This window comes from Limanda limanda, chromosome 4, assembly GCF_963576545.1.
Source record: "Limanda limanda chromosome 4, fLimLim1.1, whole genome shotgun sequence".
In the NCBI taxonomy this organism is placed as follows: Eukaryota; Metazoa; Chordata; class Actinopteri; order Pleuronectiformes; family Pleuronectidae; genus Limanda; species Limanda limanda.
This window is the reverse complement of record NC_083639.1, coordinates 16,874,909-16,945,048: the sequence shown is the minus strand read 5'-3', so window position 1 is coordinate 16,945,048 and position 70,140 is coordinate 16,874,909. Positions and strand designations below refer to the sequence as shown.

General features: G+C 44.1%; 6 protein-coding genes and 1 non-coding gene across 8 annotated transcripts in view; 3 read left to right on the top strand and 4 right to left on the bottom strand.

The window, feature by feature from the left end:
* Positions 1–7,894: 7,894 nt before the first annotated feature.
* Positions 7,895–15,528, bottom strand: cidec (cell death inducing DFFA like effector c). Its single transcript, XM_061070492.1, has 6 exons — positions 15,440–15,528; positions 14,747–14,815; positions 14,101–14,254; positions 10,108–10,257; positions 9,238–9,428; positions 7,895–8,289 (listed from the first exon to the last, which is right to left on the bottom strand). Exons 2-6 carry the CDS (start codon positions 14,797–14,799, stop codon positions 8,109–8,111), a joined length of 729 nt encoding a protein of 242 aa, XP_060926475.1. The 5' UTR covers positions 14,800–14,815; positions 15,440–15,528; the 3' UTR covers positions 7,895–8,108.
* Positions 15,529–25,138: 9,610 nt separating this feature from the next.
* LOC132999601 (cytochrome b-c1 complex subunit 1, mitochondrial) lies at positions 25,139–31,238 on the bottom strand. The gene is made up of 13 exons (XM_061069302.1): positions 31,166–31,238; positions 29,103–29,243; positions 28,925–29,011; positions 28,356–28,485; positions 28,016–28,214; positions 27,754–27,833; positions 27,550–27,665; positions 27,086–27,229; positions 26,302–26,462; positions 26,129–26,214; positions 25,952–26,040; positions 25,762–25,837; positions 25,139–25,667 (listed from the first exon to the last, which is right to left on the bottom strand). The coding sequence occupies exons 1-13, from the start codon at positions 31,226–31,228 to the stop codon at positions 25,603–25,605; spliced, it is 1,437 nt and encodes a 478-aa protein (XP_060925285.1). The 5' UTR covers positions 31,229–31,238; the 3' UTR covers positions 25,139–25,602.
* Positions 31,239–32,635: 1,397 nt separating this feature from the next.
* Positions 32,636–35,802, top strand: hmces (5-hydroxymethylcytosine binding, ES cell specific). Its single transcript, XM_061069348.1, has 7 exons — positions 32,636–32,712; positions 32,867–33,056; positions 34,025–34,168; positions 34,267–34,494; positions 34,832–34,989; positions 35,185–35,377; positions 35,479–35,802. The coding sequence occupies exons 2-7, from the start codon at positions 32,868–32,870 to the stop codon at positions 35,668–35,670; spliced, it is 1,104 nt and encodes a 367-aa protein (XP_060925331.1). The 5' UTR covers positions 32,636–32,712; position 32,867; the 3' UTR covers positions 35,671–35,802.
* A 48-nt stretch (positions 35,803–35,850) lies between these two features.
* LOC132999633 (ras-related protein rab7) lies at positions 35,851–42,766 on the bottom strand. Its single transcript, XM_061069350.1, has 6 exons — positions 42,406–42,766; positions 40,651–40,713; positions 40,321–40,447; positions 39,264–39,482; positions 37,948–38,076; positions 35,851–37,424 (listed from the first exon to the last, which is right to left on the bottom strand). The coding sequence occupies exons 2-6, from the start codon at positions 40,701–40,703 to the stop codon at positions 37,329–37,331; spliced, it is 624 nt and encodes a 207-aa protein (XP_060925333.1). The 5' UTR covers positions 40,704–40,713; positions 42,406–42,766; the 3' UTR covers positions 35,851–37,328.
* A 1,724-nt stretch (positions 42,767–44,490) lies between these two features.
* Positions 44,491–44,563, bottom strand: trnaf-gaa (transfer RNA phenylalanine (anticodon GAA)). Its single transcript has one exon. It is a non-coding gene; the product is annotated as a tRNA-Phe (tRNA).
* A 219-nt stretch (positions 44,564–44,782) lies between these two features.
* rpn1 (ribophorin I) lies at positions 44,783–50,718 on the top strand. The gene is made up of 10 exons (XM_061069342.1): positions 44,783–45,137; positions 45,828–45,892; positions 47,116–47,422; positions 47,514–47,723; positions 47,814–48,006; positions 48,137–48,236; positions 48,322–48,460; positions 49,112–49,231; positions 49,353–49,598; positions 49,688–50,718. The coding sequence occupies exons 1-10, from the start codon at positions 44,898–44,900 to the stop codon at positions 49,868–49,870; spliced, it is 1,803 nt and encodes a 600-aa protein (XP_060925325.1). The 5' UTR covers positions 44,783–44,897; the 3' UTR covers positions 49,871–50,718.
* A 15,140-nt stretch (positions 50,719–65,858) lies between these two features.
* Positions 65,859–70,140, top strand: part of gata2a (GATA binding protein 2a) — a 7,474-nt gene continuing 3,192 nt past the window's right edge. The window contains exons 1-3 of one of the 2 annotated variants that reach the window (XM_061070354.1): positions 65,859–66,087; positions 66,813–67,379; positions 69,950–70,095. In XM_061070354.1, the coding sequence (XP_060926337.1) occupies positions 65,859–66,087; positions 66,813–67,379; positions 69,950–70,095 (942 nt within the window). Of the gene's footprint in view, positions 66,093–66,812; positions 67,380–69,949; positions 70,096–70,140 lie in introns of both variants that reach the window. The other variant, XM_061070355.1, reaches the window with a different exon arrangement.

Here is a 70,140-nt window from a genome sequence, read left to right as displayed (position 1 = left end):
TTCCACTCGTCCCCCTCGCGGATCCGGACCAGGTGGTAGGCGTTGCGCAGGTCAAGCTTGGTGAATATGGTGGCCCCCTCTAGGAGCTCGAAAGCTGAGGAGATGAGAGGCAGGGGGTACCGGTTCTTGATGGTAATGTCATTCAATCCACGATAATCAATGCAGGGGCGGAGTGTCTTGTCTTTCTTCTCCACGAAGAAGAAACCTGCTCCAGCCGGAGACGAGGAAGGGCGGATGATGCCTGCCGCTAGACCGTCATTGATATATGTCTCCATCGCCCCCCTCTCAGGAACAGACAGGGAATACAGGCGTCCTCTGGGCGGCGTGGCACCGGGCTGGAGGTTGATGGCACAGTCATAGGGCCGATGTGGGGGCAGGGAGGTTGCCTTGGCCTTACTGAAGACCTCCCTGAAGTCCAGATACTCAGCCGGGACCCCCAGCACATCGGTAGAAGAACTGGTCGTGGCAGAAGGTCGTGGTGTGGCGGCTTGCTTGAGGCAGACCTGGTGACACGATGAACTCCACCCCAGGATCGCCCCTGTGGTCCAATCAAGGTGTGGATTGTGACGTCGGAGCCATGGGAACCCCAGAAGGAGAGGATGACGAGGAGAGTGCAGGATGTGAAACTGGAGTGTTTCATGGTGGTTCCCGGAAATTAACATCCGTATAGGCACTGTCAGGTGGGTCACAGTTCCCAGAAGTCGGCCATCCAGAGCGTTGGTGGAAACTGGAGCTGGCAGGGGAATCTGACCGACACCCAGCTGCAGAGCTAGGTTAGAGTCCATAATGTTGGCATCAGAGCCAGAGTCAATGAGGGTGGCGAGGGTCTGGGATCCCTCAGGCAGTAGCAGGCGGACCTGGCACAGGGATCGTGGGCTGGAGGAGGAGCTAGATGTATGACTCACCAGGAACTCCTTCCTTCCTGATGAGCCCGACCTTTTAGCGGGCACCTGGAAATAAAGTGTCCCGCTTGGCCACAATACAGGCAGAGGCTCCCCTCGCGGCGTCTCCTCCTCTCTTCTGGAGTTAGACTGGCCCGACCCACCTGCATGGGTTCAGGCTCCCCTGAATACCGGCAGCCAGAAAGCATCGATACGTCGGAAGCCGCTGGTGAAGGGGCGGGCTGGCGTCGTCCTGCGAGCCCCTGATGTTTCTCCCGCTGTCTCGCTTGAATGCGACGGTCGATGCGGGACGCCAGCTCAATGATGCCGTCGACAGTGGTGGGAAGGTCGTATGAAATCAGTTCGTCTTTAATGTAGTCAGCGAGCCCCATCAGGAATGCGTCGCACTGGGCAGCCTGGTTCCACTCACTGGAGCTAGCCTGGGTGCGGAAGTGGATGGAGTAATCGGCCACTGAACGAGACCCTTGCTTCAGACCCAGAAGCCCTCCAGAAGCGTCCGGACCTCGGGAAGCTTCTCCGAACACTTTGCGGAGCTCAGCGGCGAAGGCTTGGAAAGTGGAGCACGCAGGAGTGCGACGCTCCCACTCGGCTGTTCCCCACAGCCGAGCGCGCCCCGTCAGATGATTCACGGTGAACGCCACCCTGGCGTCTTCCGAAGCGAAGGTGTGGGGCTGGAGGGCAAACAGGATGGAACAGTTCGTGAGGAACGGGCGGCAGCCCTCCGCGTCTCCGGCGTAGCGTTCAGGAACCCCCACACGAGGCTCCGAGGCGGAAGCAGAGGCAGCCGGGACTGGTAGAGGCTGGACTGGTTCTGGAGGCAGAGGGACAGCTTGAGCAAAAGCTGCGGCGAGTTGTTGGACCTGCGAGGCTAGCAAGGTAAACGCCTGCTCCTGCTTAGTCACCGCCAGTCGAACATCTGCTGAGTTCGAAAGCAGCAGCGCCTCGTGGTGCTGGAGCATCGCCTCTACCTTCTCCAGGCGATCCATCGGCGTGTGCGCTGGGTCCATGTCTGGCCAGATTGTACTGTCACGGGTATGGTGAGGACCCAAATGCAGCACAGGCAGACGAGATCTTAATTGGTAATGAACTTTATTTTTCACTGCAGTCTAAAACAGTTCTTAACAGTGGCAGGGTGAAAAGTCTTTGTTCCCAGTGATCTTCAGCGAGATCCGGCAAGGAGTGAGTCTGGTGTTGCTGAGTGGAGGCAAGGTCCACAGCAGGAGGATTACCTAGATGCAGACAGGTTCAGTGGTGAGCTGTGTAGCAGGCCGGAGCAGGTAGCAAGCAGGTGGCAGGCAGGTAGCAGGCAGATAGCAGGCAGATAGCAGGTAGGTAGCAGGTAGCAGGCCGGAGCAGGTAGCAGGCAGATAACAGGTAGCAGGCCGGAGAGAGAAATGCTGGAGGTCAGGCATTTACGCAAGACAATCTGGCACTGAAGCAGAGACAGGAGCAGGCTTATATGCAGCCAGGGCTGTCACAGGTGTGGAGAGTTGGCCTGATGAGGGGGCGTGGCTAACAGGTAGAGTGGAGCAGAGACAGAGGAGTGGAAAAATACCAGCAGACAGGAGATGAGCAGACTGTGACACACTGTAGCGAATGTCAGTTACATGTTATGAAAATAAATTGTTTATTAGTTGTATTAGTTTATTATACTGTATATTCAGGTATTTAAGTTGTAAAGGGATAGTTTGACATTTGGGAAAGACATTTAATATCTGTCTTGAGATTTAGATTTAAAAATATTCCTTCAAGTTCATGATTTACATAGTTTGATGCAAGATATTTTATTTTGAAATGATCCAGCTGCAGGCATTTGAAACAGTATAATGAAAACCGCATGAAATGTTTTTCTCTTTTTATTGAGACTAGTTTTTGATTTAAACATAGTTTCAGTTCTAAACCTGTTCAGAATGATTTGTTTGTTTGACCTGTGTTTAAACATTTGTACAATGCAAAAAATAAAATGCCAGATTCCGATAAGACACGTAAGTGGCGCTTTTCTATTCTTGAAGACCACTCAAAATGCTTTCCATCGCGTTTGGCCAATTATCCATTCATACATTCATACAGTGCATTCATGTGCAGCCCTTTCTCTACCACACATAAATCACACTGTTGGCACAGCCATCAGGGGCAATCTTCGGTTCCTTATCTTGCCCAAGGACACTTTGGCATGCGGAATGGGATCTAACTGCTGACCCTCGAGAGTACGACCCGCTCTACCTCCTAAACCACAGGCATACACAGTGTGCCTCACTGTCGCGTTAATATCTGGAGCAGTTTACAGAGTTTACTTCACTTGCTCTCCGTACAGGGTTTTTACCACCCTTGATTACGGCCGTTGTTAAAGCTGAATCCACACTTTCTAGCCAGAAACCCAATCATCATTTATGTCCCAGTCATAAATATTTTGATTTCATATTGGAGCTGAGGAGCAGCTGGTAAATGCAGGCGTAGAAAATGGGGAAAAATACAGACTCAGGGGGAGAATATAAGGGAGAGTAATAACTGTTTTTAAAAAGAACTTCTTCAGGAGACTCATCTTTAATGTATGCACATCTTTCCCCGATGGGAGAGGATGAATCTGACAGATAACTTGAACGCACAGTAAGAGTACCTATTGCCTTTTTAAGTCATCGACTCGAGGACATGGTTGGTATTGGTAAAGTTATCTATTATTCAGGCGAGCGCTCCAAATGGTAGATGGGGCTAATTCATGTTTGAGTATCCAGGCTTTCACTAAGGTCCTTTGTGTTGTCCTGTTACCTGAATTATTTATCGCTGAGCAGATATATAGACCTGAAATGGCCAACGAAAGCTCGATGAAGAAGCAGATAGAAGAAAAGAAAGGGGGTAAAAGATGGAGAGAGAGAGAGAGATTAAAGGTGTCTGTGCTGACACAAGTGATAGACGACAGATGCTGAACAGAAAGCCACTTGGGTGATAAATGATGAGGTTACTTAGCTGCAGAAGGAGGCAATTAATAGACAATTAATCCAACTGTGTGTGAGCTGGAGTCAGGATGACAGAGAGGGGATGATGTTAACACACACACACACACACACACACACACACACACACACACACACAAACACACACACATCAAGCAGGTTTCGGTTTCCCTATCTTTCTCCCTGCTCACAATCAAAGCCGTCCACAGCAGCAGAGCACATGGACGGCACAGCGGAGCTACGGAATCAAACGCTTTCATCAGGACCTCTCTCTTCTTCTTCTTCTCCACCTCCACAATGTTGCTAAGAATCACCAGCACCCCTCCCCCTTTACTCCTCCTCTCGCCTGCTGTGTCTCACTGCATATTAGTTTCACTTTTACAGTCTTTCTTCCCCGTAAATCATCTATCTTGGGCTGTTTGGTTTTGTTGCAAACTGTTGCTGGTGAGATGGACACTACACAGGCTGTGGGTTGTATGAGAGCAGAGTATATAAGCCTGATTTATGTGATTCTGTGAAGGCACATTACAGATGGTGAGCAGCAAATTATTTCGTTCAAAAAAAGATTAATGGGAACTGCTCCTCTTACTGTCTAACTGCAAATAGATTGAAAAGCGTGAGTACATGTCATGAGTAATGCGAACAGCTCCATACAACAAATGGGGATTAGGTCTCAATTCATCATTTGGTCAACACAATATCAGAAAATGATGAAAATAAGCTTGACCGAACTTCAACAGACACAACTTATTTACTTAAGCAACAGGCTGAAATCTGAGGATATTTCAATTGCATCATAGAAGATGAAGGAAATCATCAAAAAGCTGGAGCCTTAAGTAATTATCAAATTCGCTGTAGATAAATGAATTAGCTGGTGGATGTCATTACACACAACAGGTTGGAATAAGACAAAACAGATGTGGCGAAACAACTATTTAGGTATAACCTCAAAATATTTAAGAATGAGGTTAAATGTACATTGATGTAACGACAAGGGGAAAAAAACACTTAATCAGGCCAATGTGAGCCCAATGTGTTTCCCCTGGAATTAATGAAAAGAGGGTTTAAACGTTTAATTAAAGATGTATTTCGTTAGTCTCTCCATATGATTGCGAAACAGTTGGAGATAGAGTCACAGTTCAGTAATAAATCGACACTGACGGGCAGTGAGAACGGATTAGCAGAGGTTCATGTCTTTTAAAAGATGCATGTTTGTGCCCCAGGCTGCTGGCGTGCGCAACAAAGCGCGGATGCAAACACACTGACAACACACAGACACGCACACTTTGATGTGCTGCGTGCACGGTGCGATGTTTCAGCGGACTGCAGGTCCCTGGGGAGCGTGGGAGAGATACACAGCCTCGGAGCCCGTAACTGTGTCAAGCACCCCCTCCCACACGCCAGCCCGAGGTTTCTAATAAAACACGGATTCCTCTGCGAAATCGATATTTCATGCGCTCCGTTGTGCCAAGCAGTAGGAGTGCAAGTATACACCCTTCTTTAGACTGGATAAAGTTGAATACAATATGCATTAACAAAGCAATGCTTCCACTTAAAATGATTTTGGTAAATGTCCGCAACATACATAGTAAATTACGCTGCGTAAAACTTCACCCGAGAGCTTTTACAAATACAAACAGACGTATTATTGATTAGTGAATCTTTCATTAACTTTCTAAAAGAACAATGTGAAAGACTGTCTCTTTTAAAATGACAGCCGCAGTTGATGCTGGACTGGATCCGTCAAGATACCTACGTGCCACCTGTTCGCCAAACGATGCGTGCGCATTTTACAATATAATGTTTTATCAGATAAACGGCTGCACGAATACCTGAGTTATAAAAAAAATAAAAACATTTTTATCATTTGTAAAAACTGGATTCTTACCTCTGGGGTTGGAGCCGTGCTCTCAGAGAACCATGTCCGCCACCTGTGTGCGCGCTAGTGGGAAGCGTTCCTCCTGTGGCACAGCAGAGCTCGGGCTCAGCAGCAGCTCCACCAGGGGGCACTGTCCTCAGCGAGCAGAGCTCAGACTCCTGCTGGATCCACGGAGGTCTCCGCTTTCAGGATGACTTCTACTGACTGAGGAGGAGGGGCCAGATATCAAGGTCACTCAGGTCAAACCAAATTTTGTGAGTTTTATTCATGTTTGCATTCACATTTTAAATGGTGACTCCATCCAATTCACACATAAAAACCTGGCTACACGTCTACAATCCTTCTACTGCACATGTGATTTGCCACTTTATCAACATATTTCATAATGAGATCAGGGACCACGTTCACAGAAATATTCTGCAAACTGTTTACATTAAACACGGGCAAAATATCTATTCTAGTCTGCAGGAAGAAATATAACACCACCCTCTCATTAACATTAAAATTTTGATTCAGAAATTCTAGAATATCTGGGTCCATAGCGTGGAGACCTCTGTAAACATCTCTTCTCTGCATATCTGAATCTCACAATGAACAGTTGAAAGGTCCACATTCGTTGTGGTTAACAAATAATGTGACAAAGAGGATTAATAATCAGTGGAGTGCTCTCTATAAATATCAAGTCCAATAATACTGTCCTTGTGTTTGTCATCCCCCCAAATGAGATTATGTTTTCCTTCGAGTTTATCTGTAAGCATTTTACGAAAACTACTCAAATTACCACGAAACATGAAACAGTGTGGTATAAGTCAGGAGAGACACCAAAGCGTTTTGCTGTGGGTCCGTATCAGGGGGCAGATCCAGCATTGATTTTTCCACTTTCTTCTACATTGTGAGAGAGAACATTTTTAGAAATTTCTCAACAAAAAATGCAGATATTTTCATGTAAAATGTATTTGAATATGTAGAAAAATCCATGAATAGGTTTCATTTCTGACAGTTTGTAAAAAACTCCATCTACATTGTATATGTACCTGTATATCCAACATGGTGATAGAGTCCAATCTGCCTTTGTGGAGGTACAAAGTGCCCTTCTGGTTTTGATATTTTCATTATTGTTTTGTTTTTTTTGTAGTATGGTGACCCTTAAGTTTTCATTTGGATCAGAAGTTGTTTCCTCCAGTGGACAGAGTATACTGTAAATCTGTAGTTCTGAGCTCAAACATCAAGTTCAACCGAGACAACAGCAGTTGGCACACACTTAAGTGAAACACAAAAAAAATGTTTCTGAAAAACTGAGAACCACAGCAAATGTAGAATAATGCATAAAACCGTCCACATGCACCACATGACTCATTTCAGTGCAAACAAAGACTTGGCACAGGACCAGTGTTCACTTTGACATCATATGCATGTGGGTGTGAAACTGGTTTTCGTGCTTTCTATTTGATGGGATTTAATTGATGCCACAGCAAAAACTTAACCAAAAAAAATGTGTTAATTCTCCCAGTGTTCATTGCCTCTACAGCTATGAAAACATGCGTGTGCTTCAAAACATTAGCAAACAGCGAACCAGCTGGTATCACACTGGGTATTTAATGAACTTTATGTTAACATGGACTGAATCAGAAATTACCAGCTGACTCTGTTTTCTTACAACCTGTGGACAAGAGAAGACGCTGGTCCACAGTGACGCTTCATCTCTTAACCCACTGAATCTTCCCATCAGAGGTTTCTGCTTCACGATGCATCCGACGGCCAATTTGTTTAAAACGTGTCCAGCTTTTTTCCCACTTTCCACGACAAGATGGCAAAAGTGGCGTTTCCGTGGCCAGCTGAAGCCTCCCTGCCTCTCTCTCTCTCTCTCTCTTTATGTATAATGGTTCGCTTCCCTTACCTCGCCTCCTGCAGCTGCTTGCGATCCCCCTTCTCTTCGCCTGCGTCTCGGAGGCAGGCTGCAGCTGGCAGGACAGTGCGGGCTTGGGGACAATTAGAGAAGCGTGGGAGAGACAGCTGGACCTGTGGCCAATTACAGCGACTGTGACCAGGAACCACACACATGCACCAGACTAATGGGCTCACACTGCACATCTTAGAGGACTTGTCGAATTAAATTAACTTTCAGGTTTGGGAAATAAAAAGTTTTATTTATTCATGTCCAAAGGAAAAGTTAGAGTAGTGAGTAAAAGTGCTTTCTGGGGGATAACATGTATTGTGGGACAAATAAATGTAACAGAGCAAGAAAGTGACTGTGAAGCGTGAGCTGTTGCAACATCTGCCATGTTTCCAACCTGCACCGATATGATCAGGTAAATATTGATCATTTCATCTGTGTGCTCAATATAAGAAATGTCCATTCCGCCATGCAGCTCGTCGTCAGTAGGTCATCTTTCCCAGCAGCATGCTCTGCAGCTGCCGGATCCTGCTCTCCTGTGGCAACGCCAGGCTCTTCTCTGCCTCCTCCTCCTCATCCAGCATCTGCTCGATGTAGCAGGACGTGCCCAGCAGGATGTGGCCTGTGGCCTGCATGGAGAAGATGGTCCATCGCAGAGCCTCCCTGTAAGGAACGATTTGGACATGACATGTGATTTGTTTGGATAAGTCATAGGAGGGTGAGCACTGTGGTGGCTCCCCTGCTGCCTCACTTGGGTGGGAAGCTAACAGGTGAGCCCACAGATTGCAAGGTACTAAGTCGACAATCAGACTCAACGGATAAATTTCTGTCTACGGTGTAGAACTCAAAATACTTCCACAAGCCGCTTTTCTCAGGTGCTATGTGTCCTGATTATCTGCTCATGGCTGATAAGCTTGCTCGCATCCTCCATTCTTGTGTCAAAACAACGTATCATTACTGACTTACTTACTCCACACCAGCTGATGAGAAAACGACTCACAACCTCAGAGGGATATTTCACACATCAACCACATCTCATGACGCTGAGAATTGACCCACACCTCTCACTCTGCATTGTGAGCTCAAAAGCCGAGTTTGTGACAAGTCTGCAAAATGTCATCCTCTCCGACCGAAGCTCCGTGTCAAAGCTGTAAACCGGCAGATCTCGTCAGCAATGACATAACTCCTCCCGAAATTAATCTGTGTAAAATCTAACCTTTGTTCTATTTTAGCTCTGCCGCCCACACGGGTGGACTCAGTACAGCATAACTTCATGCTTTACATTGTAGGGGCTGTGCACAGAATACGGCAACTGCTGTCAATGTGTTATTAAAGCAGCGGGCACACAGCAGGATGTGGACCAGATAATTACTGAATTGTTAGTGGGTGGCTGTATTGTCAAAAGGTGATGATCCGCTTGGTAATTTATGTATTAGAAACTCATTAAAACGGATTGAAATTCATCTCTAACTGAATTAACCTTTACCAAGGATCCCAAAAGGGCTTCAATGTTTCTTGGGAAAAAATAGACAAAACGGTTACGCAATGGTTCCACACAACAGCATATAAATCGCACAAGGCCTCATATATTTGGCGATCATTTTCACTCACTTCAACATATTTTTGGCAGCATAACAGCGCAGGTCATAGGACACGGAATAAGCACCGTACAGGGTCGCTTTCACGTTCAGGCAGCCAATGAAATCATTGGGGTTGTTCTTGTAGAGGTCGAGGGTCAGCTTGGCCACATCTGTCCGGTGATGCCGCCTCTGCTCACCGAGCTGATCTCTGGAGGGGCTGTCCTGAGAGGTGACAGAGGGGGGAAACATGAGTCAGGTCAGAGGGGCACAGACTCAGGTGGTGTGGCAGCAAACTGGACCGGATGACGCCTCCACCAGCCACACATAATGAGTGGAGCCGCTCCTGTCAGTGCTGATGATGATGGCGGATAACTACCAGGCAGGATCAATGCGAGGTCAGCAGGGTAAATATTTGGGGTGGGGAATGCAAATCATCTCCTGCTTCAATTTCATATGGAAATGAATTGCTTTTGGGCGAACATGAGTCATATTTGTTTGATACAACGAGGTCTGATTAATATTCAACACCAGCCTTTTCGTTTTTCCCTCAACAAATTAGGAAGAAAGAAACTAATCTCTGGTGCTCGCCTGTGTTCTGCCTCCGCACAATAACTGACATATTACTGCTCTATTCAGTCTGAAGGAGAAAAGGTTTGGTGCTATTCAATTTCACTGAATGGTCGATGTGTTATTCCTCGGACCTCAGATGCATGTACCGTCTTTATTCACGGCTGCTTCATTCAGGAGGGAGCGATCTCTCCGTCAGTCATTTTATTCATCAGAGACTCAATGACATAACAAAACAAAAGAAGACTATCAATATGTCAAGCTTCCCGCTGTGTGGTGCAGTGAAGCAACTGAACCACAGTGCCACCTAGTGGTTGGTGTGAAAAATACATACTGGATGTTGGCTCCACTTCTGTCCCTTTTCCAGCAGCACGAGGACAGTGTTGTCAGGCAGCGTCTGGAAGAACTCCTCTGTGTCCACGCCGGTGCCGTCTTCATCCAGCACCAAGGCACCGACACACGGGACGCTCAACGAGTCGCTGGCCTGAGACAGAGAGGGACGCACAGACAAATACACACGTGGATCACATGGTTAACAGGCCAGACTCACATTACTCAAGATAAATGTTTCCCCATATTAAGACATTGCCACAGACTCATCCGACTGTAACAATCTTGTGAACTTTAAGCAGCACGAGTTTTAAATGTGCAGGACAATCACAGATGCAATACATGAGTCACAGTGTGTGGTCATTTTAATCCTCTGCACACACCAGGGTGTCTCCTTGCTTCATCACTGTGTCTTCAATCTTACAGTTCCTTCAAATGCTGGACTCACTCTCACAAACCTCCTCTGCCACCTCACCTCCCATGCTCCTCCATCTCTCCTCACCTCCCATGCTCCTCCATCTCTCCTCATATCCCATGCTCCTCCATCTCTCCTCACCTCCCATGCTCCTCCATCTCTCCTCACATCCCATGCTCCTCCATCTCTCCTCACTTCCCATGCTCCTCCATCTCTCCTCACATCCCATGCTCCTCCATCTCTCCTCACTTCCCATGCTCCTCCATCTCTCCTCACATCCCATTCTCCTCCATCTCTCTCCTCACCTCCCATGCTCCTCCATCTCTCCTCACCATGCTCCTCCATCTCCCCTCACATCCCATGCTCCTCCATCTCTCCTCACTTCCCATGCTCCTCCATCTCTCCTCACATCCCATGCTCCTCCATCTCTCTTCACCTCCCATGCTCCTCCATCTCTCCTCACATCCCATGCTCCTCCATCTCTCCTCAAATCCCATGCTCCTCCATCTCTCCTCACATCCCATGCTCCTCCATCTCTCCTCACATCCCATGCTCCTCCATCTCTCCTCACTTCCCATGCTCCTCCATCTCTCCTCACATCCCATGCTACTCCATCTCTCCTCACATCCCATGCTCCTCCATCTCTCTTCATATCCCATGCTCCTCCATCTCTCCTCACATCCCATGCTACTCCATCTCTCCTCACTTCCCATGCTCCTCCATCTCTCCTCACATCCCATGCTACTCCATCTCTCCTCACCTCCCATGCTCCTCCATCTCTCCTCACATCCCATGCTCCTCCATCTCTCCTCACATCCCATGCTCCTCCATCTCTCCTCACATCCCATGCTCCTCCATCTCTCCTCACATCCCATGCTACTCCATCTCTCCTCACATCCCATGCTCCTCCATCTCTCCTCATATCCCATGCTCCTCCATCTCTCCTCACTCCTCCATCTCTCCTCACCTCCCATGCTCCTCCATCTCTCCTCACTTCCCATGCTCCTCCATCTCTCCTCACATCCCATGCTCCTCCATCTCTCCTCACTTCCCATGCTACTCCATCTCTCCTCACATCCCATGCTCCTCCATCTCTCCTCACTTCCCATGCTACTCCATCTCTCCTCACCTCCCATGCTCCTCCATCTCTCCTCACATCCCATGCTCCTCCATCTCTCCTCACATCCCATGCTCCTCCATCTCTCCTCACTTCCCATGCTACTCCATCTCTCCTCACCTCCCATGCTCCTCCATCTCTCCTCACATCCCATGCTCCTCCATCTCTCCTCACATCCCATGCTCCTCCATCTCTCCTCACCTCCCATGCTCCTCCATCTCTCCTCACCTCCCATGCTCCTCCATCTCTCCTCACCTCCCATGCTCCTCCATCTCTCCTCACCTCCCATGCTCCTCCATCTCTCCTCACATCCCATGCTCCTCCATCTCTCCTCACATCCCATGCTCCTCCATCTCTCCTCACCTCCCATGCTCCTCCATCTCTCCTCACCTCCCATGCTCCTCCATCTCTCCTCACAGCCCAGGCTCCTCCATCTCTCCTCACATCCCATGCTCCTCCATCTCTCCTCACATCCCATGCTCCTCCATCTCTCCTCACTTCCCATGCTCCTCCATCTCTCCTCACATCCCATGCTACTCCATCTCTCCTCACATCCCATGCTCCTCCATCTCTCTTCATATCCCATGCTCCTCCATCTCTCCTCACATCCCATGCTACTCCATCTCTCCTCACATCCCATGCTCCTCCATCTCTCCTCATATCCCATGCTACTCCATCTCTCCTCACTTCCCATGCTCCTCCATCTCTCTTCATATCCCATGCTCCTCCATCTCTCCTCACATCCCATGCTACTCCATCTCTCCTCACTTCCCATGCTCCTCCATCTCTCCTCACATCCCATGCTACTCCATCTCTCCTCACATCCCATGCTCCTCCATCTCTCTTCATATCCCATGCTCCTCCATCTCTCCTCACTTCCCATGCTCCTCCATCTCTCCTCACATCCCATGCTACTCCATCTCTCCTCACATCCCATGCTCCTCCATCTCTCCTCACATCCCATGCTCCTCAATCTCTCCTCACATCCCATGCTACTCCATCTCTCCTCACATCCCATGCTCCTCCATCTCTCCTCATATCCCATGCTCCTCCATCTCTCCTCACTCCTCCATCTCTCCTCACCTCCCATACTCCTCCATCTCTCCTCACTTCCCATGCTCCTCCATCTCTCCTCACATCCCATGCTCCTCCATCTCTCCTCACTTCCCATGCTACTCCATCTCTCCTCACCTCCCATGCTCCTCCATCTCTCCTCACATCCCATGCTCCTCCATCTCTCCTCACATCCCATGCTCCTCCATCTCTCCTCACATCCCATGCTCCTCCATCTCTCCTCACCTCCCATGCTCCTCCATCTCTCCTCACCTCCCATGCTCCTCCATCTCTCCTCACCTCCCATGCTCCTCCATCTCTCCTCACCTCCCATGCTCCTCCATCTCTCCTCACCTCCCATGCTCCTTGATCTCTCCTCACATCCCATGCTACTCCATCTCTCTCCTCACCTCCCATGCTCCTCCATCTCTCCTCACATCCCATGCTCCTCCATCTCTCCTCACCTCCCATGCTCCTCCATCTCTCCTCACATCCCATGCTCCTCCATCTCTCCTCACCTCCCATGCTCCTCCATCTCTCCTCACCTCCCATGCTCCTCCATCTCTCCTCACCTCCCATGCTCCTCCATCTCTCCTCACCTCCCATGCTCCTCCATCTCACCTCCCATGCTCCTTGATCTCTCCTCACATCCCATGCTACTCCATCTCTCTCCTCACCTCCCATGCTCCTCCATCTCTCCTCACATCCCATGCTCCTCCATCTCTCCTCACCTCCCATGCTCCTCCATCTCTCCACACATCCCATGCTCCTCCTTCTCTCCTTACATCCCATGCTCCTCCATCTCTCTCCTCACCTCCCATGCTCCTCCATCTCTCCTCACATCCCATGCTCCTCCATCTCTCCTCACCTCCCATGCTCCTCCATCTCTCTCCTCACCTCCCATGCTCCTCCATCTCTCCTCACCTCCCATGCTCCTCCATCTCTCCTCACCTCCCATGCTCATCCATCTCTCTCCTCACCTCCCATGCTCCTCCATCTCTCCTCACCTCCCATGCTCCTCCATCTCTCCTCACATCCCATGCTCCTCCATCTCTCCTCACATCCCATGCTCCTCCATCTCTCCTCACCTCCCATGCTCCTCCATCTCTCCTCACATCCCATGCTCCTCCATCTCTCCTCACCTCCCATGCTCCTCCATCTCTCCTCACATCCCATGCTCCTCCATCTCTCCTCACATCCCATGCTCCTCCATCTCTCCTCACATCCCATGCTCCTCGATCTCTCCTCACATCCCATGCTCCTCACTCTCTCCTCACATCCCATGCTCCTCCATCTCTCCTCACCTCCCATGCTCCTCCATCTCTGCTCACATCCCATGCTCCTCCATCTCTCCTCACCCCCCATGCTCCTCCATCTCTCCTCACATCCCATGCGCCTCCCTCCCTCCTCACCTTGTTCATCAGGTCCTGCAGCGTGTCGGCCATGATGCCCTTCTTCACACTGCAGTCGGCATTCGTGACTCTGAAGGGTCTCGTCCGAGGAGCTCGACCTGAGAGGAGCTGCTGGGTCATGGAGGCGCTAGCCGACACGCTGGCTGTCACACACCTGAGAGCCAAACGCAAAACATTCAGCACAAAGGTAGAAGATAAACAGGGAATGCTCACATATCCCACCGCATTTGTCAGTTTATTATGATGAATTGGAACCTACATAAACCAAATTGCTTTAGTATTGAAAATTGGTTAAAAGATTTTGTGTATATATTGTCAATGGAACAGGATTACGACCATGGTGAGGACGGGCCCTGGATCTTTATAAGATCATATTTGAAAAATGGGTTATGTGATTAAACTGAACAGTTATTGATCCGTACCTTCACCCCCCAACTGGTTTGCTTTGTTTTATGGTATCTGTTTCTTTTGATTTATGAGTGTTTTCAGTCAGTACATTTATGTAGTGTGTCAGTGTTCAGTGCCTGCCATGTATCTGTATACAAGCAAACTTATTTAATGCAAGTCAATAATAATTTTTTTTAATTAAAAGAGTTAAACCTTTCTATAAACTGATCATTATCAGCTGGCGAAGCAGTGGTCTTACTTGGAGAGGGTGGACGGAGTCAAAAGGCTGAGAGACTTCATGGCATAATCCATCTGGGGGCACCTCAACCTGTAATTGAAGTTGCAGTATTAGTAGATTTCAACTGCAAAGCAACACTCATCTACTAGCAAACAGTTCAAGAGGCCTCACAGAAAAGGAAGAGCAAGTTATACTTTTATTTTCTGTTATTAAACTCCAATGGCACATATCTCCATCGACGCCCAACAGTCCCATTAAATTCAACCTAGCCACACCAAATGACTCAAACTAGATATTAGTTCAGTTAATGTGCCTGATATTTTTCATCCAGAGCCACAAATTAATCTCTGGGAAATAGGTAGAAACATGAAAAAATTTCCAATTTAAATGTTAAAGAGTGAAAAACTAAAAATCATGTATCTGCCCAAAAATGTAACGGGTTCTATCCAAACCACATCCTTCCCCTAGGGTTGGTGGTATCCATCCAGTAGTTTTTGTGTAGTACTGCAATATATCAATACAAACGAACGCTGATGGAGGTAATGAAACCAACAATCTGAAGTACATTGGATTTACTCTCCAGGCCTTTACAAATAAATGTATTATAACTAGCTCATGTGTAAAAATAAATATTCGGCCAAAATAAACTACCCACTTTTCACAAAAACGTCCCAGTAAAACAATTTTCTAAATCTATAACACAGATGATCTTACACAGTTTCAGAAAGGTGTCCCTTCTCCGTCCTGAGTGCGTTTGAATATAATCCTATCGCAGTCTTGTTGCTCTGAAGTGCTGCTGTTGCCTGAGTTTGCACCACTAATCCTCAAGTGATGATTCACACTCTTCTCTTGTTGCAGATTCTTGCACCACTTGCTCCCTGAACTTTGTGCTGATGACTATTGATCCAGTTACCAACCATCAAGCTTTATTGAGCAACTGTCCATGAAAAGTCCCACCCAGCCCTGGACTCCAGTTTGATATTTATACACAAACATAATGAGATTTACTGAGCAATTCAAAAGGGTCAATTCCCCTAATGCTACTACAGAGGAAACAGTCCCTGTGAAAACCACCTGGATTATTCAGATTAACCTGTTTGGAAAGACTATTTTTGGCTTAATGGTGAGAGTGTGCTTTTTAAGTTAATAAAAATGTTTTTGAATATTGTCTACTAGAGATTGTCAAAATACTTGCCTGTTGGGTTTTTTCTTTGTTTTTTCCTTTCCTTCCTCTTTTCTGTTTTCCTTCTCGTCAAAACATTAGTGTTTTCATAACCCTATTTCTGTGTTCTTATTTAGATATGTGAAATACGTTGTGATGCACTCGGAGAAGAGTGGTACTTCTAAGACGGTTTATTCTAATAAAACTATTTAAATCTGATGTCAAATACAGTCATGACATCACACTTACATGGAATAAGGATATAGACAAAAAAGCAGGAGGTAGCTGCCACTTTCTGCTTGAATTGTCTCCCTGAATTGTAGATCAGAAAAGGAGAATAAAGTTGGGGATCATCTAAATAAAATGAGTTCCCACTCTACCCAGGACTGTTGTTAGTAGTCCAACTTCATATTAAGCCCGAGGTCAGAGGTCAAGGAGAATATGACGATTACTGAAAAGCATCTTGAACATTTTCAGAGTGAGATCATGGTTCAATGTTCACCTCCTTATCTTACAAGTGTAGGATGAAGCAGACAGGGTGTGTCATCACATCATGTTACACAACAACAGCTACAGGTAGACCGACCTCACCCGTGTGCACCAGTGACATCATTTAAAACCCAGGGAAGATGTGAAAAAGATGCGACAGGTTCCACTTTAAATCTGCTGTTTTAGTAGGAAAAGACTGAGCCACTGCTTCTTTCATAAAGCAGGAGAATGTTTCGATTTCCTTGTTAGAGAAAATGTCCCACTGTCTGTTAATTTAAAACAACTGAAGGGTTAAAGGGGTAAGAATAAACGTGTCTCTGTGGACTGGATCAGAAGTGACTCTCACTTACACTCCTGCTGCAACAGTAGAAATCTCTGCCCTGCTCAAGGGCTCCATACACTTAAATACACATGAAAGAGCAGAGAGTAATCTCATCGCTGTTCTCTTCAATAATTCAAATGACATTGCCAGAGGCTGTGTTTCAACCTGTGTTTTTTTTTACGTTTACACACACAGCTGAGCAGCACATAAATGACACTCACTCATACACACACACACACACACACACACACAGACGCACACGCACACGCACACGCACACGCACACACAAACACACACACACACGATCACAAATTAATCTTGCTGACAAATAATCAGGCCTGACATTACATGTTTGACTAGATGACAGCTTATAACATGTGTTATCGTCACGTACACACTGATTAAATGAGAAGTGCAAGGAGAAAAGCTGTTAAAATTCACAGTGACCCAACATGATGTCAGGGGAACAGAGGAAAATGTCATAAGGACCCAGTGAGAAAATGTGTTTTCTACAATAACATATGTGTCTGCAGCATTCAATTAATAAAATACATAAAGACCATATAGGATGATTAAATATATCATCAGTATGGGTTTTGATTGAAAATGTCTGTATCTCTTCAGCTCGTCACTTTAAACAAGCAGTTATGATCAATTAGTATAACAAAAAAAACTGTTAGAATGATATTACAGTCCGAGGTAGATTTGAGGGGAAGGGGATTAAACCCTTCTTAATAAGGAGTAGGTCTTATACAGAACCTAGCAGAATAAGTTCCCCTTCATGACGAATAAAGATGTACCACCACATCTTCACTCTGTACTAACAGAATATCTCCGGTTTTTGTATAAATTCTCCATCTTGTTTTATATATGACACAATAAAACATGATAAATGCGTTTTTTTATAAATCCAGTGTGAAAAATTAGGAGAGAATCAGTAAAACACTGAGACTTACTTTTCCTTTGTGTCTCTGTACTGAAATGTCTCACCACCTAAGTGATTATCAACTTCCCCTGGATCCTACTAATTAAACTCTGTCTGTGACATCTCTCTCTCTCTCTCTCTCTCTCTCTCTCTCTCTCTCTCTCTCTCTCTCTCTCTCTCTCTCTCTCTCTGTCTCTCTCTCTGTCTCTCTGTTTGAACAGAGTCTATTCAGTGTGTAAGTGAGTATATGATATTATAATTAATGGTTATCCTGTGGAGACATGTTTGTCCACAGGGTTCAGCTAATAAAACAGAAGCCACAGTTAAAGACATGTAAATTGAAGAAAGACAATGAGGACATCATGTGGACACAAGAGGAAGTGCATCCGTTCAGATGTCTACTTCCCTTCACTGCTTTGGATAGTGGTGCAAGAAGGATTCTGAATTCCAGTAGAAATGACACAATAGAGAAATACTTCAATAAATGAAAGGTCATTTAAAAAGTAGTTCTCATTAGCAAAATGATACGTTTCAACACCAGGCTCATACAAACACACTTGTGGTGTGAAGAGATGGAAGCTGATTAAATACAATTACTCAAGTAATTTAAAGTTCAATCTTGTACTTTAATGCTTCCATATTCTTTCCTCCACTACAGTAGGAGTTACTTTAAAATGAAGATTTTTTTATTAAGAAGCACATATACAATGCACCATTACAAATTTTTAAATTAAACTTGTGGTGTCCAACTTTTCTAAGTTGTGTCTTTTTGCAAACTGCAAGTATTATATTTGATGACTGACTTACTGTTTGAAACCTAAAGAATTCAAATGAGCTAATGTAGCACACAAAAAAGTAAAGACTCGAGGAAAACTCATGACAAATTTCCTCTTCTTTCCAAACCCGAAAGTCACCATCAGGACCATCAAGGTATGTTTTGTTGGTGAGGTCTGAACTCTCGATTGGGAGCCATCGAAAAGAAGTATGAAAGGAACTGAACTATCGATAACGTAATTAAATCTACCTCGACCAAGGACAGCAAAAGCTGCTTATACACTGAGGCACCAGTGTTAAGAATTCACAACCATTAATGTCATAAATATTTGGGAATAAATCAGTCAGAGAACACACACTTTTATTTTGTATACTTAAATTAAATTAAAATTCATTATTGTTGTGCAAGTAGGATTTGTAATGCAGGACTTTCCTTTGTACTGGATTTTTTTTTAATTGTCTAATTGCTGCTCAGACTTAAACACAGGATCCTGGGGTACATAGCGCATTAAAGTGTTATGAACTGTATGAATTTGTTTAAAGTATTTCGATATTAATATTATTATTGTCAAAGGGGAAACAATTCAACTAATTTGTTTGGTGTTTGGTACTTTAAAAAAAATTATACAAATGTACCATATTCTAATAAATGGTCTCACGTTTAGCAAGAAAGTGTCATGAGAAAATATAAAATAAATTTTGGGTATAAAAATGTAAAACTGTTGTGGACTCCAATTATAGCTGGTTATTTTCTTTGATATTAGCAACAATAGCACAAAACAGGCCGATGTGAAACTCTTATCTGAAAAAAACAATTAAAGAATGTGGCCTCTCAGGGAATATACTAATTACATAAACTGAGTCAGAGGCCGGAGAAAACCCTTTAAGGCTTCCTTAAATAGAAAATATTAAAAACCTCGATGTCAGCTGGGATAACAATGGAACTGAATATTTGCAGGATTATTTTTAGGGGTCTTAATGAGTTCTATATTGTAATCTAATCATAATAATAATAATATCATCCTCTATGATTTCTCATTATCTTCATTATCTGTTCTATTTGCACGCGTTTGACTCATGAAAGCCACAATAGCTCGGAGCGATGCATGGATTACATCAACGTCATGACCAGTGGAAGACAGAACACACTCCAATGTAAATCAGATGAGCCGTTTATTTGCTGCTGCACATGTCATGCTCGCTACAGCAGCACAGATGAATCATGCCACCAATTACAAGTCCAACACTGAGCAGATAACTCATCAGACCTAAACTTGCTGTGCCTCGTTTGCCAAATTTATCAAGTGCTACGTGAACAAAGGTTTATGGGAAAGGGTCTGTTGCTCCCTCAGAGGTCAATATCCTGTGTGGCCCTTTGTCCCATTATCACACATCAGGCCCCACTGTGGCTGACGCAGGCTCATTTGGCTCGGACCCATTCATCTGTGCTTTTATGGGGTTTGCTGATGCTTGTAATTACACTAAGGGTGCACGGTGAAATGAATTTAGACTTGAGAAGACAAAATACTGATCATCACATTGGATTTAATTGAACAACCTTTTCTTTGTACACATGCAAACACAAGAAGCAGATTTCAGAAGCTGATCACACTGTGCGACCCACGGATGAATAATCTCTGAGACAAAAGACCAGCTTCATGTTGTACTGTGTGACATTGTTTGCAGATTCTTCTTGTGTGACTTTGTTTTACATCCTCCTTTCTAGTTATCAGAGTCGGTTCATGGAGAGTTTTACAATGAGCTGATATAGTAAAGAATTGAATAGGAGTATAAAAGTAAAGCAGATCTAAGCTCTAAAGGACAGATACTGACCGTGATGCTTGGTATCACCTGAACTAACTTTTGTTTCTAACCAGGTGTCTGAGCCTCAACGTGCTGCAGGGTGAGAACTCCTTCATCAAGACCTCTCCCACACAGGGGCTCCTCATTTCCTCTTGCCTATTCGTGCCATGAGTTCTGCATTGGCCGCAGCCTTGGTCCTCATGTCCTGGTTCTTGGCCAGGTCTATGAGGACGCTGAGGATGCTGGTGGGGACGTCGAGGGACAGGGCGAAGCGGGACCCCTGCTGGGCTCTCTTGGGCACCAGGGAGGCCGGGCGAGGGACTCGGGCTCGCCTCAGCACCATGTGATGCTCGGACTGCAGCAGCGAGTTCAGGATGTCCACGGCCAGCACGTCCCTCTGCGTGTCTTCATCCAGTTTGGAGAGAGCGCTCCTCTGGCTCTGGACGCACCAGGGCAGCAGCAGAGCCAGGCACAGACACACGCTCCTCATGGTCCGAGCTGTCTGCAGGGAGAGAAGAGGAACACGGCGACCATGCAGTAAAGAGTTACACACGCGTGGCACTCAGAGATGGCATGCATTAGGAATATCCTTATTTCAGAATCAGAATCAGAAGTATTTTATTGCCAAGTACGTTCACACATACAAGGAATTTGCTCTGGTTATTGGTGCAAACAATGAACATAGAAACATAAAAACGCAATAAATACAACATGCATAGGAGAGCAATAAAAAATGGGAAACCAGTATATATTTACTCACTGTTTACTTCTTATTTACTCAATTTTTACCAATATTTATACAAAGTAAAATTTATTTTGAGATAAACATTTCTGAATAAAAATATATAAAAAATATAAAAAGTGAAGTAAAAAGTGAAATGCTAAATGCAAAACAGTTAACAGTGTCAGTTATAGTAATATGACTACAAAAAACATCATGATTCATTATTGACTTCAAATCAAAACTCACTTTAGCCATACATGAGGATGAGGTGATAATAAACAAGGTTTTAAAGACTGGATTTGTGCATCACCACAGCAACATAACATAAAAGTGAAATAATGGCATTCATCAGTAATATATAACCAACATTTACACTTCACTCACCTCAACCTGTAACAGAGATAAATTCGTGTCCACTGTGCAGCCTGGTTCATTGTACATTAAAGTTTTTACCAAAAAACATTTAAATAAGTTTTAAATGTATCAAGAAAAAACTAATTTAAATTCAGAATTTTCAGCCACTTGTCACATAAGTCATCTAACTCTCTAATATATCATGCATTGTTCTCTACTTGATGTGCAGCTGAAACCTCTGTCTATCAAATATCCCAATCCCAGTCTATACTCACTCAGTGTCCCCACTGTGAATGTTGGTCCTCGTCCCTCCTCTGGACTGAAGCAGAGCTCTGATGTCCTGATGCTGGATCTTCTGTCTCTTCTTCTTGTGGAGCTGCTGGAGAGGTGACCCGTGCAGCACGCCGTCAGATGTTGAACTGGACTCCTGGCTGCTCGTCCACGACTTTGTCTTCACTTCGCTGTGACACTGCCCCTTTCTGTTCTTTATCTGCTACATCTCTGCACCCCATAGCCCTCCCCTCATTTCATCTCATTTCCTCCACACTTATTGCGTCTTTCTCTTTCTATAAATAACACAATGACAATCGCAGTAGTTTGTAATGAATTGGGATCGCTGCCTCAGGATGCTCTCAAAGAACAAGTGTCACCCATCACCTCACTCAGAAGTTAAGTACCAGCAAACACATGAAATACAACATGCATCTGATTAACACATGACACATTCTGGTGATGAGTCGTCAGTCACACAGACAGGTTGACTACCATGACAAAGGAAAAGTGTATGTGTGGGTGTGTGTGTGTGGTCCAGTGATTACTAATGGTATGGGGACCTAAATTTGTTTACTCAGTCACATTATGAGGACTTGTCTTCCTTATCAGGACAAAAAACAAGTCCAGTTAAAGTAAATCATTAAATTTGAAGTTGGAAACATGTTTCAAGGTTAGGGTTAATGTTGGCGTGTTAGGGTTCGACAAGAAGTAACGATGGTCAGGTCATAAATCATAAAGTTCATCTTCATTTTTAATTCTAAAGTAGTGTGGTTAGTGTGTGTGTTAGACATTCTGCAGTTTAAAACCAGTGCTGCTGTGTCACTAGCTGTGGATATGGTCACAATGTCCCAGTATCTTAGATGGTAGGCTGAGGATTAGGCCTACTGTGTGAAGTTTGGGACAAATTATTAAAAAAGAAATCTAAAGTCATGAACTCTCGCTCCCATATCTTTTAGTTTATTTCTCTATGTGATTTCCTTTATGTGCCTATGTGTGTATACTTTATTGTATCCTTCTGTTGGTGTAAATTTGTAAAATGTATTCTCTTTTTAGTGTATACAGCACATTCAAAATCTACGAGACAAAAATCTCATTATACTGTATCCAGTGTGTGTGTATGTGTTGTTTCTATCCGAGTTATTTTAGATTTCACTTTGTGTGAATGTGCACAGTGATTTTCACTGAATGAGAAAGAGCAGCACATAAGTGCATGAGCTGCGTACAGTTAACAGAATGACTGATGCGTGATATAACAGGCAGGTAATGATGCAGTTACAAGAGTGAGTCACAGCTGCGAAGACAAAGAGGGATGTAGTCACTGGACAATTTCTGTGACCACCTGATGTCCGCGGCTTTCTTCATCAGTGTCCATGAAAAAAATTCCAAGCTCAGTGAAGGAAAACGATCCTTCTCATCGTCAGTGCAGATGAAACACTACAGACAGAGAGTCATGGTGTGGGTAACTTTTTTGTATAACAATTTTATTGAGCTGGGGTGAAAATGTGATACTGCAGAGCTAAATGAATCTCATGCATACACTGTTTCCTTTACTGAGACTGCATGCTAAAAACAACCCAGAACATTTATCATTAAGTTGTCAATCGTCAGGCAAACATCAGGACCTGAGACAAACATCCTACGTCACAAACTTTAGAAAAATAAGTGCTACATAACAACATAACTACATGATTCACTTCTTACAGGGTGCATGTATTTTGGAGCAGATATCTCAGAGGCAAGAGTGTCCTAATCTTCACGCAGGATAAAAGCAAGAGAAAATAGTTTCCTTGGTTTTTGAAATGATCGATTTGATTGAAGATCTAATATCATATCACCAATAAATCAGTATAAGCCCAATTTAATGATGTCAACTTTTCCCATCTGACCTTGTGCACGACGACCATCACGGCCATGTCTCCCTGCAATCTATGACATGTTGAATATAACCCGTGGACTCTGTGGATAGTTGCCACTTAAAGGAATCTATTTTATGATTATATGTTCTATTTACAGAACTTTACAGAACATGAGGAGGAGAGGAAGGCGGTGATGGGAGGACAGACTGAGAGAATGCCCTCTGGAGAGCAACAAGGAGGAAGAGGCTGTCAGGCTCAGGAGGGACACTCACCGAGACAAGGCCTAGCTCCTTCCCTGATTCACCTCCAGTCCGGCCCATCATGGGATTTGTCCTCATCTGATTAATGATATGAATATTATGAGTCCAGGCTGATTATGATAGCTGGCCCTCGGGGGCCCTCAGGATTACGAGCCGTCTCAGTTACCCTCAGATAAACAAACAGGGGTCACACAGATGTCATCCAGCAGTAAACCGAGATGTCCTGGGTCGGACCAGTAGCGCTACCGTCGCAGTAACTCAGTGACGCAAGACAGCACATGAGCTGATGTCATCTCAGTGATTCAACATATCAAAGCAGGTCCAGATTTAATGACCCAAGCCGCCTGATAATATAAACTCTGTATACAGTTAACTTATGTATCATTAAGTACGTCATCATGTACATTCTGAATACAGCGTCATTTTACAGGGGAAAAACATGAAACAAAACATGTAGGTATAAACACAGCCAAGTTCATAAATGGTCTGATCCAGAATCTGTTGGCCAACTGAAACTGATGTGGATTCCAGTTTTGGAAATAATTTTGAATTAAATAATAAGGGCACTTGTTTCAGAAGCCTGCAGAGACAACTAATTATAATTATTATAATAATATTTATTTAGTATGATTGACTATGCATCCAAGCTATCAGAATCAGGGCAGTGTTTTGTATGATTGTTTTGTCGGGCTACTCCTCCATGACTCTCTAAATTTTCCCTAAACAAGGATCGGGAAGACAGGCACTTGCAGGCGATTTTTTTACATCAGTGATTATTTTGATTTCATTCTGATGTTAGATTGAGAGTTGTTTTACCTTCCAAATTTTTTTATGTTGAAATCCCAACTTTTTAGTTTTTGAAGCATATATTTTACACTAATACATTTCATTAATGTCATAAATAGGGCTACATAGAACAGAGCACACAATTCAGACAGCCATTTAACTTGAACACAGAGAATGAAAAAATAAAATTAAGAAAAATACTGGACAGAAAAATGTAGAATAAAAGGAAGAATATTTTGAACACTGATGTGCTCAGCATTCCTGTATACTTTGTATCAAAGTGCAAGAAATAGAAGTTAACATGAAAGAAGACCCTACCCAGGGTAACCCAAGCAATGCTGTTGATTTACAAAAACCCTTATGGAGGATGGTTTACTTCCTCTAAGAACCTTTGTCAAACTTTCTCGGTTTCCATCAACAGAGGACAAGGACAAGGAAATAGAGTGGTTGGCACCCACCTTCTTCAACCTTCCCCAGGGGAGAGAGCTGCCATTGTGATGGTTTTTATTGAAGGGAATAAATCTTTACACTGGCTGCCATGGAATAATGAATGGATGATGATGGGTGACTATAAAAACAAAATTGCAGTGAAAGTCTATAAATTTGACATATAGGTTGTGTGGATTCTTTAAAAAAGCAACACCACATGCAACCATACATATGAAAGAGACAACATACAATAGAGTGTTTTACAGTATTTTTTTATTTTTGTTGGAATGGGAGCTTCTGTTATGTACAATAGAGGACAGAAACAAATTTTACAGAAATTATAAATATACTCCAAGCTGTATGTATTACCGACTGTTATGTGTCCAGTAGATTATATCATATTCAAGCCCACCCTCTCCCCCCTCCACTCTGCTAGACAGAAGCAGGTGACATGGAGCTGTGCAGTAAAATCAAGAGGTAACCAATGTCTACCGTGTGCAAGCTGGCTGCCATCCTCATGGCTGACTACGAGTGATCAATGGGCAGGATAATAAGGAAGGGGGGAAGAGAGAGGATGGATGGCTGCCTGTGCTGCCGAGCAGAGGGTGGACAATCCTCAGGTGGTGACTCTCGCAGCGATGACGGGACGAAAGCGAGATGAGGTTTGGGAGGAGGTGGAGTTTCCAACGTGGGACACACAGAACAACAAGACAACACGTCTTAAAACCTGAGCCAGTACATGGCACTGCGCACTCGGTTGTAGTCAGGCAGCTGCTCTACGGGGCCTGGAAAAGAGACAAGAGTAGCAGATTAAAGAAAATCATTAGAGTACGACCTCTAATTTTAATGTAAAAGGAACAAACTCCCAGGTGAACCCACCGACTGCTGCCACAGCAGGACACTTGTCATAGATGTATTTAGAGCAGACGTCACGAACCATCTTGGGGGTCACGGCCTGAAGGAGAGATGGGGAGGAGGTCAAAACAAGTATTCTAGAGACGGACAACAACAACAAGACCTTCTGCTTTAAATAACTGTTGAACCATCTACTTCAAAGTGTTAAACTCACATCGATGCGAGCGTCCCACTCAGCCAGAGGAATACGCCGGCCGTAGTTCAGGACATGTCTGCCGATGTCATCACAGATTGGTGTTGTACCTAAAAGACAAACACATTTGTTGATTTGTGACACGGATGAGTTTTTTTATTTGTGCGTGTGTAAATGTAAGACAGATGCAGTACATACCATTGAGCTGTCCAACCAGGCTGGCCTTCAGAGCGTTCTTGCCTCTGGCTACATCACTTTCTGTCACCGTGGTGCACAGGTTCATCCTGCACGGAGCAGAGAGAGGAGGAAATAAGACGAACTATAGTTATGGTGTTCCGAGCATGGGTGTCGGTCCTGGTGTTATTACTCACCAGGCGTTCTGGGACCAGTGCATCATGTCCTCAATGTTGTGTTTATCAGTGACAAAGTGAATGCCCAGCAGGCCGGTGTCGCTGTAGGAGGAGTGGAAGGCCTGGAAGCTGTGACAGATATTATCTTCCACTGCCAGACGAGCCAGGCGGCTGCTCAGATGCTGCACATGAGAGGGAGAAATAGATAATTATATTCTATTGTTCTTAAAGTGGGATTATACAACAAGACAGTCATGGAGAAGGTCAAAAACACATGCAGTGTTTGGCTGAAATGCTTTGAATGTAGGTTGTATGTTTGTGACTTTAAAAAAACATTAAGTTTTGTGTTCCATTGTCCCTGTCTGTTAAAGTCCTCATCTCTGTATTTAAACCTAGGGAAGTAGCTTCCACACTCCACATTCAAAATGTATGTGTATAAAATGCATTTTATATCTATATAACTGAAACAAACTACACAACATTTAGAGCTTCTACTTTACCCAAGGAAGGGTGCTCCTTCGTAAAACTAGATTTTCAGCAGCTGCTATGTTTTTAGGTCTTGTTCCTCTCGACAGGTCCAGAGGCAGGGGTGAGACCCCTGACCCAGGTTTTCCGAGAGGATTATGATCTACCCCTCAATCATGGCCACTCAAGACACTTCAACCTCGAGTGGGCAAAGCTAAGAGGGGACAGTGCTGAACCAACAGGATGAATTTAAGTTCAGGAGGTTAACGATTTCCTCACTGTTTTCATTTTCTGAGCTGCATCAAGTAACAAGCCTGTACAAAAAAGATTTTCCACCAACCTTTCCACCACCATAGGTGAGGTCAAAGCTGCCGATGATGGAGTTGGCCACCATGAGAGGCACGATGTCTGGGCTGGCAGCACTGGCTCCCTCCACGGCGATGGCAATGTGTGCCAGAGGCAAAGCATCATCACGCACACGGATCTGAGGAGAGACAGGAGAGGCAAACATTAACAACACAAATGACCAAGACAGTAAATAGACTAACACTGCCTAGGCTCTATTTTTGATGGAAAAGCATAACAAGTAAGACAGCACATAACTTTCAAATGGAAGTATGTGCTACATTCCGTTAGGGATGCAAGTCTCTTTTGTTGAGCTTGCATTGATATATTAAACATTAATATAATTAACATTAGGAAATATAATAGTGGAAACCACACGAGGATAAGACACCATATAACAAAGCTGACAAAGAATAATGAATAAAATACTAAAAAAATAAAACATTGAACACATCTCACCTCACTGCCTGTAAATCTGCAGGGTGACAACACGGGGATGGCGTCTTCCTCGTACTCGAAGGAAACTCCGCTGAAGTGAGACTTGGCCAAACTGACCAGCTCGTCATGGTTCACACCTGCAAAGGAATCGGAAGAACGCCAAGTCATTCAATGGATCGCAGGCTACCACAGAGTCTCCAGACAGTGTCAGGAGGATGCTGTTACCTCCAGCAGCAGCCAGCACCATGCGAGGAGCCTTGTAGTGACTGCTGATGTAATCGACAAGGTCCTGGCGGCTCAGATTCCTGGAAGAATTTAATAAGAGCACTGTTATAAATTTACACAAAAGGTGTAGAATTAAATATTTTATGGAATGAAGTGATGAGAAATACCACAGTATTGTGGTTGCTGCTTTTGAGGGAATAAGTTCAGAGTTGCCCTGAGATGGTGTCTAATGATAAAATACATGACATGCAGTTGTTCCTACCTGGCATTGCTGGAAGGTCCCAGCACGGTGTGTCCCAGAGGAGTGCCCTGGAAGGCTGTGGCATGTAGCATGTCCAGACAAACTTCCTGCCCGTTGCCCTCAACTTCCTCAAGCTCACGCAGCACCACGCCCCTCTGCTGCTCGATCTCTGCCTCATTCAGCGAGAGGCTCTGCACCACCTCCGACAGCAACTCCACAGCTGGGAAACAGAGGAAACAGGTTTTGTTAATGTCTTCTTCTTCAAAACAAGAGTAGCTTGAATTTGACCAGGATGACTTTAAAACTGAATTATTATGAAAACTCAAGAATTAATCGGTTTATTGTAAACAGGTCCTGTCACCTTTGGGCAGGTCTTTGGACAGGGTCTTCATGTAGTATGCAGTGTGCTCCCGAGATGTGTAGGCGCTCAGGTGACCACCCATTGACTCCACCTCCTGCTCCAGGGCTGTCTGAGGGTAGTTCTTTGTTCCCTGGGGAGAGATGAGGAACATGTGCTTAACATGGACACTGTCAACAAGCCAAGGTCAAATCCTAGGATGCAGTTAAACTGTGTGGAACTGCTGTAAAACTCTACACTTTCAGTAGAAAGAAGCTATACACCTGATTTAAACCTAGATTGATGTATTGATATATATTTTGAATGAATAATTAACATATCCATGATGACATCACATCCGTTTAATTGTGCCTAGTGTCAGACAGTGTCAGTTCTTTATCTCTTTGCTTCTTTCCTACTCTCTGTGCTCAAATATACAGTATTTTAATTCTGACAAATTGCCAATTAAGCTGTTCACTAGGTCATTTTTTAAGCATCCATAAAGGGGTCTTAAGTCTCTACATTGCAAATTCATCAGTTTAATACATAGTTCATTATGAGTCTCTAAGCGAAAAAAGTCTCCCAATATCCACCTTGAAAGCCATATGCTCCAGGAAGAAGCCTGCTCCATTGTTCTTTTCGTTCTCATAGCGACTGCCAGTGCTGATCCATAGACCCACCTGTGACAGAGAAGAAACACGTTCATCTACAGCTCTCATAGAACAGCCAATTAAAAGGTTGTGAATAGACCCTGTATTGTTGTGTTCTTACCGTGCATGTGGCATGTCCAGTCTCTTCAGACGCGATCCTCAAACCATTGTCGAGAGCAGTGAGCTGGGTTTCAGGGGCTCCCACCAGGCTCTGAGCGTAGCTGACCGAGGCCTGGCCACGCCTGAGAGACAGCAGTAGGGGCTGCAAGGGGCACAGAGAAGCAACAAGAGTCATTTAAAAATTCTGTTCAAATAAAAACTTCCATGAGAATCCATTACTGGAATCTTGTACCAAAAAAATCTTAAGATTTTAAACCTTTAGGTTTAAAAGTCTCTTGTTTATCCATTCACATTCAAAGCAAGAGAAGAAACATTTGGCACAGGACGGAATCCAAAGTTGAGGCTGACACTGACACCTTCTGTATAGCTGCCACAAAATGACTATACAGTAGACTGACAAACACGCACGAACACACACGTTGTAAAGGTCACTTAAGTGCACTTTATGTACCAGAAACATGTACATATTTAATCGGTCAGACGCCTTAAATTATCAGGATGGGGATCTTTGTATGTATTTGTATACATTTTATATCTAAATAACTGAAACAAACTACACAACATTTAGAGCTTCTATTTAACCCAAGGAAGGGTGCTCCATCGTAAAACTAGATTTTCAGCAGCTGCTATGTTTTTAGGTCTTGTTCCTCCCGACAGGTCCAGAGGCAGGGGTGAGACCCCTGACCCAGGTTTTCCGAGAGGATTGTGATCTACCCCTCAATCATGGCCACTCAAGATACTTCAACCTCGAGTGGGCAAAGCTAAGAAGGGACAGTGCTGAATGTATTTGTTTATGGAATGGGTTATGGTGTATATATTGGTTTCTTTAACGTCCAAATGTGATAAATGGTGGGGAAGTGACGTCTCGAGGGGTTGGTTGTTTTTTGTTTGTGCGGGCCGGCAGAGCGACCAGACGTTCGAGGGAACTACGGTCCTAAAGACTTAAAAGGGGTCATCTCCACAAAACTGGACTATTGCCTGGGAGACACTATAATGGATTACCGCAAGGACTGAACTTTTTCTGGGCGCTCGGAAGGCGGTGAGGATAGCGCAGACATTGTTTGTATTGTTTGCTGCAACTCACCACGCCACACCTGCAAACATTTTGTTTGGGTCGTTGCTTGGGGATTGTATGAACCTGGGGTGGGGAAATATTGATTGTTTAAATTGTGTGTTTATATTCACGTGTCCGCCTTTGTTTGCGGGCACAAGTCCAGGTGGTATGTGGGGATGATGGTGTTTTGTGTAATACAGAATATTGTACGCAACCTGTCTGGGTTTATATATATTTATATATTATTTCATGTGTGGTGAGATCTAACAAATATTATTCGTTTATTATAAATCGGTCAGGCAACGCGAGCCCGGACACAGCAGGACGGGTCCACCCGTGCTCCTTAAAAATAATAGCGAAGTAATGTTCCCCTGTGTTCCTAAACAAGGCAATGGTTACAACGTATATAGTGACATATAAGATGATAGTGACTGCATCACTTTAAAAATTATACTCGACCGATAAAATGCTCGATCAGCACTAAATGAAACAGGCACTGATCCGTCCTGTTGCCGAATGTTAAAGTGATTTCTTCAAAGTAGATGCTCAGTGTAACAGTACAGCTTTCATGTCATTATTCCACTTGCTGATAATTGCTTCAACAACCCAAGATCGAGCAGTGTTCTCTATCGAAAGTCACCGTGCTAACGCTGTTAGCCCGGAAGCTTGTGTAAGGGGCAACTGAGGACAAATGACCGGGCTGACAGCTACTGACCTTGTGAACGGACAGATGCGAGTGAAACGACGACACGCTGATCGTAATAACACACATACAAAGTACATGTAACGTATTAAGTGGTTGCAACCACAGGTTCTGGCTCCTGTACCAGGTGACCTTGCGTACACTAGTAGCTACATAATGCTAACCGGTTAGCTAACACCTCTCCGCTTCTGTGCTGCTCACAGCTCAGTCAGCCGGTTAACAAACGCGAGGCCGAAACAAGAGCAGTACACACATACAAGTCAAGTTATTAATCCATCTTCTGGTTCTACTTTGATTCAGTACTCACACTGCGGGCTTTGGCGAGGGCTCGACCCACGGTGCTGCCGACCTGGCACAGGGACGCCGCCATTTTCCAGAACGGTTGCAGAAGACAGGGGGAGACTCTTCTTTTCCGTCCCGTCACAATGTTCCCCACCTCTACAGGGGCACACTACCGCCACCAGCTGGTCATTATGAGATGTTGAGGTTGAGCACTGTGAGGTTTTTCAAAAGTTTAACATAGTTTGTATGGAGTCCAAAAAAAAACTGCAATGAAATAAAACTACATTAGGTTTCAATAAAAACTTATAAATCATCTATGAAACTATTTTCAATGAACATGTGACACTGTCCCAGAACCTTGAAGGGCCTTGGCTGTCTTCCTTCTCTCTGGGTTAGAACAGGTAGCCCTTTGCCCTTGTGAGGTGGAGCTGATTTAAGGACCAAAAATGCAGGACTCAGACACGGTATAAAAAGGTCAACCAGTTCAACCTATTGTCAGGTAGAGTGGAGAGGCAAAAAACAGGGTTCTTGGGTGTGGGTTAACCCTGAACCCAGACCACCTAGTTTCATGGTCCGTCTGGTAGTGTTTGCATAATCTTACTAATTACCAGATACAGAAAAAATAAATAAATAGATGACAACGTAACCTCCTTGGTGTATGTTATTAGGCAGACACTTTATGCTAATTACCGACACAATGTAACTAAACCTCATGACCAGACATCTTAAGCCTGCAGCCAAAAAGAGCAGAGTCATGAAACTTTAACAAATGACTTGGGAGCTCAGACACTCGGCCATGTGTCCTGAGTGTGACCTTATAATTCATTCAGCTTTAATGATCTATAAGACAAATTTATGAATGCAGAGGCAGAGACGTATATTTATATTTCAATTTATAAATGGGCCACTCAGCAGCATTGTTTCAACAAATGCTCCATTTGCCATTTTTCAACAACATCAATTGATTAAAACAGTTTGTTAAATAGCTGAGGGAGAAGAGTCTTTCATCAGAGGTTTGGCATTAACGGAGCAGCAGTCATTAGGTGTTACACAAATAATCCTTCCATTTACAGTGATTAAGACTTCATATTCCTTGAGAAGTTCATCATGTTATTTCCCTAACCCTAACCCAGAGAAGCTTTTTGCACCTAACTCTACTTTTTGTCACTGAACTGTGTTTTCAATGTGGCGTTGATTTTACTGGCGCGGACCGAGATGCTCGCCTAATACAGAAGAAGTGATGTTGTGGGGAAAGATGTTTATTTGTCTCCATTATGGATTTTTGTGACCGGAAGAAGTAGAGGCATGTAACTGCAGGATAAATCACTATCCGGCCTCTGATTGGTTGGTACACGCTCTCCTTTATCGATAGTTTATTCTGGGTTGGTCAGGGTTTTGCTTTGAAGAGTGCTGATTGGTTGAAGTGAGCATATCCACGGTGAACCAATCAGAAGAAGGATAGGGGCGGCTGTGCAGAAAACCGCGGGAGGGGCGAGTTGTGTGTCCGGACAAGTTCCTGAGACCACATCTGAAAACACAACAACACAACTACACCGCTACACTCAACAACAGGTAACACCAACACGGATTCTAAACGTCTTATTGCAGCCAGCGAAGAAGAACGGTTCAGTGCCCTAACACGAGTTTAAGCTAGCATGCTAACTCTGTAGAATACTGGCCGAGCTCTTCTTCTCGGGTGTTTTTAAAGTGTCGCTTCTGCCGTCAGGATGTGTGGAAGAACCGCTTGCACTCTGGCTCCGGACGAGGTGAGCCGAGCCTGCTCCTACAGGACCCGGGGAGGGCAGCGCAGGCAGCCCCGCTGGAGGGATGGAGATGCGGACAAGTACCGACCCTCCTACAACAAGAGCCCCACCACCATGAGCCCCGTCCTGCTGTCCCAGAGGCATTTCGACAAGGTAAGAGCTGGACAACCCCTCCTGTGTGGGAGGCATGAAGGAGAGTAAAGTACACCGAAGAGAGAGGGATCATGGGAGGGTTTCATCCTCACTAGATCTTTGCTAAATGAGGAGAGGAGACTAATGGATGGAATCAACCTGTAAAGTTACCTTTGCGTTGATCGCTAGTTGCAATGTTTATAATATTTACCTCCAATAAGGACATAAACAATGTGCAGTATAACCTGAAGAATTAGCCTCATAAATCATAAACACACATCTGACACAGACATACACATATGCAGCACTCACTAAGTTTACAGGGAGAGCAATATCCTGTGTGTTGACCATATCCTGAATAAGATATTATTTTGATTATGATTTTTACATGAGAGTTTTTTACATGACTTTTAGAATGTCCCATAAATATTCCTGTTTAAATGTTACGATATGATCCAGTGTCAGATTCAGCTTTATTTGTCACTCTCACAACACACGTAACATGGGAGTGAAACACTGTACTCCACATTTCACATTTAAAAACAACATCAGACACATTAACTCGTATCCATTTTACCCAAAAAACATAAAAAGAGCAGCGTTCTAAATCTAGCAGGAGGTCAGTGGACATTTAAGGTTTCTCTGCCTTGAGCCTCTTTACATGGCATGTGTGCAAAGAGGAGGTGGGAGGGGTCAGCCATTATGTTGGTGGTCTTTCTGACACACCAGTCTGTGTAGATGAAGCAGAGAGAAACCATAAATCTTCTCCACAGCCCTCACCAGTCTATCCACGGACTTGCACTCATGAATCAAATATTCTGTAAGCCACTCATATAAACATAAAAATGGAGATGTCTTGTTTAGAATAAGGTCAATACTTTGATTGTAGTTTTCCATGTAAACAGGGGTCACTGTTCTGCCTCAGAGTGCTAGTATGTACTTCCATAGATGCTCATGTTGTTGTGTCCACGCCTGGTGTGTGTCGCCAGGATGCTCCTGTGGATCAGTGTGTGTTGGCCTCCATGCGCTGGGGTCTCGTACCTGCCTGGTTCAAGGAGACAGATCCGAGTAAGATGCAGTACAGCACCAACAACTGCCGCAGTGAGAACATACTGGAGAAGAAATCGTACAAGGTGTGTAGGGTCAGAGACACTGCAGTCTTTCAGCTACTCCTGTCATCTACAGGCTTTGTGGGCTTCAGGATTCTGATCACTCCCCTTTCTCTCCAAAGTATCCCCTGAATAAAGGACAGCGCTGCGTCATCCTGGCTGATGGGTTTTATGAGTGGAGGCGGGAGGAGAAAAACAAGCAGCCTTTCTTCATCTACTTCCCTCAGACTCCGGCAGGATCCAGTCAGGTGAAAGCAGAAGCTCAGGATGACCTCCCGACCTCGGCTCGCAGTGAGGAGAATTCAGAGACGGCTCGCTCTGCAGACGGCTCCTCCCTTGACTCGACGGAGGTTCGGACTGGGTTTTCTTCAGCAGTATAAGCGCCTTGAAAATGAGCTTTCATTCAGAGCAAAAGTAGAGAATTCAGCTATGGCGGAAATTAAGAGTGGCTGGAAATTTCCTGTGTGAGAGAGGAGCTGAGGCAAAAATGTTCATGTGTCCACCAGGTGTTCCCTTAGCACAGAGATTTCTAACCAAAGACTGGTTTGGTTTTAATTTAAGTATGTAGCTTTTGACTGGAAAGTTGTTAAACAAAAAAAAGCCAGCCTCCAAATTTTAATATGCAAACTTGAACCATTTAAACCTTTAATGTGACTCTGCCTGTTTGTTCTTTGCTGTGTGTGGCAGGGAGGGGAGGAAGCACCATGTGAATGGACAGGCTGGAAGTTGCTGACTATGGCTGGACTGTTTGACTGCTGGACACCTCCAGATGGTGGAGAACCCCTTTATACATACAGCGTGATCACTGTGAATGCTTCTCCAAACCTGCAGAGCATCCATGATAGGTAAGAACAGTAAATGTGCAAATACACTCATGAGAAAAAATGAAGCATGCTTAGAGGACTATTGTCTGTGTGTGGAATTTGGTGGATATAATTTAAGGGGACTATTTGGCCACGGTGGAGGAATGGCTTTACTGAGCACCATTCTAGTTTCATTTGTCCGTTTGAAACTGTAGCATACTGTATGCTTGGTTTTAGGATGCCAGCTATTATGGATGGCGAGGAGGAAGTCAGAAGATGGCTCAACTTTGGGGAGGTGAAGTCCCTCGATGCCCTGAAACTGCTCCAGTCTAAAAACATTCTGACTTTTCATCCCGTCTCGTCGCTCGTCAACAACTCACGCAACAACTCTCCAGAGTGCCTTCAGCCTGTGGATCCTAGCATTAAAAAGGTATTCGATTTACTCTCATATTTTTTTTACTCCCTTTTGAAAAATCTAGCTATACAGTTTTTTTTTGGTTTCATCTGATAAATCTGACCTTTGACCCATAGGAGCCCAAACCAACAGCCAGCAGTCAGAGGATGATGAGCTGGTTGAAAAGCAGCTCAACCTCTAAGAGGAAGGAGTCGGACACTCGTGAGAATGAAGAGCAAGAAAGAAAGACAGAGACTCGGCAGAAGTCAACTGGAGGACTTCAGCAGTGGCTTCAGGGAGCCAATAAGAAACCAAGAACCAAGGAGTGAAAACTGCACATTTGATGACCGTTTAGGTCTCATTAATTCTACTTGACTGCTTTTAAAGGCATGAGAAACATTGTATGTTTGTTTTTGCTTATGCTAGTAAATATCTTTTATGTAATAAATATATGCTTCTCAGATGCGACTAATATTCAATATTTCATTGTCAGAAATAAACAAGAGTACTTTATTCAAGATTTTTATTACCCTTATTACTTGAAACGCAAAGACATTGAAACAATGTAGATGCTATGCATTTATCATATTAATAATATAATAATGATGAATGCCAATAGTCCCCCCCATGTTTTGTTTTTTTTCATTCTTTTCAAAGTTGTATGTAATCTAGAATACATTTCAAAGTTTTAACACCAACAGATCGGTTAAGAGATGTCAAGCACTTTAACTGTTTGCCAACACGAGCAAGTCGGATATGGAGATTTACAACACAACCTTTTCAGCCTTCACCCAACCATGATCTGGAGGTTTGCAAATATACAAAGTCTTGCAATAGTTGACAGTAAAAAGAAACGTTCTAGCTAATAGTACTCGGTTATGAGTGATATTTATACTTGAGAAAACTCTCCTCTCCAGGACTGTCAGGTACAATGACCTGCTGTCTTGATTTGGTTCATATCAAATATTGTACCAAGAACTCAATAAAAGATAAACCTTGATTTTCTCCATTAGAGGAACAGCAATATGTTAGTGACAGCACTTTACACCAAGGATTCTGGATATACAGGATGTCCTCAGCCTGAGCTACAACTGCATGTATTGTGGCTTCAACATGAGATGAATGAACAAGTCTTCAGTTACTGTTTCAGAAAGAAAGTATCTGTACACACGCATCTGATGGATTTTTCATTGAATTATATTTTCAATTCTTTGCCAATTAACGAGAACCAGCAGGCAGCATATTAACGTGATCCGCACATGCCCTTTGTCACTCACTGATCCTTCACTGCGTCACTACTCACTCCCTCTTCATGGACCAGTTTAGTTAACAAGCCTGCATGATGTACAGTGAAAACATGGTGTCATGTGTTTTTGAGTGTGAAAGGAATTTAAGCCACAACACAAACAAGTAAAATGAAAAGGGGGAGGGGCATGTCCTCTATTCATGCAGCAGTGCTGGACTGTGAATGTAGGAAAACAACCACAACTGCCCGAGAAGCTTGGGTTAAAAAAATAAAATAAAAATGAATTTGTCCAACCTAACTCAAACACAAACATGTATAGAGATAATGCTTCAACCTACCACTTTAAGTATTCAAATAAAAGCAATTAGAACCAAAACTGGGTGTGAAAGCAGAGATATACATGGAACAGAAAATGAGATTTAGCCAAAACCACCACCGCTATGGCAAAAGTGTGGAGAGACTGGGAAGAAATGAGCATCAATAAGTAAATGCCATGATGTTTCCTTAACGTGTTCTTTGGGCTAGGAGACTTGTACTTTATAAAAAATGTGTGATTTGTATACATAAGGTGAGTGCAGCATGTTTGTGTGTAGTATACTCTATGAGTGGGATGCTGCTTGTATGTCGGGCAATAAGGATTAACACAGTGGGTCATGGGAAAAGGGATATATAGACAAGGCAAGACAGGGTGGTGAGGGCAATGACGACCCCCTGCCGACCCCCCGATGATCCTCAGAGTCCTCAGCAGCTGCAGGTCTCCGCCGATGGCTTGGCTCGCTCGTTCCTGTCCAGCTTGATTGGCTCTGGGAACTCGTTGTACAACTCAACCTCGGTTTCCTGAAATCAGACAGTATGTGTGAGTGAGTGTCTGTCTCAGCACCGCCCAGCTCCCACAGAAACAAATGATGACAATTGTTATAGCTCAACATTAATGACTTGGTCAAACTGCCTACTAGAGCTGTGTCTCAATTCAGGGGCCGCATCCTTCAGAGATTGTAATTGTCGATGTGAGTCAGTGGTCCTACTTCGAATGCTTCTTCAAATGTGATTGACAAATGCGCTTCAGTGAAGGCTATTAGACATCCATCGCTTGAGTATCACGCTTCAACTCAACCCAAGGTACATTGAAAATTGAGGGGTATTACAACTTTTACATTGTGTCCCACTTTAGCTCTGTTGCTAAGCAGCAAAAATAAGGGCCAACACGGAAAGCCTTCATAGACCAGGCCGTTTCATTTTGGTTTAACCTTTGCGGTACCAGGCCAACAAAGACCGCCTCCTTCATGGGCCAAGTAGACTGTGAAGGAAGCGGACCCTGAATTGGGACAAATCTTAGAATTTCCTGCTTGCCTCCTCTTACCTGTTTAAGAGCGTTGCGTGCAATAGTCTGGAAGGCCTGTTCCACATTGATTGCTTCCTTGGCGCTGGTTTCGAAATATGGGATGTTGTTCTTGCTCTGACACCAAGCCTGTGCCCTCTTGGTTGTTACCTGAATCACAAAAGAGCAGACTTTACAACAGGATCAGGAGACAGATGAGATTGACTCTTTTATCTGAGCATTTGTAGTTATTTCCCATTACTCTGGAGCAGTGGTTACCAACTTTTTCGAGCGCAAGATCACTTTTTAATCCCAAACTTTAGCCAAGATCTACCACCCTGATATCTTCCAGAAAACACTTTTGAGGGTCATATTTATAATTTTTTGCAATTTCTTTTAAAGGCTGAATGTACAAGAAAAAAATATATACAAAGGGCGGTTGTGCAATTTTTTTTCTATTCAATGCACAATATTCAAATTAATATTAATTCATATTTACAATACACAATATGTAGCTTCTCAGTTCCACATCATGTTCTGCAGAGTAGCTGCTACTGCAGCACAATGTTTTTACATTTAGGCTTTGATCTGACTATGGCCACAAATATAATTATTGCCTTGTATGAAAGAAGTCCCTTGTACTCAAATAAATACCAGTACTACACAGTATGAAGCTGTGCATCTTCCGCTACTGCAAATATTTTACAATAAAAAAAAACAAGGGAATGGATTCCATCAACAGAAACACTGGAGTGCTTTTATTTTGAAAAGGCATAGAGATAGTGTTGCAACCATTTGATTGTGACATAAATTCATCAGATAAACATTTTAACTCAGGTAAAAGATCATTTTCTCAATTTATTCTAATGTGAACCACAATGTTTATCTGTTTATGACACAAATGTATTTACAACACTTTCCGAACCCATTTCAAAGTAAAAAAACTCCATTGTTTCACTTTCTGAATCCACTAATTTGTTCCAACGGGTCTTTGATTGTTATAGACAGACCCAAAGAAAATCTTCATACAGTAGAGTCCTGACATTTACTTTAGTACAAAAAACAACGTGTACTTGTAGGAAATGCATTAGATAAACCTGCAACTCCACCGGCAGTAGCAGACACACATCGCATGTGAAAAACAGACAACCGATAGACAGCTGATCTGCGGCCGGACAAGAGCCAGTGAGTTTGGGGATCGACAGTGAAGACTGCGAGATCGACCGGTAGATCACAATCGACGAGGTGGCGACCACTGCTCTAGAGTCTGAAGTCCCAGTTGTTGCCAACATCAACTAAACATTTCCTTTAAAATACAAATGTTGTCAATAGATGTAAACCTGGTGATCTGGACCCACCTGTCTGTTCTCCAAGTCAATCTTGTTGCCCAGCACCACAAAGGGGAAGTTCTCAGGGTCTCGAGGGCTGGCCTGAATCAAGAACTCGTCCCTCCAGCTGTCCAGGGTCTTGAAGGTGTTGGGTGCCGTCACGTCAAACACCAGGACGCAGCAGTCGGCTCCACGGTAGAACGCAACACCTAAGGACTGGAATCTCTCCTGACCTGCTGTGTCCCAGATCTAAGATACAAACAGCGAGAGACACAGAGTGGAAAAAAGTGAGTAACCAGGAAGACATACAATATTCACATGCACAAAATAATCTGATCACTGAAAGAGATTAAGGCAATCTCTCTGACATTGGTGTTAAAATACTTCACTTTAACCAGATCTGCCTCATTATCTGTGTTCATACCAACTAAAGTAAAAGCATGTGGAGTAGAAGTTTATTTACTATTGATTGCTCTTTGTTGTCTGCAGTATTAAAAATAATTTGTTAATCTGACATCACTGGTAATGGTGCTGTTTGCAAGAAGAAATAAAAATGTACTCAGTTTTACAGCCACTTCCTGTGTAAAATGAAAATGTATTTGTAAGCCAAATTATAGAGACGAATGACCAATCTGACTCCACTCAGCCAGTGTTTAGTTTACAACAGTAAAGTATGGATGCCCGTTCATTAACAGCCTTACCTCCATACCTCAGTTTTATGTAAATACAGCTATGATTGCAAAATGACTGGAGTTGTGAAATTATACATCTAAAGATAAGGCCTGAGACTTGTTTTCAATAACAAATACAAAAGGCTGTTGACTATTAGTTGTGTCCAATACATTTGAGGCTTTAAGTTGAATCTTTGAAAAGACCACTTTTATAGAAAACTAAAAGAAATAACACATTTCCTGATTGATAAACCATAAAAACTCCATAACTGTTATGAGCAATGTGAATTAGCATGCTTTTAAGTATCACAACCTTTTAAGCCTTAAACCGTACTCTGTGATTGTTAAATAATAGCGTTTCAGTGAGAAGACACCATATCCGTGTGACATTCCTGAGGGAACTATTTCTTCAGTACCTGCATTGTGACAAGTCTGTCATCAACCATGACTTCTTTTGTGAGGAAATCAGCTCCTATTGTGGCTTTGTACTGGTTACTGAACTTCTTATTCACATACTGGTTCATCAATGAGGTCTTTCCAACTCTAGAGAGAGAAAACATCACAAGACAACATTCAGAAACAAGTGAAACAGAAAGTGTCACCACTATGATTGATTGATAACTCACATAAAATGAAGTGTTTTACAATCACATAAGATTCAATACCCTGACGAATGTTATATATTTACAGTCAGTTGCCTATTTGTTGTTCATTTTGAGTCGAGGCAAATGTTCAATACCACTCACCCGGAGTCTCCAAGGATGATGACTTTGAGTAGAACTTTCTTCCTTGACGTCATTGTGCCACAGCTGTAACAGACAACAAGACAGGTTATAGGGGGAAAAGAAGCAGACATACGCTGGAGTTTCTATAGGGGAGGAACACATCTTTGTCAAAATGATGACCCTCCTGATACGAGCCAACAGCTTTTACTGAAAGATGATAGGGTCTGTAAGCTTCTCAAAATACACTCCAAAGAAATGGACAAGTTCTAGGAAAGACACCAAGTGCAACGTCTGCTATAGCAGTTTCCTTCACTTCAGAAACAAAGACAAATAAAATAATGGACTGCACTGCACCATGAGGAACAACATACAAGGATTAAAACACAAAAAAAGAATAAGCTACATTCTTTTTTTTAATGTGTTGGACAATTGAGTGCTAGGGTTGTTGAGCTAAATTGACATCTGCTTCAGCTGCTTGCCTTTGTTTCACTATAAACCATTGATTCTGTGATATGAATGTTTCTGACAAACCATTCAATGGGAAGAAATGCATTGTTTCATTCCCAACTCAGAAGGTTTGTAGATTTATTATTCGGAACACTATAATATGTTAGAAATTGAAGCACACACACACACTAACAGACTTAGAAAATGGATTTGTAAATAATACGTCTAACTCTATATAGTAATGAAACATGGTGAATTCCACTCTGCAATCACAGGCATGAGTCACACTGTAATTGTTATCTACACAGATCCCATTTGTTAAATTTGGAGGAACAGATGCCCATAAATCATGTGTCAGCTATCCTCAACTCTTCCTCTTTTAATGTTATATCTGCTTCCTCCATTCGACTTCCCTATATTTCCTTAATATCCAAGATCCATAATCACATATTTGTTAACTAACGACGTAGATCAAAAGAACATCATATTTTTTTAATGAAATCAGTAGCTGATCGACCACTCATATTTGTGCCGGCTCAAGACATCAATAAGTATTTGTGATATGGCTGAGTGTGCTTGGTAATCATAAACAAGCTCATATAGCTGAAAAGACCAAAGTCCAAACTCTTTTACAAAAGGGCTTTGAAACAAAACAATGATCAGGTTAAACCTGTGAGAGACGATTCACGAAAAACAATCTTATCCTCCCATCACTTAACGTTAACAGCCTCTTTTGTGCGCAAGAAGACACTGTTTGGATCCATGTCTGTCGTATTATGAGAGGAAAGAGGCAACGAGCTGTCGGTGCGGCTCTCATAATCTGCACCCCATGACACTGTGTCAGGGACTGATCACATGGTTTAAAACACAGGACTAACGGAACCATGACTTGGCAACCATGATTAGCACAGCGAGTACATTAGCAGGATTCAACACACATAACGGAATAACCCATGGCTGGAATCAATCTGTCGACTGGGAATATTTACATTGAATAGAGCAGCACACAACCCTGCCTCGATATTTAGCCTCAGGACCATAAAGGCTTCAAAAACACTGACACGGGGTTTAGCATGGGAGAATGGGTGCAGAGCAAATGGTGGAAAAAGTTAGACAGCTTGGAGAAAGGGTAACATCAAAAGTACACATGTTTTTTTCAGGCAAAAATCGTTTTCTTTACCTCGACTACAAACAATTACCATATCCAGTGACACTTGTGATTTAAGCTAACCTTTAGGAAGCTGGCCGGGGTGTATTAACAAAGGGGAAACAATATCATTAACACATTTTGTCACGTAAAACCTACAACTAAAATCAACGTAAACCAACCTGGCCGATGTTCCTGTGTGTGAGAAAAACAACCTCCAAGCTGGATTCCTCCTCTGCCGCGGTGTGGGGCGCTAGCTGACGCGCAGGCTAGCTCACCAGCTAACAGCAGCTTCAAATGTCTGCCTCGAACAAAACAACACGTTTAATGGCGACGACAGCTAAATTATGTCGGACAGCTCCACTCGCACCTAACTCTGCTCGTCAGAATCTAGCCCTAAGCTCGTCTCCCTTTGTGCTGGGGTGGAGATTCGGTGGAGACGGTCTACGTCGCCCTGGCTCTCTCGTTGACGCTTTTGCTTTTCCCCGTCCAGCGAACGCGCTAGCAGCTAACAGCTAGCCTAGCTCGGTGCACTTCCTCCAAAACAAGCTGGGTCGGTGAGCGCTGACGTCACGTACAGGACACGCCTGGCTGCTCGGGAGAAGTCACAGGAGCACCAGTGTCACCAGTCACACATTCACTGGTTTGGAGCTGGTTTACTGTTGCTACATGCAGTGGTGTATAAAGTACTTGAAAGCCATACTTGAGTAAAAGTACAGATATCTTATCTGAAAGTGACTTCGGTAAAAGTAGAAGTCACCCGTCAGAAAATGACTTGAATAAAAGTCTTAAAGTAGCTCATATTAAAAGTACTTGTAATACTGTAGAAATACAGTAACGAAGTATTTCTACTTCGTTACTTCCCACTGGCTAAATGTTGATTTAAACACGCACGCTCCTACTGCACATGCACTGCACCCATGTCCTACTTTGTGTTACTTGTTGGATCACTGCTCGTATGGAAAAACACCACTTGCGTGCAAATTGTGTTACAATTCTGTTTTTGTTCATCATCACATTCATTTATTATCATTTGTAATATTTTCAATACCATGTGCAATATTTTCAACTGATTTCAATATCATGTGGAATATTTATTTGCAGTATCCCATATTACTTAATTTTGTCTGACTGCCACTGTAGTTATATTAAGTATTAGTTTTTTTCTATACACTTAATTGTATTTCATTTACAATACATTTATATTTTTTACTTTATTTTATTCCTTACTTGTATTTGAGACTTAATTCTTTATTGTGTTTTCGCCCCTGTATTCTATTCTTTTTTGCATTGTTCTGTGCTGTCATCTTGGAACAAGCTAGCACAAGAACTTCCTTCAGGATTAGTTGTATTTTATCATATCTTTAAGATTATACTGATTTTCACAATCGACACATGAAACAACTTTTAGTACTGGCCCTGGTCGTTGTAAGTGACGATTTGTTGTTTTAATTTTTTTTGTACTGCTGTGTGTGGTTTAGTTGTGACATGCTACCCTCTTCCCCCGCTCTGGGATTGGTTCCTCACTGTGGTCTGTCACATGTTTCTAACACTAGTAGCATATGTGTGTCTATGTGTACTTGCTGTCTGCCAGGTGTGCCACCCGAGGAGAGGTCACCTCAGGGCCCCATGCTCTTACTTCACAATGCTCTCTGATCTGTTGGAGCCAGGGCATGGAGCTGTCAATGCATCAGCAGCTTTTTTTACTAGTTTACTATGGATAGACATGTGATGATGACCAATAAATGTCTTGATGAGTTTTTACTTTATTTTATTTTTTTTATTTTATGAAGGTGGCCTCCTCGTTGTGGTTTTAATGGAACTAAATTCCACATCCAAGCAATTTAGCAGATCCACTGGGCCATAATCATATAATATAGTCCATTCTATTCTTAACTACATCCTCGTTATGTGTTTAAATGTATTTTAACATTTCATTGATAAATGATCGTCAGCTGCATGTCAGCTCATGAGATTTCTATGTTCCTTTGGTTTGGGGGAACGTTGGACTCAGAAAGCTCCCCTACAGTTTTCCGTTCTGGAAAATGATTCAAAGGTTATGAAACATGTAATCTTCGGGGTGCGTTTTATAAAGGTGCTCTCAAATTAACTATGAGGTAACTTCCAAAGAAACTGTAGTCAACATGTTACCTGTCATTGTTTTTAACCGCTGTATACATCTAACCAATGTTATAACCATGTGATCTGGTCCTGTGTGGTTGTACCGTTCCCCAAAACGTGTCTCCGCAGATACCGCAAAAGAGCGATGCCGAAACCCGGGATCGAACCAGGGACCTTTAGATCTTCAGTCTAACGCTCTCCCAACTGAGCTATTTCGGCGAGCTGGAAGGCAAAGACATGAGCACAGTATTAATACAAAATATTACCATACTTTACAATCGACACGGAGTGGAACACACAGATAAACTGTTAACGGATTTATTCGAAATAATCCTCGTAAATATCAACTGTAGTGATTCGTGTTCTGATTTCACAATCGCCTCAGACGCGCGGCACGTTGTCAAGACCCCGCTGTGACGTCATCACGTCGGACCGAGTGAAGCGTCATCGTTTCTGATGTAGAGCAGCGCGGCGGCCTTTCTTTGCTGCTCTACAGTCCCCCTCGGCTTTATCCGCCCATACCCCGGCATTCAGCTCTTAATTCCGTTCCACCATGGCTCTGAAGGCGTCTGTGCTCGCCGCCTTGCTGCTCGTGGTCGCCGCAGTGGGCTCGGGGGTTTCCGCGGACGGTTTGGTGAACGAGGAGGTGAAGAAGACCGTGGACCTGAGCTCCCATCTGGCGAAGATGACCGCGGAGATCGTGCTGTCCAACCAGGGACACACCGGGGTCCAGAGCTTCATCCTGGCGGTGGAGGCGGACCTGGCCCCGCACCTGGCTTACATCGGAGCCTCGGTGAGACACACACGTCAATGAACGAGTCGAAACGACGCCTGCACATCTGTGGTCTGCAGCCGGCTAGCTGCTTCACCCAGCTAGCTAGGCTGTCTGTATGATGCTACATGTACCTGCTCGCTAAGTCTTGCAGCTCTCATGTGTTTGTTTTGTGCGTAACAACAGCAATAGTGCAGTGGTGAATGAACTCGATTGCTTTGTGCATTAAATCAGTCTGTTGCTGTGTGGTACGATTCATTGCGAGCAAGCCGTGTTAGCCGACAGCCGCAGTTAGCCACCGTTAGCTTAGGTTCATAGACGTTCACTCGCTGTGCAAGACCTTCACATGAGCTCAGCTGCTATCAGCAGTAATGTGAGTGTGACCGAGCAGATCGGGACACATGAAGCTCATTCATTAATGTTAACTTTGGATGTGGGTTTGGAAAACGTTGACTTCCGCAGCGCTGCACGCTCCTTCAGTGGCTGAATGACACGTATGCGCTGCACAGCTCACTTCCGTGTGTGACTGCGCAGCTCTGCCCCCTTCCTCAATGAATGAAACTTGTCAGTAGACGGGATAATATGCTACTTACGTTTACATAAAGGGATTGTTAAGTATTGAATCATCCGGTAGATGAATCACAATTCATGTATTTTGTCTGCAAGTGTTTTCATGTTAAGGAGAATGCTCAAACAGCTCTGTCTTCACAGGTGAAGGGTGATGAAGAGGAGGATGGCATGCTGGAGCTCCAGCAGACATCAATTCAGGGCCAACGGTAAGAGATCACACTCTTAAATTGTCAACAACGCAGATTTTTGAGCCTTTTTATGTTTTGTAACATTTCCTTTGTTAGAAGTTGATTTAACTGTGTCAAAGTGAAGGGCATACTTTAAAAATGCATTTCAATTCCAAGGGAATGCTCTTCAGTATCCTGTTCCTCTTGCCTTCAGACGAGGATATACAACTTTATTCTTTATAAACATATGGAAGACATTGTTTTCCCACTGGTCAAAATATGGTCAATCAACTTTCTATTAAGACTAAATACTTGTGAAAAAAGTGTTAGGGACCTAAAACACCTACAAAAAGTAAGACAGTTTGTGTTTTTAGAAAAACATTACACACTTGTGATTAAAGAAACTAGTTGGACTGTAAGCTTTGTGCGACCAATGGAAGATGGACTCTTAGCCTGCTTTACTACTTTCTTCACTGGAAGCCCCAAAATATTTTGACCGTTTCTTGAAGAGGCTTATATATCTTGAAATGATAGCTGGCGGGCTCAGAGATTGACTGATTATTAACCACTAACCGAAAAGATTAAAATGCTTTATAGTTTATAATATTATTTTACACATTTTAACAAGGGTTTGATTTTTACAAGTAACAGCAGCATAAACAGAAAACTATGATTCACTCATTACACACTTGCAGCACTGCTCTTCTCTGCCGCTCTCATATACACACACAGACCCATATGTCCCAGTCTTAATAAATCCAGTCACTCCATTGGAAACATCCAGTGTTTCCAGTTTTTCGTCTTAGGGAGGCGGGTGTCTGCATAACTATCTACTCTAGCTGAGCGTGTGATGGGCAGGTAGTCACAGACGGCCCCTCTGGCCTAATCAGACCTCAGAAAGCTTTTCTACTAGTTGTAATTCAGACAGAGCAATATCTCCACATTGTGCACAGTCTGTTAACTGTGAGACCCACAGTGGGTGAGTAACTGCTCACATCGTACCAATGTCCAATATCTTTTTATACAGATTAACTGACGGTATTTATATGACAATTACTGATCAACTGGTTAATGATAAACATTTCACTCATCAATTTGTCAGGTCATTGAAATCGCTCATTAATAAATATTTAGGTCATATATTGGTTTCTGTGCTAGAGCTTCTCCCTTTCTGTTAATGAATGACCTCCTGCAAACAAACATGAACCCATCAGAAAGTTGTACCTAATCCATGCTTCTCTCTGTCGTCTGTTCCTGTGCAGCGGGGAGTTTTACAGAGTGCAGCTGCCCTCCACTCTGCCAGCCGGGGCTCAGCTGATGGTGAAGGTGGAAATGACATTTAGCCATGTACTGAAGCCCTTCCCCACACAAATCACTCAAGCCGAGCGCCAGCTGGTGGTGTTTCAGGGAAACCACTACCTGTACTCGCCATACCCCACACGCAGCCAGACCACGCGTGTCCGCCTGGCCACCAAAACTGTGGAGACCTACACCAAGCTCGGCAACCCCACCAAGACGGAGGAGTTTATCGAGTACGGACCCTTCCGTGATGTGGCCCCGTTCAGTGAGGTGCGGCTCCTACAACATTTCTATGAGTTACAAATGAAGCTGTGAGGAAGAGTACTGAAACATTCTGTGCTGTGTGTTATTTTCTGTTCAGGACGCGATGAAACTCCATTTCGAAAACAACTCCCCCTTCCTCACCGTCAGCAGCATCACTCGCATCATTGAGGTGTCTCACTGGGGCAACATTGCTGTGGAGGAGACAGTGGACATGAGGCACACAGGAGCCGCCCTGAAGGGCCCGTTCTCACGTTACGATTACCAGCGTCAGTCAGACAGTGGCATCTCATCTGTCAAATCCTTCAAGGTGCCCCATTAAAACGCAAACTGTTAGCTGACTTGTTTTTTTTACTGTTAAGGTGATGTTGATCATAATTAATGTTTGTTTTCTCCTCAGACTATCCTCCCTGCCTCAGCCCAGGATGTCTACTACAGAGATGAGATCGGGAACATCTCCACCTCCCACCTTCAGGTTCTGGACGACTCAGTGGAGGTGGAGGTCAGGCCTCGCTTCCCCTTGTTTGGAGGCTGGAAGACTCACTACATCATTGGCTACAATCTGCCCAGCTATGAGTACCTCTACACCCTGGGTGAGTTGATGGTTGATTAGCCCAGCATAAACTTCTGAGGAACACACCCTCCCTAAATTAGAAACTCCTCCATCATAACCACTGAATCCAAGGGTTTGTTGCAAACGTGTCGCATCCTTTTGTCTCCTAGGTGACCAATATGCACTGAAGATGAGACTAGTTGATCACGTGTACGATGACCAGGTCATCGACTCCATGACGGTGAAAATCATCCTTCCAGAGGGAGCCAGGTCAGTGTTTGTAAGAAAATGTACAGAAAAGTCAAGTTGAGTTGTGGATTTTTCCATCTAAGTTTTTTCTGTCTCATCCAACCAGAAACATCCATGTGGACACACCGTACAAAATTGATCGTGCACCAAACCAGCTGCATTATACATATCTTGATACCTTTGGCCGACCCGTGTTGGTCGCTAGCAAGAACAACCTGGTGGAGCAGCACATTCAGGATGTTGTGGTAAGGCCTACATAACATAATTATTTGAAATAATTGTGTGAATTTTTGTGCAGAATGATTTGAACAACATTTATTTTTCCAAGATGTGACTGGAAAATACTAATTGTTATTAAAAACATGTCCAGGCATTCAGAGCAGGTCTGTAAGATCAGGGTTTTATTCTGAAAAGTTAAAGAATATATCGGTACAGCAGTAATGCTTTTTGGAGGGAGGCCTGTGAGAGCAGCTAAATTACCAGCCTGCTTTTGTCTGTGGGATTGCAATGATACTGGGCTGTATGTGTGAATATTGATGCTTTAATCTGTATGCAATCTTTAAGGCTTGATTGTAATTATTGAAACTGGCCCACTCATTCATATTTGAGAGTATGACTTCATTTCTAAACAATAGTTTTTTTCACAAGTTTGTAGGCTTGTAGCAGTTCTTCAAATCCTCGGCTCAGTTCAAACCTCAGTTGTTGTTTTTTTAAGATTTATTTAAATTATTATGTAAATTATTTCAGCCCTTGGAATTAGGTTGGTCATTAGTTATAAAAGTGTTGGTTCATTATGAAACTGTTGCAGGACAAAGTCTGGATAATTAATAGGGCACTGAACTGTGAGAAGATATTAGTATCTAAACTAATAATGAACTTGTTCTCTTTGTTGCCAGGTTCATTATAACTTCAACAGGATCCTGATGCTGCAGGAGCCTCTGTTGGTTGTTGGAGCCTTTTACATTCTCTTCTTCACTGTCATCATCTATGTGCGCCTTGACTTTGCCATCACAAAGGTGAGAAGGTGGTCTCTGTCTGTCTGTCTGTCTGCCTGTCTGCATCCACCCTATTTATACGATTCACTCACATGTGCTATGAGTATGTTTTTTAAATTGAAATCTGTTGTTCTTTGTTCAGGACCCTGCTGCCGAGGTACGCATGAAGGTGGCCTCCATCACAGAGCAGGTGCTGACTCTGGTTAACAAGCGTCTGGGTCTGTACAGACACATGGACGAGGTGGTCAACCGCTACAAGCAGTCCCGCGACACCGGGGCGCTTAATAGCGGCCGGAAGACGCTGGAGGCCGACCACCGTGCTCTCACCAACGAAATCAGCTCGCTGCAGGCCCGCCTCAAAGCCGAGGGCTCCGACTTGGCTGATAAGGTGAGTGACGTGTGTATTTGAAATGTTGTGAGTTAACCTAAAATGTGTGTGTGCAGCCAGATTAATTTGCCTCTTTCGCGTGTCCTCAGGTTGGCGAGGTGCAGAAGCTCGACGGCCAGGTGAAGGAGCTGGTGTGTCGCTCCTGCCAGGAGGCGGAGCGGCTGGTTGCGGGTAAGGTCAAGAAGGAGGCGTACATCGAGAGCGAGAAGACTCTGACCAGCAAGAGACAGGAGCTTGTCAGTCGCATCGACAGCCTGCTGGATGCCCTGTAAACTACTCCTGCCACACCAAATCACAAACGCACACACACACACACACCAACAGGCCCACACACACACATACCCCCTGCTACACCATACAACTGTTTGTATGTTTAAGAATTAAAAGAAATGTGACACAAATGCTTAAACCTTTTTTACTATCGTTGAACCCAGACGTGGACTTTTTTGCATCTCATTGTACAGTAGTGATGGGTTTATCCAAACACGTGTGTATTTGTGCCTTGTGATAAACCGGAGGTCACTGCATGCTCTGCTCAGCAGCTACATCACAACTTCCTTGGTTCTGTTCGTGTCTGCTACGTTTGTCACCGTTTGCTCAGACATGACCCTTCATTCGTTTTCAAATCTGGACTCGTTGAACTTTGTTTTTTCCCCATTAAAGAATGTACGGTTACGGGATTTTTTTTTTTTAATGAATAGCTGAGGGGCCCAAGTGTTTTCAGTCTCATGTCTTTACTCAGATCTACTGTATGCTAAGACTGAATCCTCTCTGGCTCTTTAGAATGAAGGGGATCGTCTTGTCCAATCTTTGCTCTCTTGCACTTACAACCTTTTTCTACTTGCCCCACACTGACGTTTATATTTGGGGGAAACAAATGTTGAAGCTCTGATTTAAGCGACATCCCAAATGCTTGTTTTTGATCTTCCTCCGTCATTTTTTCTATATCTTGTTTGATTTTTGTTTTGTAAGTGGTAATTTGATTCCCATGAGATTAGTGAACATGAGATTAGGTTGTATGTGAGGAAAGACATGAGAAATGGGACACAGATGTTTGTGAAATGGGCAATGAAATGGAATGCTTTCAAATTTGAAATAAAATGTGGAGAAAAAGTTATAATTGTTATTGTGATGACACAGCTGGTGTATAAAAATGGATGATGGAGTTTGGTTTTATTCACTGGTGTATTAGTTCATTTGGAGGAGCAGTAACATTGGTTCAACAAAGGAGGGCGCACTTGGGTAAAAAAACACCACGAGATTTTGATGGAGGACTATTTTCCTCCTGAAGTTTTACCCTGTATTTGTACTCTTTTTCAATGCTATTGAAAAACGGATACAAATGTAACTGTCACACTAACCACCAAATATAAAATCAGGCCACCCAGAGCCCATTTTAAAACTGGCACCTCAGAGGGAATTTCCAGCACATTGTTGCCTTCCTTGTTTCAGAGAAACCCCACCTAACACCGTCTCCCTCCCTAGTCAGTGGAGCAGTCGACCTGCCTCGATTACAGTCTGAGCCTAGGACAAACTCGAGGTCAGTCTGAGGTCGCCGCTTTCCCTCTGAGGTCACCACGGGTCCTGGCAGGTCATTTCCTGCTCCATAATAACAGGCCCCCCATTGCCTCACAATGACAATGTTAACATATTGTATGTGCCATACAATAATCATTCTGAAAATACACACCAGGGGGAAGGCAAAGACAATGTCTGTTAGCACTGATGCTCGAAGCTGGTGAAAGGCCACACAATGGCATTTTTGTTTGTACTTTAGGAGACTCGGAGCAGTGAGAGTGTCGCGAGCCGTCGAGTCTGATTCTCACTGGGTAGCGCTGCAGGCCGACTGCTGCTGCTCACACACGTCCACCTCAACACCACGGGCTGTGTTGAGCTCACATCTGGACTCCACTGTGCAAGTATCAATGTTAGAGTAATAAGAAGTAAAGATTCCCAAGGGGGAGAAAAAATGAGTGGACTTGATGAACTTGATCAGATCTAAAAGGTTTTGAGAATAAATTGGCGAATTTGGAAATACTTTATCTGAATTCATCAGTACGCCTCAGCTCTCTGGATACGCCTTCCAACCTCGAATCTACATTTCAGCTGCAGTTTTTGAATAATGTCAACAGGATTTTGGGAACAAAAAACAGAAGAATAAAATTAAGTCGACATGGTCCTGACCCACTTTCCAAGCATTCACATCATCTACATAACCATTGAAGTATTCCACAACTCTGTACATTTTCCCCAGCAATTTCATATTATATAATCTCTACTTCATCTAATAAATATAAAGATAGGAGTGGCCCAGTGGTACAGTGGGTAGCACTGTCAACTCAAAGCAAAAAGGGTTTGAACCTGATGGCAGGCCGGGTCCTCTGTGTGGAGTTTAAATGTTCTCCCCGTGTTTCTCCAGGTACTCTGACTTCCTCTCACAGTCCAAATACATGCAGCCTAGGTTTATAAGAGACTCTAAACTGCCCATAGTTGTGAATGTGAGAATGAATGTTTTTTTATAATTGTATGTTGGCCCAGTGATGTGCTGTTGACTTGTTCAGGGTGTAGCCCCCCTCCTGCCCCAGTGTCAGCTGATTGGCCCCAGCTTCCCCCACCACCCTCAAAAGATGAGCTGCAGCCTATAATGGACAGAGACAGAATATAAAGATAGTTTACTTCTGTAGGTAAATGACAGTGGAGTTATTAGAATCATATTACTTTAAAATGTTAACTGCTAAAATAAAGATAAAACAAAGCCAGACAGAAAAATCTACAGAAAACATGTTGAGAATTATTTTGAGTTTGAAGGCTCAGCCTTACTCAGATCGATTGCTAAATACTAACTTTAAAGTATTTTTTTGTGTGATTTCAATAATAGTCACAGACCTTACAGGAAACCTGAAAAAAAAAAAGGTTGGCGCTGCTCTACGGTTAAGGCACTAAGAAAGCATACAAAACACAACGAGTATTTTTCTAAAGCTTTCTTGTGTTCCGGCTGGTGCAGTGAAGGAACCCTGATAGATCTAATTAACAGGGGCCGGCTCGCAGACAGACGGATGGACAAGCAGGCAGGTAGAGATAACAGGCCACTACAAGCAGGCACACAGTGAAACACAGAGTCATAAGCAGACGATCTGACAAGGAGCTGGTGGAAATGGCTGATTTATAGAGGAAAGTGTTTGAGGGCCGGGAAGCTCAGAGGATGGGAAAGAGGAGACAGGTGGGCAGGAGGATCTGAGTGGGTTAGAAAGTCTACAGACATCTGGAGAGCGGATGGAGAGAGGCACGAGACGGAGGCCAAAGTAAAGAGGGTCTTGACTCAGTTATAGAACAAAGGAGTGTTTCTGTGTTTTGGCTTTGTAGGGCAGAATATTCACCTGGGTATTTCTACACAGTGGATGAATTATTTGATTAAAATTGTGAATTATTTGATCATCCTCTATAAGAAGGACAAAATTGTTAATAATTGTTTCTCATGCTTCACTTTTATATGAGAACAGTTCACTATTAACAGCGTAATTCTTTAAAGTTTGATTTTTAGGGTCAAGAATCACCCTAAAATAGGCCCTCTAACAAGCTGTTAGACCATACACTCAATGAGCACTTTCTGAAAAACACCATACTAATACTGGGTCATTCCTCCCTTTGAGCTTTGCAGTCACATGCCGAGAACCTTACGTCGAGATCCTTTTCCATGACGAAATCATTTCTGCAGATTTGTCCGCTGCACATTCATGCTGCCAATCTCCTGTTGGTAGTCTCTTCGTGTTCCTTAATCCCGCTTGAGATGATGTATATTTTGTGTCTTTATGTCCAAAATGAATCAAGAAAACATTCCCCACACATTTACACAACTATTATCAGCCTGGACTGTTGAAATAAGCCTGGTTGGGTTCGTAGATCCGTGCTGTTGACACTAAACTCTGACTCTACCATCTGCAGCCTCAGCAGAAATCCACATTTAGTCTTTAACTGTCAAGTTTCGACGATCCTGTGCCGAATGCAGCTTCAGATTTCGGGCTGACAGGGGTGGAACCTGGCGTCTCCTCGATGTAGCCCATCAGCCACAGTTATAAAGTGGTCATGATGAGACCTTTCAGTCTTTTCAGTTCCAGCCGTGTCCTGTGGCCCAGGATGTGATTACTGGTCGCAGAAGAGCTGCGGTTTATCTGTTGGTGTGAGCCGAGCAGAATACTGTTTAAACCGGAATTCATGTGCAGCACTGTATCCTGATGTGACAAAGTGTGTGTGTGTGTTTGTGTGTGTGTCTGTGTGCGTGTGTGTGTGTGTGAGGTAAATGGTGGGGTATATGAAGGGTGTGGGACTGGTTATGCCATGTGGTTGAGTTTTCATGCCCACCCCCTACCTCTACCCCTGCTCAGGCATATGCCTGATTATTATCTTCCTTTCCTGAAGTATAGTAATGATGCAGAGGGTGTTCTCTCTTTATCTGCCAGAAAAATAATGAATATGCAAAAAAATGTGGAGTCAGACTAGGTATCAGTTGAAGGGGTAATCCACAAGCCCCAGGCCTTGTGACGTGGCGGTGATTGATTACATTGAGGGCTCACCTGCAGCGCTCTCCCTCTTAATCTTTCTCACTCTAAAATACACACACACACACAAAGAGAGAGGCAGAAGTCACCAGTCACAGAACAATATCCTGCTCAGAAGACCCTTCACAGCACACTCTCATAAATCACTGAGACAGAGCCACCACCCTCACTGTCAGCATGTTATTATACGTACACACACACACACACACACACACACACACACACACACGCTCCTCACAACATTCATTCAATTCAGTCAATCCTGCTGTCCATAAATGGTTGTCATCGAACAGAAGGAAATATGAGGCGAATCTAAACTCAATACTTGTCCTCATACACACACACACACACACACACCTCACCTGCACTGATTCCCTCTGGCTCTGCTTAAAACATATAGGCCTACAACAGCAGCTCTGTGTCCCTCTCTCCCCCAGCCCTGTGCAGCGGCCATTCCTCAGTGACAGGGTGCCGGGATGAGAAGCTCTGAAGGGGCGAGGTGAGGGGTGGATGAAAGCCTTGCGGCCCAGGCCCCGGGACCCTGCGTCCTGTGCAGGTGGCAGGTGTGATCAGGCCGGGTGCAGACGCGTGAGGACGAGGAAGAGGAGGACAATGAAGGCGTCTGTGGCCCTCGCCGCAGCTGCAGGAGGTGGAGAGCAGCGGGGTTGACAGATCAGACAGTCAGACAGACGGACAAGACGCGAGAAGGGAAGGACAGAGTTGGGAGAGCAGAGTTGGAGATGGGACTTCAAACAGGGGATTGGGCCCTGGGTGCAGAGAGACACATTCTTGTCTGGCATGGAGGAGGTGGGGAAGGAGGGAGTGCGGGAAAAGATGGACGGCACAAAAGAAGGCGAGCATCAAAGTCCACCGTGGTGTGCGGATGTTTACATCGCGCGCGCACACACTTTTTTGCTCGAGGCCTCTGTGCTCTGCGTGTATCTGTGCATATTGATGTCAACCTCCCTCTCTGTATGGATTTGTATTGATGAGACAGTAATCCTCTTCCCTTGCAGCTCTTGTGTTCAACTGTCCACAGCTCCTACTAAGACCCGCTGATCTCTGCCACATGGCACTCCATCAAAGCGCTGATGGTCATGGCTCTCAGGGCAAATTTTGCCAAACAACGTGCCCACGTGGCTCATACATGTCCCTCAGTGCAGGGGATCAGCAGCAGATGAAGGTCTGACGCTCCTTTGGAGTTTGTATCATCTTGGATCATATGAGGGCGAGTGAAACCAAGTGTGAAAAAGCACACACCTCTGAGCACACACACACACACACACAAACACTCTCTCACACACACACACACACACACACTTCCTACTTTCTCTATCGGACCTGATTAGAGTGACAGGGGCACTTCCCATTGGTTGTGCGAGTGGCCCTCTCCTTTCCAGGGCAGCCAATTTCCCCTACTCCAGAGCTGATAGGAAACTTTGATTGTCCACTGAGCTCAGGAGAGACAAAGAGATTTTTCCTCTTGCAATCCACATATCGCTCCATCACATCTCTACCTCCAATCTCCCTCTCCACTTGCTCTCCTCTCCCGCCCTCTCCTGAATGTTCTCGCCCTATTTCCATGAGCCCAGACTCACTTTCTGCTGCGGACTGCAGATGGTGAGTCCATTAAAGTGGCACTGACTGCTTTGATGGGCAGGAAGTTTCACTCTATGTGGTGACATCTGCATCCTGTGACACAATCCTATCCCTGTGTACATAATTTACTGTCTTGACTCACCACTGTCCTCTCATAGCGTTCCTTTCATTTAATACAGTGAACCTAGGTGGATGCTTCATTATGTACTTCTCACGTTGGGTGTGAACTGACCTGAGAAATGGGGGCAGTTAGAGTAAGCGAGGCGTCTGAACGTGTAGAGAGCCAACAGGAAACATCCCCCGCTCTCTCTCTCCGCTCGATGCTGGCCCTCCCTGAGAACACACTTCCTGCCAGAGCTCCTCTGACTTCCTGTCCAGCCACCGGGAATCCCAGCTGGAACATTCCAGCTGTGCACTTCGTCTCTGTCTGCGCGCTGCTTGATTACTACAGTTTCTGAGTCAGTACCTCAGAAACCCTCCTGCCACAACCAGTCAAAAGATTTAGAACACCTCTATAGCGTAAGTCTCAGTGGTTCTGACATTAAAACACATGACAAATAAAAAAATGAAGATTAAAAAACAAGGATCTTAAATAATAAATTCAAATTACCCTAACTCGTAAAGACGAGTGATTCTCTCTAGAGTAAAAATTTTAAATTGTTTGGACAGCTTATCCCAACATTGGCGATGTTCCTGCTTGCAACATATTCTTGTGGTCAAACCACAACAAAGCAAGCTTGATAAAACTATAGTGTGAGAGAAATATTTGTGGCAGCAGGAGTCCTTAACTTCTGACCTGTCCTAAGAAATCTCATGTATAAAATGATTTGCTGTATAATGGTTCTGAAAATGAAATGATCTTGGTTTTAAAAACAGAACTTCATGCTACCATCTCAGCTCGCAGACATGGGTATAGTTACTTGTGCCTCTCTCTAGGTATTTTATTTTAAATAACTTAACTTAAATAACTTTTGTCTTGACCCTGAGTTTGAATTATAAACATAATTTAATTTCGTATTTTTACAAAATGTCCATATATTGCAATAAACAATGAAAATATTGTTTATTGTTTAAAGCAAAGCAAATCACATAGCTTGTGTTGCTTTCCCCCTCTGTTCAGTTATTCTGAACTAGCTCTGTCGATTATAAATCTGGAGTAAGTTCTGCATCCTTCCCCCTGATGTTAAGCCTCCTTCTGATACTGTTCTCATGTTGCTGACTGGATGAGCATCTGACTTCCTCACTCTTCTCACAGCAGTACACAAGCACTACATCCTGCAGTGCAGTGCTGTCCTAATAATGCAACACAGGTAGTTTTAATACACAACGCAGTCTTCACAGGGTTTGTGAGTTATCAACACAGGTCTCATGGATACATTTCTTTAACTTTCCAGGCTTCATTCTCTCCCACTGCTGCAGGAAAGCTGTGAGTTAACATGTTTGAATCCCAGACAAGTACAGGTTTTCTATAAACTGTTAATGATTTCCCAGGTTTTTGAGACCTACACTTTATTTAAAAAAATACTGGGCAATTTCAATGTTTTTCACTGGACCTCTCCTGCTGAAACTTAATGAAAAAGTAGGTGTTCTGGAACTTTGGACTGGCGTTGTGGCTTCGCACACACGCACACGGCCACCAGGGGTCGCTACATGACAGCACATTCCATTTGACTGGCTGTGCCTGCAGTGGGGATCTCTCCCTCCGTGTTGGTTGCTCTCCAACCGCAGACGGCTCTCATCTTTATTACCGCGGTAAAGAAAAAGAAAAGACGCGGTGCTATTAGTCTAATGGCATTGAATAAAACGCACATGCATGTTTATGAATGTGGCTCCTCGGACAGAGAGCAGCAGGGTGGGTGCAGACAGGAAAAAGGCAGGTTCGGTGACTTTGTGTGTGACCTTTTCGGAAAGAGAGCTAATCCCGAGCTATAATAGACTCCGGGACCGATATGGAAAACTGCTGCACCGTTATCTCGGTTGTCTTGGAGACCATCAGAGCACCGGGGCCGGTGGAGATGCCGCGGTATTAAAAGGGAAGAGTGTGCGTGTGTGCGCGTGTGCGCTGTAAAATGTTTTCTTCTTTGACACAAGTGTCCATCATAACTACTCATGCTCGATTGTGCACGTTCCAAAAAACAAATTCTGTGCAGCATCATTACCTTTTGCACCGGGTTGAATGTGTGGGCTGTAAATGCAATTCTGAAGACACGGGAAAAGGTCAGTGATGAGAAACGTGAATGGAGGAGGAGGAGAGGAGGGGGCTGCGTGGTCGTTAAATTAAACTGCACTGGCCTGACATCAATTATAAAATTTAGTGGGTCTTCTATGTACTAAATTATAGACTGTTAAAGTGCTGTGCCCATGATAACACGGGCCTATATATAACGTGAGGCCTGTGCCATAACTGCAGGGCCTGCTCTGACCAAAATCACAGGAAACTCACCGGGCATGTTACAAACTGAACCCTATCATGTTTCGATGTGTTTAATAGCAGGGAATCATTATGCCATGTACAGTTACAGTAGGAAATTGAGCTTATCAGATTCGAACCTTTAGCTTTACTTGTATTCACTCTTCGTGTCCACATATACTGTACCCATGTTTGGGCTCTTAACCCTATAATCCTGGTTTTGCTTTTTAACAATTCTTGTGCCACATGTTTTGTATTGCTAGGTGTTTAAATCTCCTGATCTGATTTTTTATTTATTTTACTATTCATTTGCGGTATTTATGATATTATAAGGTGTCCTGGTGTGTCTACAAATAAAATGTATTCATATTATTATTATCATATTTTATCCTGTTATGATAGAGATGGGCCTAAACTATAAATATATTAAAATCACAAAAATATCTTACAAATAAGTCACTCTCTTTTTCTTTGGTGCTGTAATCATCCTCCACAATAAAAGATGTATTTGTAAAAGGTGCTCTAAACGTTAAAGTAGGTGGGGCGGGTGGAGCTAATCAGACAGATAGGCATCATATGACAGTGATGTGTGTTTAATATAGCATGTATTGATATGTAAAGTGCGCGCACACACACTGGTGCATGTGGCCAGTACACGGGGCCCCTGTGCCAAACACAGCCTGTATTGGGATCCACCGCAGCAGCAGCCTATATAAAACGTGTAAATATTTCTCATTCCCTGCGCCTATCTGTCTCTATCAACCTGCGGGATCTCCCCCACCACACAAATGATGCATTAGATGCATTGAATGTATTTGTTGTGCAAGTTTGAAAAGGCGGCGATAATCTGGGAGCGGGAGATAAGGAACACCAATTTATTCAGAGGCACTTTGGACCCCGCTCCCAGCCTCGGTCGGTGCTGACACCCCCAGCAGTTTGCTGATAACGATTAGGCCATTTATTATCTTCACACAGAACAAAGATTGCGTGGTGCCGATGAAATATTACCCCTGGTAATAATCAGAAGGAGAAGGGCCCTGGCATCTAATGCAGTGTGCATATAATATCGTGGCTGACGAAAAAACGTGCACGAGCGCGCGCGTACACACACACACACACACACACACACAATCTCGAGCAGAAAATACAGACAATTGAGCAACAAAACAAGAGCAAGCAGACAGAAATATAATATTAAGCTGTAGAATATAATATTAAGCTGTAGCCTACCACTGTGAATTTGAATTATTGAGGGGGATAAGCTTTTACATTCTACTAATAATAACAATAATAATACTAATAATGATAATAAACCGGTTGTTGTTTTATTTGGTTGTTATCTATTTGATCATCTACTTAAGCTTTAAAGACAGATAACAAAACACATCGTCATATTCCTAATTATATTCTATGGAATGACTCATGCTAAAAGACATAAATGTGAAGTCACATGTATAGTATTGCGTTTGGCTATTGAGACTTTGATTTAAATATTGAATAGGAACTATAGTCCACAATGTTGTATAAATAGATAAGTATCAAAAGTCAAATTAATAATGCTGCTTTTAAAGAACAGCCTACACTTCTTAGACATGCGTGCAGACAATAACAACACAGAGTGCACAAACAAAAAGAGAGATTTTGATCTTTGAAAAATCTCTACTTGTAGGGTTCTTAAATATTTTAAGAAAGCATAAAGCGTTTATAAAATGGGTAACTTGTTATCAAAGTTCATCTATATTTCCGCGGATGAGCATTAATGCGCCAGACATTGATATTTTTCCACTCTGGTGATTTTAAACACTGAAACAAATACTATTAATTCAGTCAGACTTCACGTTTCTTTTCTTTTCTGTTTTTTATCCTTTTTCTTTTCTTTCTCTTGTTGTTTTGTTTGCACTCTGGGGAGCACGAGCCCCGAGTTGCAGAGGTCCCCCCCCCCCCCCCCTTGCACCTGCCCGGCTCCTGCGCTGCGCATGCACGAGCCCGCAGGTCGCGTGCAGGAGATTTCAGGGGCTTTGCATGTTTTACAAAGTTGTTGCGTATCGTGGGGGGGTATAAAGAGAGAGAGCGAGAGCGAGAGTGAGAGAAGGAGAGAGGGAGAGAAAGAGCTGCAGTATTCTTCTTTAAAGAAAAGAGGGGGGGCGGGGGGGGCGGGGGTCTCAGTATAAGTCAATTAGGGCCGAGGATCACACACTTTCCTAAATATCAGAAATAAACAAAAGTCAGACATATAGGCAGAAAGAAACTAATGCACATAGAATATATAATATAAAGTAGGGTTTAGGAATATTATTATATTTTATTACTATACAACATCATTATTATTGTTATTGACTGAAGTATCACTATTATATATTTTTTAATAACAACTAGCAGTAGCCAATACCTATAAGGATGACGGCTACACATCTGGTCTCCCTCTCTCTCCCTATCCCTCTCTCTCTTCTCTGCCTGCTTCTCTCCCCCTTGTTTCTCCTCTCACAACAACCGGTCGAGGCAGGTGGCCGTCCACAGGAGTGTGTCAAGTTCTCCTGTTGCCAAGTGTTTGCCCGTTGTGGGAACTTTGGTGTGGGTTTCTCCATAGTTCTGTAATTTATATTTGAAGTGTCTTGAGATCATGTATGTTGTGATTTGGAGCTATACAAATAAAATTGAATTTAATTACCTGTGTGCAAGTGGCGCAATGATCCAGCTCTTATTATAAGCGGATGGACAGAGTATTGTTCAGAATGATTGAGGAACCAATGGATCGTTATTAAAATGAGCATTTATTACTTTCTTTGTCATTTCACTTTGTGCAAAAGTCACATGTGTGTGAGCTAAATTCTCCTTATAGCTTATCACACCCACTCAGAATTCAAAAAAATAAAATAAAATTATAACCAAAGATAAAAGACGTCAGATGGTGAAACTACATCTGAATGACCTAAAAAATAAAAACAAACGGAAACATAATGCTGGGAGTCTCTGTGCACACCCCGTGTTAGACTTGGTTAATCAGCTCTTGGGAGAAGGTATTGGTGCCAGATTGAGTCTATTTCACCGGGACCCGGAAGACAGGCTGCTGGCTGACGTGCCATTACGTTGCTGTGTGGCTGCAGCCTCTCATACGGCCACACAACTTCTTTTTTCTCTCATATTCACAGAGCTGAGGATCCAGCAGGGAGAGCAGGAGACACACACACACACACAGACACACTCCGCTCTCTGGTGCTGATGACACACACAGCAGCGACTAAACACACGGGCCCTCCGGCTCCTTCACGTCGTCTCCACACTTCTCATCTTTAAAACGCAAGCAGCTCGTCTGGACTCCGATCAGATTCTTTTTTTTGTTTGTTTGTTTTGGAGAGAAGCGCCGATCGAAGCTGAAGCTGGATGGAGCCAGCGTGTCGGGTTTGACTCTGAAAGCGCAGCCGCTCCTCGCAGGTCAGTCAATCGTTATATTTCCACACGGTGCGTTATTTCTAAAAACGCTGCAGGAAATACTTTGATGCTTGAAAATAAAAAATAGTCCTGCAGGCCAATGCTCAGATATATAAGGAGTCACATTCACATTGTATTATGGTCACATTACTGTAGCAACAAAAAAGAAACAAAATGTCATTTTTCTGCAACATTGCATGAGCTACTTTCCATTAATGTTACTTTTACTTTTACGCTTCGTTAATAACAACCTATTTACCTTCATATTCAGCTTTATAGTTCTGAATAGCGAGTTATCTGGGAAGCATGTGATGTACTGTAACTATGCCTTTTGTTATATTCACTCACATACGTACTTTTATTGTAGTTTGGATCTATATTATTTTATAAATGATAAAACAGTAAAAATGAGCCACTACTGAATAATTAACGCAGACACGGATAGAAACATTGCGCCCCCACCAGATTTATAGCGTCATTGTAGGGTATTTCTAGAAAATAATGTCCTTATATAAATCCGACCAATAACCATTTTTGTTATGGGGCGCTTTATGTTGCCGTGGGCAAGGTGCTGCATTCCGGGAATAAACCCCTCGATCACGAAATGGATTAGTGTATCATCAGCGTGATATTAGCGACGACAATTGTCACGGCTCTAAAAATGCGTAATGACTGGAGCGATCCTCTTTCATCTGAAAAAAGAGCAATCACCAGGCTACAATGGTGGAGTATAGAGACAGAGACAGGGGCAGGCTGGGGTCTCCACAGGCATGCGGCTGAGCTGGAGCCATTACACAGCACCTTTTCTTTCTTAATATATATATAAACTGGCCTCTTTCTTTCTTATACCTGCATCTGCTGGAGGCTTCTTTGGACTGACCCAAATAACAGTAAAGTACTGTGAGGTCTGGGAGACTGTTGGGTAGCTTAAAGAAAGAACTCATCTGTGTTTTATGAATTGACTGGACGAAGACATTTTAACACAGATGTTGATGCAACCCTAATGTTTTATCAAAGTTTTTCTTTGGAGAACCAATCCTCCTACTATGGAGAACTTCTATTAAATTCCAGTATTTATATAACCGCAATAGAGCTTTATGTTATGAACACAAGCATCATTTTATGCTCAATAATCTCCTTTGCAGACCATGTGTTACGTCCTGTCCTATTCTGAAATGTTATTATTCTGAGCTCAAACTCTTTAAATGGGAGTGAGTGCTGCTGCCTTATACAGCCGCGTCCAGGCCCCTCTCTCCCTCTCTCAGCAGTCATATGGTCATTGAGTCTGGGTGCTTGTGTCTATAAAGCCCCCCAGTGCCTGAGCTCGATCTAATTAGCCGTGAGTAAAGGGGACAATAATGCTTCAGCTGGTTTGTGTCATTCTCCTTCTCTCTGGCTCTGCTTATCTTCACGAGCCCCACTGTGGCTCTTCACCCCCCCCCCCCCCCCAGCCCCACACCCAAACAGCCAAACACACACACACACACAACACAGTCAAGCACACACTCACATTCACACACCTCCACTCTGGATAATGATGGATGACCGTGCCCAATGGGAACAAACAGGTAGATAAAGCCTATCCCATTTAATAACAGCATGGATCGGAATGATAATCTTGTTGTTCATTAGCCACTGTGGCTGCACAGCGATACAGTTGTTGCACACACACCTCCCAACCGGTGCAGGAGGTGTTGGGAGAGAGGGATAGTGTTCTCCAGTCTATATGTAGCATCCCATGGCTGAAACAATGCGGCTGTGTCCTTGAGAAAAGACAGAGGCAACGCATCAACATCAGCCCCCAACCCCTCTCCACTAACCCTCTCCCATCTTTTGTTCCAGCGGAGATACAAATGGGATTAATGAAGGTATAAATTACATAGGGCTAAATCCTGCTGAGTAATCCATTTGGCAAACATGCAAACAACAATAGGCATGCAGCAGCAGAGTCTGAGCCTGACCCACTCTCTGAGGCCAAACGGTTAGCACAGTCAGGACACAGCACAGAGCTCACAGGCCGGCCACTGCTGCAGGCTATACAGTGACATGCTGTAGTGCGTATAGAAAAAAAAAAAAAAAAGTCCTTTTACCACCAGCCTCAAGAACAAGAGCACCAATGCTCATCTATTCAGGCCTGAACAGAGGGAGTCGTTGTTGCTTCAGGTTCAACCTTGTGTGACAGCAATTATTCTGCAGCATAAAATCACTTATTTCTACTGGACATACAAAGTCTGTATTATTGATGTCTGTGTATCATAATGAAATATTTATGCAAACAACAATAAATACCATAATAATACCGTGTAAAGGTGAAGCTCCACCTGCCAGCCGCTGTGCTTTTTACACTGGAATGTGAGTTATTCAGGTAGCTGGACCTCTGCTGCCCCCCCATGCACTAATTTGTTGATTTTAGGGGTTGACAAGCTCAAAGGGCTGAGCTCATCAACTCACAACCCCTGGCAACATGCCAGCGATTTAATGACTTATGACTGACACACACACACACACACACACACACACACACACACACACACACACACACACACACACACACACACACGCACACACACACAGTGCAGGTATTACAGGAGATCAGAGCACGAGTTGTCGCACTATAAAGCACGGTGGTGGAGGTACCGGGGGTCTTTTACCTGGGGGAGTTATTTGTCCAGGTATCAGAGGGTTCACGTGACCACCCTTGCAAATGCGCACCCACCGTGACTCTCTGACGTCAGAGCTCGGCGTCGGTATGGCGGCCAGTCTGGGCTCCTCGCACCCTCCAATTATTCCCTGTCAATCACAAACACACACGCACACACACACACACACGGAGGCAAAAATGTGATTTTAATCCTCACAAGCAGCAAATATCAGTAATAGTAAATAATGATAAGAATAATGTTATCATAGCATCATGTAAAAACAGTGAATACGAGCATTACGCGTGTGTTAAGGGTTGTGATCTGTTTGGGTTTGCATTGCGAGCTCTCAGTGGGGGGTGTCATGAGACACTTTGATGATCACCAACCGGTTTCTTTAGGCCTTGCGCTCATCGCTGGTGCCACCAAGAGAGAATGTGGCGCCATTAGTATGCAAACTGTGTTTGGTGGCTCTGTCTGCGAGACAAAACCTCTGTTTTCACAAGAAGAATGGCCCACTACTAATTAAGGACAATTAGGCTCCCCGCAACAAAGGGACCAAATTCGGGGTCATAAATCGACTCCTCCTCTGTTGGTTTTAGAGGTGCTGAAAACCCTGTTTATTTACATAACAGCATGCGAAAAACGACACTTACAATTATTGATGGTAATGCGAGGCTCCATCAGCAACTTGACGTGTCAGAGGGGGAGTGGGTTCATATTCTTGTTGCCTTTTTTTACAGAGAGGCTCATACAAGTGGAGGCAAGACTCCACATAATTAACCTACATTTCTCATTCGTGACAGTGAGACACGTATTGTGCAAAATGACTCTGCCTCCATGTTAAGTGTCTGCATTCAGGCTGAGAACTGGTGCTATAAAAACCGATCGTCAGGGGCCGATTGCTGATCTTCAGGAGAGAGAAAGACCCCCAGAGAAATGACGCTGCTGATTGATAAGTCTTTCAGTATTTCGGTGCAGGGAAAATGGAAATTTAAAGGAGAGCAGGGATGCAGCGAGCCAATTGTGGCAGAGGCTGGCCGTGATTGGCTCCGAGGGGAGGCCCCGCCCCCGCCAGCCTTGATATGGGAATTTACTGGCGCCAGCCGCGTCAGTCTGCGCCACATCTCATTAATGAGCCCGAGCAGAGCACGGATCAGGAGGTTTACACATCCGAGCTGTGTCCGCCGTCAGCTGATCGAGCCCGCAACAGGTACACAAGAGGACATGTCTCTGTTCTCTTTTACGCACGGACTCAATGCCTCCTCTCAGGCAGCTGTCCACTAGAAGGGACACTGAAGTGTGCGAAGTTAATTTCCAGAGTCAACAGCTATGATTAGACAGCGATGCTCAGTCTCTGCGTGGAAGAAGAGGTGGAGTGTCCATCGTTTGAATGAATTAACATTTTGTTTTCGTCTCATTGCAGGTATCCACTCCTGAGGAGAAAGAAGGAGACCGGGTTATTAAAGGATTTTTTTTTTTTTATTTCTGCAGTAAATAAACACAGCCGAGACCCCCACAGCTCGGGAACTATATTGTCAGGAGGATCTAACTTCCATTTTGGAGGCGAGAGTGTGTAGAGTAGCCCGGCGCGCAGCCAGAGAAGGAGACGACCACCAGCTCAGCCATGGAGGTCGCAGCGGCCGACCAGTCTCGGTGGATGGCGCACCACCACGCAGTGCTGAACAGCCAGCACCCGGACTCTCACCACCACAGTCTGAGCCACAACTACATGGAGCCCATGGCGCCTTTGCTGCCCCAGGACGAGGTGGACATGTTTCTGAACCACTTGGACTCTCAGGGGAACCCTTACTACACCAACTCCCGGGCCAGGGTCACCTACAGCCAAGCGCACGGTAAGATGCGCGCTGACTTCTCAGCTACAAAAACAGGGTTTAAAACGAACACAGCCTGTTCTGTTGAGACATCATCCAGTTTGTTTTTTTATATAATTCACGTCCAAACAGAGGTTGCTTTGTATGTGTGAGTCCGACTTGTGTACTGGGTGTATTTAGAAGCTTACTCCATATAAGCTTAACAATTCAGTGATTTGCTTAAAAATGTTCCTCTTGACATCTCTGGGCCGATCCTGCAACATAAAAGGGATTTATAGCAAATGACAGCGAGGGGAAAGGGAAGTATGTCATTTAACCCCTCTGTGCTGGGGCAGGGGCTCTGGAGGGAGAGAGACAGGGAGAGAGAGAGAGAGAGAGAGACACTTCCCGGATATAAAATTAAAACCGCAAATTTACTAGTCCGAGAGCTGCAGCCGATGAAAAGATACTGTCCGGACAAGGAGCTGCGTTTACTGTGTTTTTCTGCAGACAACAGGCCTTTATCGACTCTATCTTAAATAGATTAAATCGCTCTGGCTTTTGGCAGATAACGGAAAATATTTCGGGGTAATTGTGAGGAAAATATTTTATTTTAAATTAACTACCAGTGATTGTTGAAACTAAATGTCGGACTTGAGTAAATTTGAGTATTTTTCAGGTAAGATCTTTCTGTTCTGCTTTGGAAAGTAATGGAAAGGAGGGTTGAAAAATCCAGCGTGTATTAAATAGATTATTTTGGATTTCAGCTCGTCTCGCTGGGAACCAGGTCTGCCGACCACACCTCATCCACAGCCCCGGGATTCCCTGGCTGGACCCCGGCAAAGCGGCCCTGTCCGCTGCGCACCACCACAACGCATGGGCGGTCAGTCACTTCAGCAAACCCGGCCTGCACCCCTCCGGCTCCGGCTACCCCTGCAGCAGCAACACCGGCTCGGCCCCCGTGTCGTCGCTCACCCCGGGGTCCCACTCCAGCTCGCACCTCTACAGTTTCCCCCCGACCCCTCCGAAAGACGTGTCGCCGGACCCCGGGCCCACCTCCCCGACCTCCACCTCCACCAGGATGGACGAGAAGGATTCGATCAAGTCCTACCAGGGGCCGCTGACGGACAGCATGAAAATGGAGAGCTGCAGCCCGCTGCGCAGCGGCCTGGCCTCGATGAACGGCCAGGCCACGCACCACCCCATCCCGACCTACCCGGCCTACTCCCTGCCGAACCACCACGAGTACGGCGGCAGCCTCTTCCACCCCGGCAGCCTGCTCGGAGGGTCCAGCTTCACGCCCAAGTGCAAAAGCAAAGCCAGGTCGACCTCAGGTGAGTCTCAAGTGTGTTAGGTTCTGTGCATGAGGAAAGATTGAACTGATAAAGTCTTACTAAATTATTCTGCTTTATTCAAATGAGCCTTGAGGGATAAATTAATGTCGAAGTTAAATTACCCGCTTTTGTGCTCCACTCTTATATATATATATATATGTGGATATTATAGTGTATAATTGTGCCACGGTATTTATTTTAAATTCTAAAATGTATTCAATATTGTAAGGCCTTTCTTCATCATTATAGTATGTAATAGTTTGTTACTTATAAACCCAGAGGTGGTTTCCACGTGTGACCCATCCAACCTGTGACCAAACTGCCCGGACTGGTCTAATCTGACGAGCGGGTTCACTTTAGAGAGAAACCACCCATAGGTGAAACTCATCAGGCTAATCGGGGTCAACTTTTCACTAAATGCCCAGTTAAGGGCAGTGTGTGCGTGATGGGGGGGTTTGAAGAGTGGGATCGTTGACTTGAGACAAAATAAAATGGGATCACGATTAAAGTAACTTGGAGTTCGTAAATATGTTGATAAGAAGAAAAAATAAATCCAATTAATAGTGAGGGATTAAACTTTTCAAAGTCGTCCACAAGAACTTTACATTTACTCTTTCGATGACAGTGACGTATTCTGACCGTCAGATGTTTTTTTTAAGTGGCGTTTACGGCACCTTAAAAAAAACAATACTTTAAAAAAGTAGCCAGTCACGACGCCCTGGCTCCTGCCATATCCTGTATACCTCCAAGTGAACAAATCACGACCTCCACCCCGCCCACCCGCTCTCCCCAGTCCTAACAAAGCACAGGCGACAGAGCCCTGCTGTTTGTGTTTTTAAGCATGGCCTTGGCCCAGCAGCACGGACACAAAGTGGAGGCAACCACAGTCCACCCAGGATCTGCTGCTATGTGTATAGATGGGAGAGTATATTTAATAACACTGTCACTACAGGTCTACAGACCGCAGTGCATTGGGTAATCCTGATTAAACATGCACTGCACAGTCGGTCTCCCTCATACCTGAAATCCTCAAAGCCAATGGGATTGTTTATAATGAATCGGGGCCTATTTACTGACTGTCTGGACAAGCACCTGATTCAATATGCTGCATGTGTTGGGAGGAATATTTAGACTTTATGTCTGACATTAATGTGCAGACATTTGAAAAACAACTCAGTCTGGTAATGACTCTGTAATTTCCCCACATTGTTCCAGCTGTTGTACAACAGGCATCTTAAAGACACGTTGCTCTAAAATGTAGTTGTGCATTTATCAATATTTGTCCTCCATTGTCCCAGTGCTTTTTAATACACCTTATTTTTAATACTGGCTTGCAGATAATGTGAGTGTGAGCTGTGGCAGTGGAGAAATGTTACACTTTGACATTTAAAAGAAGTTGGCCCGACTCTGCCTGAATCAGTAACACAAACATATCAGCCACGGCATTAAAAAGGCTCTTATCTATCAAAGTCTCTGTCCAGTGCCAGTAATGGTGATTGACTGTTGTACAAAATGCCACAATGACATTTCAGCTGTCAGCACGTACACCTTCAGCTTCCTGCTGAGCAAGCCCCCGACCAGAGCACCCCCCCCCCCTCCTCCTCTTGACTATAACTTCTCTCATGAAGCTTTCATCTTCCCATTTTGTTTCTTATTTCAACACTATTGCACAAGACACAATACCCCAGTCACTGCTGATGAATATTTAAAGTGTTAATGATCCCACTTTAATGTGGCTGTTGCTGTTTCGAAATACGTACGAGGAAGAGAGGGGAGGTACAAAAAAAAAAGAAGAAAAAGAAAAAGCCGAGAGATGCATTTCAAAAGGAACCTAGCTTTTTTCGCTCAGGTCAGATTCCATTGTGGAGCGAGGGTGGGACATTGGGTGTTGCTCGCATTATGACAGGGATAATGAGGGGATGCTCTAGGGAGAGAGGGATACTTGAATTAAAATAACTGGTCGGTTTAGCAAGAGGCTGTTTGAAGTCGAACCTGTATGGGAGAGGAGTGCATGTGGAAAGGACTAAAAAAGCAGGTTTCTATGTAAAGGCATGCACAGAGATCTACAGTGGAATAAAAATGCAAACTTTCCCATAATAATATAGATTTTCTATGTGTATTATCTGCAGACAATTGGCAGAAAAGCTTCTCACCACAGGCTGCAACACTGCCCGCCACATTTAATACCACCACCACCACACACTTATGTTTCCTCTCATGGGTGCCCACTGATCTGATCAATAATGTAGTTCTAATTTGATGGTGTGCCTCATTCTTCTTGTCGGACACCTCTGGACATGTTCTGGGTGTCTCAGGCCTCCTGGCTCTGGATCAGTTTACATGGAGGTGTCTGTGTCCATGGCAGCCATGTGCACACTTGGTACACCATGCGAACTCACCTTTACGTTGTCACCCATCACGAGCCAGATTTTGACTTCATATTACAGGGTCATCTAATGTCATACAAGTCGCGTGATGGGGGCACGACAGCTGCTGTATGGTGCCTCTGGCAGAGGGTGAACTTTTTAATTATATAAATGTCTTCCTCTCTCCTCTTGAACTCTACGCAGAGGGACGTGAATGTGTGAACTGCGGGGCCACCTCGACCCCTCTTTGGCGACGGGACGGAACCGGCCACTACCTGTGCAACGCCTGCGGACTGTACCACAAGATGAACGGCCAGAACCGACCGCTCATCAAGCCCAAACGCAGACTGGTGAGTTCTCACTCTGTCGCTCTGCTATGAGAGCAGGCACCCAAA

What these genes read in the sequence shown, in the direction of transcription:
- cidec (XM_061070492.1), bottom strand. Translation starts at nt 14,799, where the DNA reads ATGGATTATGCCATGAAGTCTCTCAGCCTTTTGACTCCGTCCACCCTC. An exon ending in AGAAGTGGAGCCAACATCCA is followed by an intron (nt 9,429 to 10,107) that starts GTATGTATTTTT and finishes GTCACCTCTCAG; the next exon opens with GACAGCCCCTCCAGAGATCA. An exon ending in GCTGCCAAAAATATGTTGAA is followed by an intron (nt 8,290 to 9,237) that starts GTGAGTGAAAAT and finishes CGTTCCTTACAG; the next exon opens with GGAGGCTCTGCGATGGACCA.
- LOC132999601 (XM_061069302.1), bottom strand. Translation starts at nt 31,228, where the DNA reads ATGGCGGCGTCCCTGTGCCAGGTCGGCAGCACCGTGGGTCGAGCCCTC. An exon ending in TGGAGCATATGGCTTTCAAG is followed by an intron (nt 28,486 to 28,924) that starts GTGGATATTGGG and finishes ATCTCTCCCCAG; the next exon opens with GGAACAAAGAACTACCCTCA. An exon ending in AGTGGGACGCTCGCATCGAT is followed by an intron (nt 25,838 to 25,951) that starts GTGAGTTTAACA and finishes TCTCTCCTTCAG; the next exon opens with GCCGTGACCCCCAAGATGGT.
- hmces (XM_061069348.1), top strand. Translation starts at nt 32,868, where the DNA reads ATGTGTGGAAGAACCGCTTGCACTCTGGCTCCGGACGAGGTGAGCCGA. An exon ending in CCCAGAGGCATTTCGACAAG is followed by an intron (nt 33,057 to 34,024) that starts GTAAGAGCTGGA and finishes GTGTGTCGCCAG; the next exon opens with GATGCTCCTGTGGATCAGTG. An exon ending in CTGCAGAGCATCCATGATAG is followed by an intron (nt 34,990 to 35,184) that starts GTAAGAACAGTA and finishes GCTTGGTTTTAG; the next exon opens with GATGCCAGCTATTATGGATG.
- LOC132999633 (XM_061069350.1), bottom strand. Translation starts at nt 40,703, where the DNA reads ATGACGTCAAGGAAGAAAGTTCTACTCAAAGTCATCATCCTTGGAGAC. An exon ending in ACAGACTTGTCACAATGCAG is followed by an intron (nt 39,483 to 40,320) that starts GTACTGAAGAAA and finishes TTTGTATCTTAG; the next exon opens with ATCTGGGACACAGCAGGTCA. An exon ending in CACGCAACGCTCTTAAACAG is followed by an intron (nt 37,425 to 37,947) that starts GTAAGAGGAGGC and finishes GTCTGATTTCAG; the next exon opens with GAAACCGAGGTTGAGTTGTA.
- rpn1 (XM_061069342.1), top strand. Translation starts at nt 44,898, where the DNA reads ATGGCTCTGAAGGCGTCTGTGCTCGCCGCCTTGCTGCTCGTGGTCGCC. An exon ending in CATCTGTCAAATCCTTCAAG is followed by an intron (nt 47,724 to 47,813) that starts GTGCCCCATTAA and finishes TTTTCTCCTCAG; the next exon opens with ACTATCCTCCCTGCCTCAGC. An exon ending in TGAGTACCTCTACACCCTGG is followed by an intron (nt 48,007 to 48,136) that starts GTGAGTTGATGG and finishes TTTGTCTCCTAG; the next exon opens with GTGACCAATATGCACTGAAG.